Source organism: Cupressus sempervirens, chromosome 9 (genome assembly GCF_028749045.1).
Source record: "Cupressus sempervirens isolate cs-2001-9-10 chromosome 9, ASM2874904v1, whole genome shotgun sequence".
NCBI lineage: Eukaryota > Viridiplantae > Streptophyta > Pinopsida > Cupressales > Cupressaceae > Cupressus > Cupressus sempervirens.
The window spans coordinates 562250466-562322554 of NC_143126.1; the positions used below are offsets into that span (position 1 = coordinate 562250466).

At 34.2% G+C, this 72089-nt stretch overlaps 1 protein-coding gene across 20 annotated transcripts; it reads left to right on the forward strand.

Moving 5' to 3' along the window:
* Window positions 1-15213: 15213 nt before the first annotated feature.
* LOC149539892 (uncharacterized) lies at window positions 15214-37830 on the forward strand. Of its 20 annotated transcripts, none has more exons than XM_089801089.1 (29): window positions 15214-15337; window positions 15910-15963; window positions 16041-16086; window positions 16234-16367; window positions 19680-19763; window positions 20093-20212; window positions 20347-20388; window positions 20527-20622; window positions 20947-21006; window positions 21139-21237; window positions 21971-22063; window positions 22869-22982; window positions 23184-23297; window positions 23589-23702; window positions 24059-24148; window positions 24983-25054; window positions 25175-25264; window positions 28148-28252; window positions 28356-28463; window positions 29747-29854; window positions 34425-34508; window positions 34671-34753; window positions 34889-35003; window positions 35194-35303; window positions 35404-35482; window positions 35573-35664; window positions 35751-35944; window positions 37251-37337; window positions 37421-37830. In XM_089801089.1, exons 2-29 carry the CDS (start codon window positions 15931-15933, stop codon window positions 37447-37449), a joined length of 2595 nt encoding a protein of 864 aa, XP_089657215.1. In that variant the 5' UTR covers window positions 15214-15337; window positions 15910-15930; the 3' UTR covers window positions 37450-37830. The 20 variants fall into 20 exon arrangements, with proteins under 20 accessions (XP_089657215.1, XP_089657216.1, XP_089657217.1 ...); XM_089801090.1 differs by having other exon boundaries at window positions 35407-35482; XM_089801091.1 differs by having other exon boundaries at window positions 20950-21006.
* The last annotated feature ends 34259 nt before the right edge of the window (window positions 37831-72089 follow it).

Below are 72089 nucleotides of genomic sequence, written 5' to 3' on the forward strand. Positions count from 1 at the left end.
ATTATTAATCAAGCTCCTCACGTTGCTTGTGAGTTTGATGATAATCCTATTAATCCTCCTATAGAACCTGTGAAGGATCCAATATTTTTTCCTCCTAGTTCTCAACACATTTCAATCAAGACAAAATGTAATCAATCTGCTAATGAATGTCATAAGAAGCATTGTGCTCAAGCTAAAGCTCATAATTTTGTTTTTCAAAAATCTTTACCTTCTTTGTGTTGGAGTTGAGGAAAGCCAACTCCGAAGATGCCCAAGATCACCTGCATGCGAAAACCTGTCAAAGAGAAGCCAAGGAGAGGAAGAGCATGGAGCAAGGGAAAAACCCTAAACGAACATGAGAGACCACAAATATGCAAACACAAGAAGAATGTATTTACAATATGCACAATGTGATGAAAATACAATGAGAGAGCCCGCTTATAAAGAGCTCATGGAAGCTTGTAGAACAAGTTGGAAGGTGGTAGAAGATAAGGATGACAACTCGGCACATATCCACAAAAAGGTGGAACATGCTAGAAGGGAACAAACTCCCGTGTTGTCAACAACTAACCACTACATGCATTAAATACTAAGTATTAAATAAATGCATTTACCTAAGTAAGCTTAAGTAAATAGAATAAATTATTAATTATTAATTATTTACTCTAACACCCCACCTTAAGTGCAACTTAGGGAAATGCCTTAAGCTCACAAAACTAAGATGAATGCACAATGGGTCCCGGCAACAAGGCCATGTTAGGTACCCATGAACAATGCAAAAGAAATGCAACCTCTATAAACGAGGAAAGAGAGAAAACCATGTGGGAAAAACCCTCCCCCAAAAAGAGGTAACCTAGTGAAGAACTGAAGAAGCTTCCAACTAGGGAAATGTCCCCTAAAACATGAACAAGGAGTGATCATGAAGAGCATCACTAAAGCATGAAGAAGCCACAATTCTGTCAAACTGTTGATCTGAAGAACCTCCATGGAAGAAGAAGGCACAAACTGAGCATGTCTATATGGTAGATGATCCATCTCACAGAAATGCATAGGTAGCCAGCCACTGTAATCGCCTTGTATATAGGATCAACCACTGAATACATAGTTCACACTATCAAACCATCGAACGACGGATGCATTAGAACAACAGCATAACCCCCCCCCTTAATGCAGACGGGGTGTGATGACAGGCAACTAAGAAGGTGGGCCAAAGTCTCTTGCAAACGAACCAAGAACGACGAGAGAGGAAAAGAGGTACAGACACCTATAAAGACACGGTCAAACTGACTCTGCATGGGGCTAATGTCGTGGAAGGGATACTCACTTGACAAAGGGAGAAGGCTTAAAACAACAAACAACTATCCCCCCCATGGTGCTTTATGAAAATAGTGCATGTACAACTGACTCAAAACAACGTTCATGACTCCTGGAATGCAAAAGTGATACTTTATCTCATTGCGATACAAAAAAGTGCTTCAAAATGATAGCTACAATGATTAAAACTAAAAACAAGCTGAACCAAAACAAAGTACAGCTAAAAACAAGAGAATTCATGCCAGGAAAACGATCCTCAGGCCTAAGACACTCAAAATATCCACCATATAGTTAAAACACCAAAACTACGATAGAAAGAGCATGGGCCAAAAACTAAGAAAAAGGACCACATTTCTGAAAAGATGATAGAACCAGCTTTCCAAAAATATAAAGTTTTTAAAAAACAAGCATGGGACGCAAAAGATATGCTTGTTGGAGTCAAAAATATAACTTCAAACTTTGACTAAAAAATAGGCAATGAAAAAGCATCAAAACCTAAAAATACCTACACCAATGTCTCCGTCTCAAAACCAGCTTTCTGACACTTCTTTTGGATCGAAAAAATACCTTCGTATGCAAAAGTTATGGCAAAAAAACACAAGTAGGTCCAAAACAAAATCATGAGAGGTGCATGCAAGGTCTGATGACTAAGCGCTGACGTCGTGGTGATGTCATCAATCTGCGAGCTTAAAATTGACGGCTAAACCGTTGTCGTAGCAAAAAAGGGTTCCACATGGCAGCCACGTGGCAGGTGTGACGTGGCAGGGCCACGTGGCACACGTGCCACGTGTCACACCTGCTGCTGCTGATGTGGCAAAACCCGTTGAAGTGGCAGAAAATAGAGCTGACTATGCAGCGGAACTGGCGGAGATGCTCACTGGGCTGACGGAGCGGAGCAGGTTGCAGAACTGGTAGAGGTGAAGGAGTAGAGAACTGGGCGGGCGGCGAAACCAGAGCGGCTCAGAGGCGGAGCAGCGGTTGTGCTGCCGGCGGTCTTCCGATGGCGCAGTCGAGGAGATGAGTGGCGCCACCTGCTACGGGCCGTGTACGAGTGGTGCGGTGGCGGTGCGCACTGTAATAATTTTTTTAATGTCGATCCGTCTGTACGATCGTACGGAATGCCCTGAAATGGAAAATTTTTTGCCTCCCGGAGCTCAGTCTCCAAATTCAACAAGTTTTATATGAATCCTGACTGCAAACAACCTTCCATATCTAATGGTGATGTCCGTTTGGTCCCAATGTGCTCCGAAAAAATTGTTGATCCCTTGATTTGAAGAAAAAATGCACAAACAAACTAGGGTTTGTGACTCCAAATCACGACTTCAAAATTTTTCAACCAAGCAGCAGCAGGAAGGCTTTGATACCATGTTGGAGTTGAGAAAAGCCAACTCCAAAGATGCCCAAGATCACCTGCATGCGAAAACCTATCAAAGAAAAGCCAAGGAGAGGAAGAGCATGGAGCAAGGGAAAAACCCTAAACGGACATGAGAGACCACAAATGTGCAAACACAAGAAGAATGTATTTACAATATGCACAATGTGATGAAAATACAATGAGAGAGCCCACTTATAAAGAGCTCATGGAAGCTTGTAGAACAAGCTGGAAGGTGGTAGAAGATAAGGATGACAACTCAACACATATCCACAAAAAGGTGGAACATGCTAGAAGGGAACAAACTCTTGTGTTGTCAACAACTAACCACTACATGCATTAAATACTAAGTATTAAATAAATGCATTTACCTAAGTAAGCTTAAGTAAATAGAATAAATTATTAATTATTAATTATTTACTCTAACACTTTGGACACAACTATGCATGATGTGTTAGAAGAAGTTGTTACTAATAATGATGTTAAGTTGCATGATTCTGATGATTCCATTTGTATCTTAGATCCTGTTTTGATTGATCTAGATGAAGAAAATACTTTTAATGATGTTGATGATGTTAATAATGAATATGAAACTATTGACATTGACATTGATTTACCTTATATGCTTTCATCACAATTAACACTTACACCTAGTATCGAACATTATGATTCTCAAGAGGATCCTTGTTTGGAACTGGTTATCATTCCTACTATGTTGGATATAGTCCCTCTTGCGAGTTATCCACCTTTCCTAAATGATATATAATGAGATGGGGAGAGCAGGTGGCATGCTCGATTGGCTAGTCCTTCATGGTAGCCTCTTGTGTATTTGTCTATTGTATTGTGCTTCTCCCGTGATGTGTTTTCTAAATATTGTTAGATTCTTTTTATACGATCTTTGTTGCTCTATTAGTGCAAGGTGATAAAATAATCAGACCTGTTGTATTATTCCTCTATATGTATCTTTATTCTTCCATATGTTGTTTTGTGTTATGTTGTGCCTATGATATTGTTCATACATGTTTCATTGTGTAATCTGCTTGGATCTACAACTTGGTAGCACTGGCTCTTTTCAATCTCTAGTTTGTGGTCCAAAAAGATTCTTCTTCATATCTCTTATGTGATATTTCCTCCTTTGTGATTATAATTTTACTTTCTTCGGGGAATGATATAAATTCATTTGCAACATATATATATATATATATATATATATATATATATATATATATATATATATATATATATATATATATATATATATATATATGACACCATAGTAAGTATATCCCTTCTATGTTCTCTATATGTTTATGTGGTAGTTCCCTTGATTTGTCTTCGTATGGGGGCATCTCGTACTAGAAACATAATTAGTGGAGTTGTTTATATTTCTATCAGAGTCATTGCTCCTATTAAAGTGTTAGCATTGACTTTAATGTGGAGGCATACGCTTTGCTCACTTATTGCACACACACACTTTTCAATACATATATTATTTTTTCAAGATACTTTTTCTCCCTTTTTGGATTCGTGACTAATCCTTAAAGCATGAATTTATATTTTAGTATCTCTTGATCCCTAAAATTTCAATATTTTTTATCCCTTAAGGTCGAAGGTGTCCTTAAGATTGGATCTCTTTTGCTTTTTCATTTTACTCTTATAGAAAATAATATTCTTAAGAGTAAATCCTTGATGGGTTGACTAGTGAGTAGCTACATTCACTAGGCAATTCAATTCCATCTTTCCAATTGCACAGTTTTCTTCTATGGTTCATAATGTGACATAAGTTTTCATTGGGTGAGATAATCGCACTCTTTCTCCTTTTCTCTTTTTCTAGATATGTCTCTCTTATTGTGATCTTTAGAACATGCTAAGCACTTCATTAATTTCCAAATTTGAGTTTTTGGATTTGCATATCCAATATTGAAAACACTCAAGTTTAGCATGTATCTTCTTTCCAACTTCACAATGTGCATCAACATAAGAAATTATGTGGTCAACTTAATTAATTGATCATGAAAGCTTTGAAAAATGTGGGAATAAAAGTGAGTTACTTTTAGTCATTCAAGATTGAGTTACCTTATTTTCAGCACCAAGTCAAAAAGTGTTGATTTGCAATGTTCTTTTGATAGCCCAAATTGAAATGTTTATCACATTGTTCTTTTTAACTTTGGCACTTAAGATTATATTTTAATTTAATTTAATTTGATCCCTAAAATTTAAGTATATGATCAAATTAATGGTAAATTCATTTTAAGGAATTTAAGACATGATTAATTCATATTAAGTAGCCTAACAAAATATTTGAACTTGTTCAATTTTATCAAAGTTTACTTTTAAGCCCAAAATGACAAGTGTGAGGTGTTTGTGGATCAAGCAAGGTTTATTTTAATTCCCAAAATGAACTATGAATGAACTTTAAACCTTAGGAAGTATAAATTCCACACAACTTTTCCCTACACACTAAGTTGTACAAGAAACCAAGTGTTTGTATTTTTTCTTGAATTACATAATTTGTCGCTATGATTTGCCATCCTATATAGTTAATGAAAATGAAGGACAATCCAAGAACATGGACTTGAAACAATTGTATAATAAATTAAAGATCAATCAACACTAGTCGTCTATCTACTATCCTTAAGGAAATAGACAAGCTGAAGCATCAAAAGATAATATTCTAAAATTCTTGCACAAAATCTTCAGGAAGTCTGGTAGAGATTGGCGTCTTCAAATCAATCACGCTCAATGGGCTTCTATAACTAGCATTCACACACCAATGAGAGCAATTATTTTCGCCCTTTTCTATAGGGTTGAAGTTTTCTTGTCTATCAAGGTAAAAATACCATCACTTAGAGTCTTCCTAAGAGGGTTGGTAACACATGAGGACTATTAAATATCACATATCCAAGAAATTAAACTACTAGATGAATCTAGACAAGTTGTGTTCAATGTCATAGAGATACAATAAGAGAGTACATCACAAATCTTTCGAGGTTAGTGATATGGTTTTGAGGGAGAATCCTAATAATAAACAAAATTGTGTACATAAAGGAAAGTTTGAACCTAAATGATTAGGTCCTTGTGTCATCACCACCACTTTAGAATCCTATGCTTATTGGCTCTCAACATTAGAGGGAGTATGTCTCTCTAAGCCTATCAATACTCTTCATCTACAAAGTTTTATGATTGATGCTCTCTACATCTAGAGTTCATGTACATAACATATATGATCTTGAGAAAAGTCCTAAAAATTATAAAAAGTCATAAAAAAAGTCCCACCATATGGTGAAAAGCTAGGCACATGTGTTACTTGCACCTACACAATTTCATCTATTAGCTCATGATCTTGAACATGTACCCATTTGACTCCATGGAATTATTGCCTCTATAATCTAGAATCAATATGCTTATAGGTTTGGGGGCATTTTCTACATCGCTTGGGTCTTTATAATGCAATGGTGTTCCTCAAAGACAACCTTTGGACATTGAGTGTCTCTTAAAACTTATCAAATAACTTATCTTGAATGAACATCTTGTTAGCAATCTAGGCTCTACAGTATATCTCACTTGCAAGCATAAGTCTTACAAATATCAACATCAATCTTCATGACGTGCTTAAACTAAAATGACTGAGCTATGCTTGATGATATTATTTTTGTATGTTGTCTATTATTGATGCTTTGTGTTGATGTTCCCTCCATAGTTTCTCCAAGACATCACTTGACTAGAGGACTAGAGGCATGTGACATATTTTTTTTTTCTTATACTCGTGGGTGTAGCGTCACTAATCATATATCTTTGATGCATTAAGTGTCTATGATAAGTGCCTCCATTGCAATTGGAATGCCACATATACCTCAACCTAATTTATTTGAACATGTAGGCAAGTTGAAATTATATCCTTGACTATTATTAGTATTTTTGTTTATATAAGACCATGCTTATGGTCATCTTAGTGCTTGTGCCTCAGTGCTAGCATACTCTTGCAACATTAACTGTAACCTTAGCTTGCAGCCATCTTAACATTTATGTCTTGGTGCATACATTAGTTTCCTGTGTTGTATCTAATGTAGATCACATTCATATCTTCATAGTTGTGCTGGTACTAGTGACAATTGTATGATCTTGTGATGTCTCATTAATAAGGCTCAATGATAAAACTAAGGACCTACTTAAAGGCCCTTGTGAAATTGCACCTTTGCATTTTTATCTTAGGCTACATTCTAGTCATTGCACCCTGCATTTTGTGAGGAGAGAGTCTCCGTTGGACTATTTTGATCATCACATATTTCATGGTCAACTGCATCCGATCATTTTCATTATGTCTTTATCATCTATCGCTCTTTTGCGAGCATCTTCTATCATGTCATCAAAGGGGTTAATCTAATAATCACATCTAATATATCCAAAACACTAAGTTTTCAAGTCATGAAGTCCTTCTAGATAAAACTATGAGAGATATACATCTACATCACAATACTACAAAAATAAGAGCAAGAACAAAATCACATGAGCATAAAAATTGAGTATTGAAAATGAAGCATGTCCATAACATGTTTGTCAACATAAGAAAGGAGACAAGTACACAATACATATCGTTGAATCTAACATCTCATATATATACCATTAAAAAATAATACAAGTACAGTGAGATCAAAATCTAGAAGTATCATATTGAATAGAGTTAAGATCTAGATATGACAATCTAGACCTAAGTACAAACTCTAGCAGAGAGTTCATGAGTGACTCCCTCTCTCTTGAGTAGGAGGAGGAGACTAAGTCCTTTCCAAGGGTTATACTGCTCCCTTTGATTGTCTTGCCTAATTGGAGTAGTTTGCCACACGTCTATTTGTTAGAATAATTGTGATATAAGCACCATTATAGTATGCAACCTGGCCCTGTGTCTCTTTGTGTCCTATCTTTCCCTATCATGCTTCTACATCAAGCCCTTCTCTCATGCCCCAACATCCTGTAACTATTAACCTCTCACTATAATCATAATATTTGCATGTTGTGGGTAGGCCTCCAATGCCCTGATATGCTAAGTCACTATATCATTATCTCTTGGTTGGCCTAATCCTTGCTTCTCTTAAGAGGGCTACCTTTGGCTTGAACCCCTATCCACTTGTAGTCTCTTCATAAACTACTTTCCCTTGGGCTCATCCTCCTCTATAACCATGAGCAACCCTATTGATCCAAGGGTACCACTCTCATCTCTTGTTTGAGTTTGCAACCCTAATTGGATGTTGCTACTATCCCACTCCATCCTCGGGTACCCCAAACCCACTACAACTAACACCACTCATGCCTCAATTGACCCCTTTATCTCCCACATCATCACCATCATTTACATCCTCTAGTCTACGAGCCCGCTTTGTAGGATTAGTTGGTATGGGGAATAGATGTTATTGTAACCACTACCTATACTCTAGAGTCATCCCTGCATACATTGTCTAAGGTAGAAGGTCCTATGCAATCCCCTACATATCTTTCGTCTCTTGGAGACACAACTCATAACTTAACATAGGCCCCCAACTTAGAGCCTCCTTTGCTAAAAATCGCTTATTTGTCAACTATGTGTTAATGCCCTATTGCCTCCCAAACTGTCTCCACACTCGACTGATGACAAAATTCTCTACTAATCCTAAGTGTCTCTCTAATAGTGGCTTGTTGTTGTGATATGAAGCCTAATTAGACTCGAAGGTTTATTTGGTGCAATTTTCTCCCCATATTATTTTTCTACGGGGGTTTGGGGGTAGCGCCCCAGGTGCGCTCCCTCTCGCACTACAAGGTGGGGTTGAGAGGCAATGCCACCGCATGGGTTTTCGGCCCCTGAAGCCAAAAATGACCTTATATTGTAAAAGGCATTGGTTGCTATTTTCCTATTAGATGACTTATTCTAGCCCTAATTTTGTAAGCGACAAAAGCTTGTATGAAAAGGCTTACGGTTAGGGATTTCATAATGTAATGGTGATATTGTAGCTTCTTGAGATAGTATTGAGCTATAAGGGATTGCATATTATAACCACTGGATAATAATAATATTGGACTTGCTATTGGTGGATGTAGCCCAGGGATTGGGTGAACCACATTAAATACTGGTGTCTTGTGTTCTCTTATGTGTGATCTATTATTTTTTGATATTGTTTATATTTGCATGTAACTATTATTTTTGTCTTCGGTTAATCCTAACACCTGCTATAAAACATACAAGAGAGCTAGTCTCAAGTTCCATCCCATCACTCACACTAGAGATAGGATCTCCAGATCATTGATGCGATATCATCTAGGCACTATTGCCACTAGGGGATCTTTTCTAGTTAGGCTTGATGGATATATCACACACACACACACACACACACACACACACACACACACAGGGTTGCTTCCTCTGTCTTGGTGTTACTTTAATTTGTGTCACATGGATGTAATCCTACACCCAGACCTAAGAAATTCAAACTCTGATGAATCAAATCTACCCCTCTCTATTCACCATATCATAAAGCTATTTGTATAGATAACACAATGTGTTGGCCCCCTAGGCCATGCACTGAGGATGTGTCAAAATATCCATCACTAATCTTTCCTAGCCACACTAAAGACCATGATGACTCCTAACAACTCTAAGCATGCCACCAATCAATGAACATAATATACATGTCATTGGATAGTCCTCCTCATAGGTAGTCATCATGTGCTCCTAGAGGATGTATCAATCTAATACAGTGTTATATGTAGAGACTAGGCACATCATTCCTCTTTCTTGGTGTCACTTTAGTTTGTGTCACATGGATGTACTCCTACACCCAGACCTGAGCAATTTAAACTCTGATGAATCAAATCTACCCCTCTCTATTCACCACATCATAAAGCTATTTGTATAGATAACACAATGTGTTTGCCCCCTAAGCCATGCACTGAGGATGTGTCAAAAGATCCATCACTAATCTTTCCTAGCCACACTAAAGACCATGATGACTCCTACCAACTCTAAGCATGCCACCAATCAATGAACATAATATACATGTCATTGGATAGTCCTCCTCATAGGTAGTCATCATGTGCTCCTAGAGGATGTATCAATCTAATACAGTGTTATATGTAGAGACTAGGCACATCATTCCTCTTTCTTGGTGTCACTTTAGTTTGTGTCACATGGATGTACTCCTACACCCAGACCTGAGCAATTTAAACTCTGATGAATCAAATCTACCCCTCTCTATTCACCACATCATAAAGCTATTTGTATAGATAACACAATGTGTTTGCCCCCTAAGCCATGCACTGAGGATGTGTCAAAAGATCCATCACTAATCTTTCCTAGCCACACTAAAGACCACGATGACTCCTAACAACTCTAAGCATGCCACCAATCAATGAACATAATATACATGTCATTGGATAGTCCTCCTCATAGGTAGTCATCATGTGCTCCTAGAGGATGTATCAATCTAATACGGTGTCATATGTGAAGACTAGGCATATTATTGCTATATCATCTCCTGGGGACTAATCAAAGTGCACCTCCAACAAGTCATAGATCCATGTCAGTATTGATCAACATAAGGTTATCATAAGCAAAGCAAAAATACACAATATCAACAAGTACTCATTGGGTCTCCTCTTCTAAGGTGATTATCACCTCTCCTATGGGCATATGCAATGTGTTATGCTCCAAGTGGAATCTCTCTACCAGAGTTGTTAAGAGCCCATATATGTCTCACCAATCGAAGGCCTGTTAGATAGAGACACCTCATATGAAGGTCTAGAAGTCTCTTGTGCATCAAACAAAAGGGCAAGAAATATGTCAAAATACATCAGTAATATATCTAAAAATGTATAAGTACATCAATCAATCACTCAAAATTCAATAAGTCAAACTAGTTAGTCAGAAAATCAACTAAGTGTTCAAAATAAGTTGGCCAATCAATGGTAACTTGTGAGCCTCTCATCGGGGAGGTCTTAGGTTCGAAACTAGTAAAGCTTAACGAATGATAATAATTAATATTCAAAAATAATGATAAATAATCAAGACTTTGACCGATTACCTATCAAAAATAAAATAAAACTGGGCGATAGAGAAATATTGCACATGTATCAGACGATATTTTACTTCAAGACATGTGATCAAACTAGTTATTGAGATAGATAACATAAGTTTGTACAATACATGGGTGTGTATCATACAATAAATTGGAAAGAGGGTGGGTGATAAACTAAGACTATATGAAATGTCGTGTGATAAAACTCGATAAAACGTATGCTAAAACATGTTCATTGTATGATGAAATAGGTTTGTAGCCCTAAAATTACAAATATATAACAAACATAAGTGGAATTTGGATTGGATTTCAATTACTTATTGGTGCATCGTAGCCTTGAGGCCAATTATGACTCCTTCTTAGCTCAAAATGATAAGATCATACTAGAACTTGCATCCTTGCTCTCGAGGGCTCGCTTTTAACTAAAAAACAAATGATTTTAAAATGACACTTTTGGGCCCTTTATATAGCTTTTTGACCTTATTTTCAAATATCTCTTATTTATGCAAAAACTACACCTTAACCTACTTTTGATGTCCTATATTCATTTCTAGGATTGAAAATCCTTGTTCCCAAAATTACAATCTAAATTTCTTATTCTTCGACGAAGTCAACTATTCTTTTGAGGCTTATCTTTTCATTTTTAGAGGCAAATGAATCTCTTCTCTCCATCATCACTTGCTTTTACCTAATTCTAATGCTATATCTTTATAGTCGACCCATTCCAAATTGGGGCACATTCTCATCGCATGGTGATCACGCTTGTTTATATGCTCTTCAAATTTGTTTGAATCAATCATCAATGATTTTGGACCTTATATTATCTTGATTTGATCATATCTATCTTGTTTATGGATCTCCTCCATATCATTTTGATTTCAATCTCGATGGGGCTGGAATACCCTACCATTGATATGCTTATTGCTACAAATTGATTATGATATGCTATCACCACTAGGGACATCTCAGCTTCAACACTTCACATCAAGTTAAGATTTTTCTAACCTTTTGCATGAGTGTTTTTATCACTTCGCATCAAATTGCTTGGGGTAGACAATCTCTTTTCTCTTGGACATATCAGTTCTCATCACACCACATTAGTTATGGTATTGTCTTATCAAACTTGTCTTAATGTTCAGTTTCATCACTTTACATCAAACTGTGCATTTTGGATTATCTCTCTAGTTCCTGTTTAATCAAGTTTAGAGCTAACCTTGCTAATCTTTGTTCGATGAAGTTTAGAGTTAGTTATCTTACTGCACTTCACTTTATTAGATTTGGAGTTAGATCTCTTACTGGCTACTTGGCATCATCATTCTAACTCAACGTGCTTGCTCATACACTAAGTCAAAGAGGGGACAATATAATTACCCAATTTTGGTCCAATAAAGTATAAGCCCCCCTTTAGGTAAGAGCCCACAACCCAACAGTAAATTGTGAGCCTGTTATCAAAGAGGTCTTTTGTTTGAATCTACTCGTGCTTGCACTTAATGAACAATAATAATAATTAATCACAAAGCATAATAATTAATCTTGGCTTTGACCTCTTATTGATTTGAAAAAAAGTATAAGCCCCCTTTTGGAGTATTTTTTTTTATATGGTAGACCACATGAGGTGCTTATTCATTTTTACATGATTATTTAATCATCAATCCTTGATCAAATCATCATATAATCATTTATTTGGTTATATCCTATGGTTTGGTCACCTTATCCTAAATTTATTTAATTAATAGAACATGTTCCCTTTTAATAAAATAAAAATCCTTTTTATGTGTACTTGAAAAAGCATTTAAAAAATAAAATAAAATAAAAGAAAGTCCCATCAAATGTGTGCACATTCCCAATGCGAGATGGAATATTTTGACTTTTCAAGAAGGTTTTTGCCTCTTTATCTCAACCACTCATTGTTTTGGCTCTTAATCTAAGCATCTCCTTTTGCCTTCTGAGATGCAAGCACATACATCAACTAAAGAATAAATCTCTACCGTTGCTCACACTTTTGCTTCTTAAACTTGGTTGTCCAATCATTTCTAAATCTTCTTAGAAGGAGGCTTCCCCCTCACTCTTGCACATCTCATGTATTCATGCTATTGTTATGTTGTCGCTTTGATTCTTGATTTCTTGAGCACTTGCATATGTATTCTTGTTTGGCATTTTCTTTATTGCATTTAGAATAGAGAATATAGTCTAATTATCTTGGAGAAGTAATCTTTCACCTTGTTAGCTTACATTTTCTTTATCAACATTCTTGCATCTCTCATTTTAGCTCAGCTCTACATTTGCATATATCATGGAGTTCTTGGATACTAACATCCATATTGTTTTCTATTTTTGAATCTTTTAATTTATGGTTCACCTTGTAAAGGTCACATCTCTTAGGTTCATTTGAGAGCCACCGTCATATCTCTTTAATTCTTACACATCATAGGTAGAAAGCTATAAGTCGCTTTCAAGACCTCAAATTCATTGAACCTCTTACAAATAAGGGTTTATACAAGTGGTCACATTTTTTACACACAAGTAGCTAGGAACACTAATATATATCAAGATAACACACTGCAAGAACATATTATAGCCCTATTGTGGCATCTAAGAGAATCTACAACTTTGATGTCAATAGGATAATAAGTTCCTAAGGAAGATGAAAAAGGTTAGTGCATGTCATATATATGATAATATGAAAAAGGTTGTAACCCTTAGAACACGATTGAGATGTGAAGGTTCACAATGTGATTAGGTAAGTAAAACTCACGTTATGTCCTCCAATGTAGAAAGATGACTACTTAGGATATGATTGATTCATGATAAGGATTCTTCAAAATTAATGGGTATATGGCCTATTAGGGTTTCATGTTATTGCAATAGATTTATGAATGGGCTATAAATTTTTTGTATTGACGACTATACATGGTTTGTGATGTTTGGCTTGAGGTGGTATGCATGCTTGGTATTATTGATGTGTAGTTGTATTAATATTTTGGTAAGATGTTTGTGTTAGAAAGTGTTCATGGGGTTTGTATCATAGGTGTTATTTGCGAAAAGGTGTATTTTTTACGATGAAATGAGGGTGTAAGGTTTTAGTTATGTAGGACATGAGTACAACATTTTGATTGTACCATTTACTGTAGTTTTCTATTGTAATAATATAAAATCAAAAAAATATTTAAAATATTACACATAACCATTCAATTTAAATCATATACCATAAACACTTAATTTAGAAGCAACCTAAAACACTACACAAACATTCAAAACATTAAACTTACTGAAAACATTTAAAAATAATTTTTTTTCAATAATAAGACATTGAAAAAAAATCACACCCACCAATGACCCATCCTCCACACAGATGATATTGTCTTATAATTTCACACTCCATTGCATTATCTTGTAGGACAAATAGAGTAGGGGGAGCAACTATGTGGAACCACATGTTTTCATTTGAATCATACTCAACAAAATTTTAGTTGGCTAGATTTTAGTTGGTGAGATCTTCCTAGTCAACTTAAATGCGGTATAAGTTTTTACTATTGTACTCGAAACCCAACCCTAATCCAAATTAGAAACTTATCCCCAACTCAACCATACGCTTTTATCCCCAAACCAAGCTCTAATTCTAAACCCAATACTAACCCTAACCCTGGCCTTATCTCTCTAACCACATCTTTAGCTTCGAGTCGAACCCAAACTCGAACACTCTCTTGAACCTTAATTTGATTTAATCCCAACCTTGACTTTATATGTAAACCTAACCCTAATCCTAGTCCTAATCTATCTCTAAGCCTAATCCTAGCCTTACTCCATCTCTAACCCTAACCATAATAGTATCTCTAACCCAATCAAATCCTTAACACTTACTCTAACCCTAACTTTAAGCATAACCCTTCTACTAGCACTAACCCTAACCAAAATACGTTAGAAGATATCTTTTTAAGTATCTAATTTTTAATTGATTTTAAACATTTATGTGCATAAGCACCTCATGATGAATATCTCAAAACACACATAGATATGAATATATACATACATATATCTCCTACTCAGTACTACTTATTCAAATCTTAGACAATATAAGGAGCCATCACAAGATGAAGATCATTGCTCAACAAACACCCTTCACAACACCATTCACATTTGACATATTAGATAAATAGATACAATAATAGACACCAACCATCTAACATAATGCAATTCAACAAAATCTTATCTAAATAACTTTAATTTCTTATAATCTTCTCATTTCTATTATATGGTTATATATCAAAATTTGATTAGACTAAGCTATATGAGAATACCTTACAGAAGATTAGTAATACTACGCCGACAACGAAATGTATTAGGGTATCCGGGGCACGCGTGTAACCATTTCTCAAAAACAACTAACCCTGGGATGGGAAAATATCGAAACCCTAAATCGGATTCCAAAATATGAGAAGCTGTATTTGATAGTGAATTGAACTATAGGTCACACTTCATATAAATCTTTCCATTGGTGTTATATCTAACAGGTATCGAAAACCCTTGTCAGGGTTTTACCTTTGAACTTACTTTCATTTCTCTGGCGTTCCAGCGGAAGCTTGGTTTCAGGGTTTTAGCTTCTCAGTAGTCTGCGGCGGCACACATTGTCTAGGTAAGTCGTTTTTCTTCTTCTATTTCCATGTTTCATTCACTTTATTCTGGCCATCATGTGGAGTTGGTACGCATATTTGTTTTCTGCTTTTTGGGCGCGGACAAGTCTTTGAGCTCGTTTTCCAGCGACGCCGATAACAATCGGGCGAGGTCATTGTTTTGAGTGATATCGATCTTTCTTAGTTCATCTTGTGCATATACTGTGCACATGGCAGCTGTTGCTCATAAAGATATTTCTGTCAGTTGTCCACAGTCCGAGCAATAGCGCTCATCTACTCCATCGCATTTTATGTAATGGTTTCTTCTAAATTTCGACGCCTGTTAGCGATGATTTCGTAGGGTTTTGAGGCTTAATTAGTTTTTGTTACGGTTTGTTACATGAGATTATTTAATCACTCTCATCGCCTTTACGTTTTTGAGTTGGAAAGTCGGTCATGTTTTCGAAGTTCTTAATTTGCGCACCTTCTCTTAGGGTGCAGTGTTAAAATTAAAAATAATGATGTTCAATTCAGAATGTTTGATAATATATTTGTGTTGTACTCGATGACAAGTGGGCAAATTATATTGTTACAGGCTACTTAATATCATTTTAATATGGGGAAGTCGAACAAAAAAGCTAACACGCAGGTGAGACTGAATACGAATATTGTTATTTTGTCGTCTTAGTTTTTTAACTGTGGATTAACTCTCGTCCTGTCGTTCAGGTTGCTGTGTCCACTCCCACTGCGACAATAATGAAAGAGAAGAAAGGTGTGTTATTTTCGTGTTATTAGAAAACAGTTTTTCTGGATTTTGCAAGTGCTATTTAGGGAGGCTACCCATTCGGAGCATAGAATGAATATTGTTTGTTAGCTGTTATTCCATTGCTATAACATTTTTGATCTGTGTAAATATCAGGCAAGAGGGGACCAGATACCGAACTCGTTGCACAAACGGCTTTGAAGAAAGTGAAGTCTTCCGGCAAAGTTCCTCCAAAAAAGAAACTGGAGACATCTTCATCTGATAGCAGTGATTCTGAGCCTGAAGAAGAGGTAGTGTATGCAATTTCTGTATTAGTCATTATTATAATTTGTTTGTGGGAAACTTCTCACATTGTTTTGCTCGTTTAGTTAAATATTGTTTGTGTTCACAAGCCTATCTTATAATTTTATCTAGCCCTCAATATATTTATGTAAGTACCAATCTTAATTCATTTATAACAGGTTATTATAATGGCGTTTGTGTGTTGCATAATTTTATAGCAAGATACACAAAATAATAAGAGACTTTGATTATTCCACATTTTACATAACCTTTTTCAAAAGCACATGTATTCTGTAGATTTTCCGTGCCTGTATCATGCATATTATATTTTAAGTAAAAGTTATGAATTTCCTGTGCCTCGTGGGTAATGGTTTAAAGGGATAAAGACGTTTATATTCCAAAAAAATACATCTTCCTATTTGTGAAAGTTGACATGCGTGCAATGGAAGAGTAGTTTTCCATTCTTTAATAGAAAAAGGCAATCAATGAAATTTACATGGTTTCTGTCATCTACAGTGCACAACGTGCAGTTTCATGCCTTTTGTGCAATAGAAGTCTGTTGTATTTCTCATGCAAAGGGCTGCTTGAAGAAGATGTAACTTGATAATACCCGACAGTTACAATTACTGAAGGTGTTTTCATATCAGAACATTATAGGCAAAAAGATGCCAAGCAGGATCTCACAAACATAAGTTGCAATGAATTCATAAATTTTCAAACAATTTTGTAAGGTTTAAAGAAGTATCAACTTTTATAAAAATACAAAGGAATCTTGTCAAATATTAGAAAATAACAATGCTTTATGGAGTGAAATGAAAGAGGAAGAAAGATGAGACAGTATCCCGCAAGCATAGGATTCATGTTTTCCAAAACTATGTCAGGCTTTATTACATGTCAAGTTTTATGAAGAGATACTTGAATCTTGTCTAAGATGAATAAAGAACAAAGCGTATGATATTCATGATTTTTCAAAGAAATTTTTTAGGCTGAGAATGTATCAATATTATAAAGAGGCATACATGTATCTTGTCAATGATGAAAAAAGAACAATTCTTACTAATTATTGAGTGAAATGTATAATGATTTTCTGATGGTGCCATAGAATATCATCAACACTGATATATCACCAGTAGTTCTGTCTGTATGTGGATATGATGTAGAGAGCCCAGGCAAACAGTGAAATAGGTTTTGCAGCAAATGTGGTAAAGAATCATATTTCTGTAAGTATGATTCCTGAGATCCTGCTGAGGAGAGAACAATTTCGAATTGCTTGATGTTTAAAATAATCCAGTAATTTTTGGTTTAAAATAAGCTAGTTTGGCTATTTATGTGAGAAATGTTTTGATAATTAAACCTTCAAATAATGCACAAGTACTAGTTACGTTCCAACCCAGTAAGTTAAAATGCCAGCTTATGATAAGATGCATAAGACTATTCAGAATCAAAATAGCAAAATTGAAAACGCCAAATAATGAATACTTTAACATTGAATATCCAACTGCTAATTAGAACCTAGAATCTAAATAAAATTTCAAGACTACAAATGAAATTGTCAAACTGGCGAACAGAAGATTAATACTTTATCAAAAATATCTCAAAGATGATTACAATTAGCAGCATTATATAAAAACGATATATAGCAGCCAGAAATACATGTCTGATTTTCTTGCAATTTTGCAAATATATATAAAAAGGAAAACTGAAATTGAGTGGCAAAAGTTTCACAAAAGTTTCAAAAGACTAGCAAAAGTTTCCAAGATGCTCAGTGTATTCCTTGGCGCAATGATGGAGGGACAATTGGACTGTGCCCGTCCTGGGAATGTGAGGAGTGCAGGGGCTGGGACACATCCCTGTGGAGTACTGCTGAAAACAGACTAATAATTCACTATACCATGAATAACAAGAAGAAATAACAAAACATGGATTTTAGTGGATTCAGTAATCAGACAGACCAAATCAGGTGAGAGCAAAATCAACCACAGAAGAGATAGGGTCTTTTTGCCATGCATCCCTGTGGTCTGGTCGCATTTGAGTGGCAGTGGAGGGATGCAAGAATGGGGCTGTCCTGTCCCAGCAACATGGGGGTCTGGAGTCTGGGGGTCTGGGGGCCATTACTCTGAGTCCAACTTTCCTCAAAATGGATTATTCAATGATTAATATGATTAACAAGAAGGAAATTAAAACATGACATATAATTTAGAATAGAACAAAATAACACTGTTTGCAGTTCTAACTTCAGGAGGTTTATCCAAGGTTTCAGGATGCAGTTCAACATTCAGAAAGTAATAAATTATAAGCAGAGATGTTTTAGCTGTGTTCTGGCATGAGAGGAAGTTGATATTGAGTAATTACAGCTAATTGAAAGAAGTTCCAACTTTTCATTGATTGTAGAAGATAGACATGAAAGGAGAGGGCAGTTAATGTTGCACCCTCCTGTTATACATGTATTTCCAAGATAATTTAATTGGGATCAGGGCAATTAAGAGAATGAAACCCTAGATTTACCTCAAGCCTAAACATCATCTGTAACACACTTCATGAGTACTGACCATAAACAGTAACAGATTATTATTTTTAATTGCAAGAACAAATGAGAGAAAAATGTTAAGGCTTTGAAAACTGTAATCTGCCATTTCAATTATCTGATAGACAACAAACTTAGAACAATATTAAATAACCAAATTAAATGGCATCATTGTGGCCGTTGTTCTGCTGGTGAATTGGGCAATGCAAACATTTTCTCAAAGAGAAACGCATTTTTGTTTATGAAGTTGGAATAACACATTTCAGGGAGTGAATATAGAGATTTTAGCTCTGCAGAGATTGAATTTTAGGTGTAGGTTTGTGGTAGCAAAAAATGACAAAGAAACAAGTTAATGAGTAGATTGCATTTACTAGCCAGTCTAAAAAATTAATGTTTCTGGCAGGTTTTCTGGGATATTGACACTTTCCTGTGCCAAAAGCCTACATTAATAGATTATCAGCTAATTATTTCTGGAAGGAGCTTGAAGCTTAACTAGTTAGGTTTTTGTATTTGAATAAGGTACTAATGAACATCTGTGCCATAATTGAAACATCAAATGTTCAGGCCATTATAGAAGTGTCTATGCTTAAAATATCTTGGTATACTAATCTTGTATATGTTGGTGTGTACTTGCATAACTGAGATTTTAAATGGGCGAACATATGCATTTTATGTTGAAAAAAACACTTTATATTGGAAGAATGCCAATCATTTTATTCGCTTTTGGGATCATATTGATAATATTACATATTTTTTGACTTTCTGGTGCTCATTTTTCTGTTAATGCTGTATAAAGGTGAAGCGTCCTGTAAGCAAAAGTCTTGCCAGGGCAAAGAAGCCAGCAAAAGATTCTAGCAGTGAGGATTCTTCTTCTGAGGAGGTTAGTCATTATGTTGGTGATAATTATCTGTAAAAAAGAGATCAGTGTTCAGTGGAATCACAAGTTATGGAGTATAGATGTTTAATAGTGAACAAATGGTTAATTGAAATGCCTTATCTTAAAGTGAAAATCAAACCAAAAAAAACGGGTGCTCTCTAAATTATGAAGACAATCATTGTTCTTTACTAGCATTTCATTAATAGATATTTATTTTTGATCTTGACATATTGCTATACTATCATGACAATTGTGATTTTATCAAATTTTGTCTTACACTTTGAAAGAGAGATTAGAAGTTTGTGTTTAATATTATTTAAACTGCATTACAGGAAACACCTCAAAAGCCAAGTGCTTTGCGAAAGAATCAATCACTAGTAGTGAAGAATGGGTCAGTTGCAGCTTTAAAAAATGGTAAAGAAGAATCAAGTGAGGATGAGTCTTCTGACGAGGTACTTCATGGTTAAGCCAAGTCTATAATATGTTACAAATCAACTGAATTCCATAAATTTTATTTTTGATAGTTGATATGTTTAAATATTGCCTATTTAAATTACTTAGTACATCTCATATTTTTTTTGCACAGGAGCCTGCAGCCAAAAATATCCCCTTGTCAGGATCAAAAAAGGTGTAGCAGGCTTATTTGCTTACAGAAAAATGAAGTTCCTAGTTTTTTGTGTTTTTATTTCAAACTAATTTTGGTCTTTATAAATGATGTCTATGTCAAATTTATTTTACACAAGTTGCTAAGTATTTTGTTTAACAGAATGCTTCAGTGCTAACTAAAGTCATTTCAAAGAAGAAAGAGAGCAGTTCTGAAGAATCTGATAGTGACGAATCTGAAGAAGAAATTGTCCAAAAGGTATAGCTATGGAAATTTTTGCTTATTTGTCATATTACACAGGCAGAAAGGTCAAATTGTAAATAGAGGAGAAGCTGCTTAGATTTAAGTTTCTTCTTCATTATTTATAATGCTTCTTGATTCCTCCTCTGTAGCTGTTAAAACACTAGTTTATTCTTCCTTTGCTTCCATTGCCATGAATTCCTTAGTATCAAAATACCAATAATTGCTATCGACTGCTTTATTTATTGTTAATTTTCCAATTTAAAGTGAAAATGTTGTTTAACAGTTCAAATAGTTGTGCATAAAGGGATAGGTTAAGCTTAACATTACTTTTCTGTACAGAAGCCTGTAGCCAAGACTGTTCAAGCAAAAACTGACACCCTTATTTCAGGCACTAAGAAGGTATAACATCCTAATTTGTTTGCCCAACAAAATCCATGATGCCAGTTCATATTTTTATAACTTTTCTCTTGTTAATGTTATTTTTTGTTAATTGATGTTTTTAAAAAAGTTGCTAATCATTTTGTTTCACAGAATGCTTCAATACCAGTTAAAGCCATTCCAAAAAAGAAGGATAGCAGCAGTTCTGAAGAATCTGATACTGAAGAATCTGAAGAGGACACTGTGAAAAAGGTATAGAGGCATACTCTGTTTGAAATTGAGGCAATTCTGGACAGCATTATATTTCATTGTGTTAAATGTATTCTTTTTCTGTATGCATTTAAAAAACAATGTACTTTTTCTTTGAAGCACACAATCTTGTGATCCTTTATGTATGCCTTTATGTGATACATGTTACATATTTGATATTTTTGCCATAAAATATGACTACAATCAAAGGTTGTCTATGCGAACATGAAGGATTTGCTCTACATCTAAATGGGCTCATTATTCATAAACTTTCTTGATTTCTTATTACTTATTTGGTCCTTCTGCCAATTGCAGTTCTCTGACAAAGATATCACAGTTTTCATTTAAGGTTATTTAATATCCTCTTGAATTGTTTAATAGAGCTTTTAAATGCGCTTCAATTATCTCCGAGGGAAAGTCTATTTAAATATTTTTTTGACTGGGGAATATAGCTTTTTAATACCCAGTTTCTTGACCTCAAATGTTCAATTATCCTATTAATTTGTTATGTATTCATATTAAAATAAAAGATGCGGTCAAGTAGCTAAGCTCTTGTTTAGGGTTTATGGTGGGCCTAAAATTTCTTTTTAAACTAAAATTGCCACTTTTTTCTTAATGTTGTTTCTAATGAAGTCCATTCTCTGTGTGAGAATATTAACCAGTTTCTCTTGTATGAAATTCAAGGTGCTTGTTAATATATTTTGTATAACAATTTTACTGTATTTTGCATTTACAGAATGCTTCTATCCCGGTGAAAGCCCCCCCAAAGAAAGACACAAGCTCTGAAGAATCAGACAGTGAGGAGTCTGAAGAGGATACTGTACAAAAGGTAGATTGCTTAATCTCTTTGCAATGAGGATAATGCTAATTAACATACTAGTGTGCTTCAAGTTGTTTTTATCTTTGGATTTTCAAAAATCCTAGGCAGAATGCCATGTCTATTCAGCAGGCATTTGATGCTTTTGAAGTATCACTCTCATAGTTGCATGCATTGAACTATTTGCATATGTAGATTATTTGAGTTTGTTCCTCAAGAGTGGAGCATTTTGTTGTTCGAATACTTTTTGCTTTGTAATTCCTGACAGATATCAAAGCATCTATTTATGTGAGTGCTACTAGTGGTTCAATTGTCAAAAAGTATTCGTTGACAAGTCTTATTTATTTACACAACTCCTTTTTTGTTTTTGTCATGCCTGAATAAAACAAATATTATTAAAAAATTAAGTACACTTTGCTAACTGTTTACAGTTAAGTTAGTTCCTCGTTTGAAATGATTTTATGGGGTGTAGTGGAAATTGTACTTTTAAAATCTGATTGGTATTTTCATTTTTGATGATATAAAACATGCAGTTTAAGATATGGTAAATGTTTAGCTCCAATTATTGGTCATGTTCTGTAACTTGTTTGATTGTTTAGTTTTAAGAATGTTTTTCTCAAAAGACAGGTGACTTATTTATTAAAATAATGTTTGTTTCTTATATGGGACATATACTTGAATGAGATGCTTCTTATGTGAAAACAATGTTAGTTTCCAAATGTGACAATTGGTTGGTTCAACTTATTTTCTATATTTCTGAATTATAGATGAAAATACTTGTGTTTAGGAAGTGTTTTAATTTTTTTTCAAATGTCAGAAACATGTTTCCAAACCCATTGCTAAATCTGTATCCAAACAAGAAAGCTCCAGTGAAGATGAAACTTCTGAGGGTAGTGATGATGAACCTGCACCCCAAAAATTGGAAGCAAAGGTATATTACAAACATGCGATAATACTAAATAGTATTGTAGTGCCAGAAAGACAGTTACAAGGTGATGAATATGGTAAATATTAGTGAATTAGAATGCGTAGTGACTCGAATTATGTTTGTGTTGAACAAAGTATAGTTCATTGTCTCTGCACCAGAAAGAAAATTCTGTGGAAGCATTTTAATATTTTTTTCAAATGTCAGAAACTTGTTTCCAAACCCATTGCTAAATCAGTATCAAAACAAGAAAGCTCCAGTGACGAAGAAACTTCTGAGAATAGTGATGAAGAACCTGCACCCCAAAAATTGGAAGCTAAGGTATATTACTAAATAGTATTGTAGTGCTAGAAAGAGAGTTCAAGGTGATGAAATTGGTAAACTTCAGTGAAATAGGATGTGTAATGTTAGAGTTATGCTTGTGATGATAAACTATAGCTATTGTCTCTGTACGAATAAAATTGATGATCTTGTTACACTATTCTAGCAATGTTTTTTTTCCCCTTTTGTGCATATACTGTAAACTGGGTATTCTTGTACGGGTTTCTATTGTTTCTCTTGTTATAACAAAAAAATGGTTTTGTAGAATTGTTAATTTTTTTCAAATGTCAGAAACTTGGTTTGAAACCCATCGCTAAATTGATATGGAAACAAGAAAGCTCCAGTGAAGAAGAAACTTCTGAGGATAGTGATGAAGAATCTGCTCCCAAAAATTTGAAAGCTAAGGTATATTACATATAATGTGTAAAATATATTGAAGGACTACAAAGAGGCTTTGAGGTCTAGAAAATGGTAAATGTTAGAGAGTTAGGGTGTGAGTGGTGACTTGAGTTCTGATAATCTGTAAATAGAGATTATAGACTATAGTACATTGTGTCTGCATCAATTAGATTAATAAATCCTGTTAGACTATTGTAGAAATAGCTATTTTTCTCTTCTGCATTCTGTTTTAATTTGTATTCGTGTACAGGTGACCCTATAGCTAATGTTTGTCAAACAGACAAAAAAATGGTAAGCAATATTTTTAATACATTTGATTGATTCTTTGTTTCTTATGGCAAAGTTAAAATCTTGATGCACAGAATACACAAGGGAAAGCCCCTGCAAAGAATGAAGAGACCAGTTCTGAAGAGTCTGACAGTGAAGAATCTGAGAAAGATATTAATCAAAAGGTAGCAGTTGTACTGGTTTCTTGAAGATGCTTCCTTCCAGTGTTTCTACCAGTTTCATAGCAGGGGTTGCAATTTATAGGAAAAGCTATGCAAACATTTAGGAATGACGATAGATTCATATATAATTTTATTAATTATAAAATTGTCAGCCCATTGTTTAGAAAAGCTTAGGAAGTAATGTATTCATGTGCTATATTATTATCAGTATCACAAAGGTATGAGTTTTTGAAGGGTTAAGCAATATACTCTAGACACATCAAAAATTAAGTTAGAAAACAAGCCTTGATGCTGAACAATTCTGTAGGGGGAGGCTGCACTGTTAATGGAAGAGTGAAATGCTCTTGTGAACGATATCTTTGATGTGCAGTTCCAGTGATTCAAAATAAACAAATTTTTCTAACGTCTCTAATTGATGTCTAGTTAAACAGTAAAAGAATGACAATGCTCAGTAGGGAATCTCTCAAGGATTTAATGGAAGTATTGAAGTTGACCTGCATCTCCAACACCTGCAGGGAATGGCTCCCAGATTCAGTGGTGTCAATGTCTAAGATAATTCCCCAATTCCTGAGAAGGGATGGGGTTGGACATATTGCCCCAGTTCCCTGACTGATCCTATAAAAGACCTGACTTTGATTGCTCTCTTTATATTGTTTCTGCTTGTATTTATTTTTTGTTTTCCACATTCTAATGAATCATCGGATGTGATTTTGTACATGCAAAGAGTTGAAAACTATCTGTACTGATTCAATAATATCATGTTTTGAATATCTGTTTCCAATAATGTTTGACTACTGATATTTAGTGGAATTTAATGTAAATGTGATGTCTTTTCAGAAACGCAAAGTTCCGCCAACTCAAGTTACCACTAAGACAAACAAAAAATCAACAATCTCAGAATCTCAGAAGGTATAATAAACTAGGTAGCTAGTTTAGGTCGCATTTAGCTAAGGCTGCTGCTTTTTTGGCTTAATTTGCCCTATTTAATTAATTCCTAGGTTTTTTGTGAAAATTTCAATTCTATTGCAGAAACTTCCAGTCAAAACTCCTTCAAGAAAGGAAGAGAGCAGTTCCGAAGAATCCGACAGTGAGTCCGAGGAGGTGAATGTTCCTCAAAAGGTTGATATCTATACCTGTTCCTGGTTTTATTCTAAGTTGTCTTTTGAAGGGAGTGTTAATATTTTGTTCAAGACTTTCCCTAATACAAGGGCAATAGAGAATAGCTGCAGAAGAGTTATAAAGGAAACTGCTTTCAAAATTAATGTGATGAGCACACAATAATATTAGAAGTAACAGTCAGTAAATGGATGGTGTATCTTATGCACATAAATAGTAGTACAAATATATCTGTCGTTGCTACTGCTATTATCAGGTAATATGAATGTTTCTCTGCTGTTCCAGATTTACTGTCATCTTGGGGGGGATGCAAACTGCATCCAAAATCTCAAATCTCTGATATTTGTTAAAGTTATTGTATTAAGGTCAAGTTTGTCTTATATCAACATTGGAATTATCCTATCCTACCTTCTTTAGATATTGTCATTTTTCCCTTGGATTGGTTGCACATTTTGTGTCTGGATAAACTATTTTAAGAGTTTCATCAATGGTTAACTCGATACTCTGTTATCCATCATTACAAGGAAGAGAAGAATGGTAAGTTGCATATCAATGCCGAGTTAGTTGTAGGCTGATATTTTGATAGGTGAAGCTCAACTAAAATTATAAAAAGAAATATCCAAAAAGGAAAGCTAGTTTAGTGGTTATTAATAATTGTTGGCATTCTATATTATAATATTTTTATAGCTATAGAAATCCACCAGTATTCAAAAATTGAAAGAAAATAACTCATGCAAGGTAATAGGAAAGGGGATTTTGTCCTGGATTAACCTAGGCAAATAAATCTAGAGAAATCCAAGTTAACCTTGCGGAAACCATATCGAAAACATCCAGAAAAGAATATTTATGTCTTTGTTAAAATATTGCATGATACAAAATATCAAGGGAAAAATGTATTTATGGATAACCAAAATAAATACATACTCCGGATTTTTCTTAATATTAATATTCAAAAAATAGACACTCAAATTATCCACCTGTTTTAAAAAAAATTCATTTGTGGATCCAAAATTGAGTCAAGACCAGAACATGATAGACAAGGCTTGTTAAGTAATAAATAACCAAACCAAACAAAGATCGGTTCTCAATGCACAGAAATTTGATACCCTAATGTAAATTTTTGTCTTGCACTATTTAACATGTAATATTTTTTTTCAATATTTTGAGATTACCATATTGGTATAGAAGATATTGTATATTACATAAATGCAAATATCTTGAAGTTATATATCATTACCTATTTTGTCATTTTTGAGGTGCCTTATCTGTCAAATTGAACTTTGTTACTTTTGCCCCTCAATTTGTGAGCACTTGTCTGCAATCTATCGTTCTTTTCCTTTCATCCTGATGATGCATTGGAGTACTATCTTTAGAAGTTGATGTAGAAAACACTACAGTTGCATTTGCATTTGCTTTTAGAAACAATCTTGATTCCAATAACAGGGACTCAAATATTATATCTGTGTCTCTGTGTTTGTATTTATATCATTTCTTCAAAGTTACTAAATGAAATATATAAAGATCATAAGTGATAGTTCAATTACCTTTTGTCAAACATTAAATTGTAAGATCTGAATTATTGATATATGGGCATCTGCATTTGATTCAGTTGTTTTGTGCTGTTGGGTTGGGTGGCCTAGACCACATCCCTTCCAATTCTAGGTTTCTGGTTCCCTAGAATAAGAGAGGGCATAGGGACAGGTGGTAGGGGCGGGTGGGAGAGATGTAGCTGTTCCACTTGGTGAATGAAATTTCAACATGAAGGAAGAGACCCATGAATAGCTAGCGGCATATGGAGTATCTCTTTTATACCTGGATAAAGGATTGAGCAAACTGAACTGAGGAACCCAGTCAAGTATGACCTCCTATCTGTAAGAATGTCTAATACCTCAGAGTTCAATCAAATTGATACTGTCAAGGAAAACCGTATGATTTGATAGTCGATTGTGAGGTCACTTCACAAAAGATTGACAATGATCCTGTAAACAAAATTCACCATCGTTGCAGATTAACCATGTTGGCCCTTTTGTACAAGGTTGAGAGTAAATGTATGTTATAAGGAAAATGGCTAAATAAATTTGCAGATAGCCTTATGCTATTGTAGGTCAACATAAACACTACAAGGCTAGAAGACTTGAGTGACCTCAAAATTTATTCTTTGATTCCACCTGTAGTACATTGATTGAACTGGTCAGGATTCTGTGCAAATATAGGCAGTACCTCTTGCCCCAGTGTCAGGATCCAGTCTGTAATAGTTTAGGCATGGCTAGGGCTTCAGAGAATTCTGGGACTTATTCCTGTAATAGTTACTGCATACTTATATACGTTAGTGATGGTAAATGCAGTTTTAATATTTTACCGTGTGTTACAGTAATTGTACTTGAGTGTCAAGAACAATTTCTGACAATCTGATTGTCATATTTAATCCTATTTTATCTCTTCTTGAAATATGTCATAGTTTAGGCATGGCCAGGGCTTCAGAGAATTATGGGACTTATTTCTGTAATAGTTACTGCATACTTATATACATCAGTGATGTTAAATACAGTTTTAATATTTTACCTTGTGTTACAGTAATTGGTACTTGAGTGTCAAGAACAATTTCTGACAATCTGATTGGTATATTTAATCCTATTTTATCTCTTCTTGAAATGTCTATATTTAGTTATTTCATATCTTCTAGGTGAAACAAGGACAGGATACTGTGCAAATCTAGGCAGAACATGGTCCAAGGGAATTGGGAGTGTAGCTTGGCTTTGACCAGGGTTTTTGAATAGTTACATAGGATGCTAGTTAGTACAGCGTCTATATCTTTTAATTGCTGATCTTTTAATTTTGAGTAACTAGTATTTAATCTTTTTTTTTAAAAATTTGTTCATATTCTAGAAATCTGCCCCAAATCCCGCTGTTAAGAAAGGAGGCAGCAGTAGTGAAGAAAACTCTTCTGATGAGAGCGATGAAGAACCTGCTCCGCAAAAGCTGGTACCCAAAGTATGTCGTGTTTATATTTTATTTCTTGTTTCTGGTTACCTGATGGGGATATGTAATCATATTTTCTATTTGGGGATTATATTAACACATAAATGCCTTCTAGAAAACTCCTGCCAAATCAATTGGTAAACAGGGAAGTAGTAGCAGTGAGGAGGAGTCTTCTTCTGAGGAGAGTGATGAAGAGCCTGCACCTCAAAAATCAGTTCAGAAGGTACCAAACATTTTTTCCATTTGCGTATATTTTGGGATTGCTAGTTCTCCTTTGTTGCATGTCCTCTCTTTTGATTAATATGGCTTAGATCTATATATCTTACGTTTAATATTCAGCTTCTTTACGTTTTGAACATGTAGCTTGTCTTATGAGGATATTGCAAAGCTTTTTTACCACTTGACCTTGTCCCAGTTGTGACATTTGCTTTTACATTGGTGGTTGATTTTTTTTTTTGGAAATTTCTGTGATTGGAACAGTTGCTTGGCCTGTGTACTATTTTCTGGAGTTACATGGTTATTTTCTGGTGTTTGTGTGCTTCAATATCTGGTTTGTGTGAAATATTATGTTTGTTGTTTATGTTTGAGGACACCTAATAGCAACTGTTAGAAAATTGTTATTGTTGTCAAACAAGTACCAATGAAAGAAGGATCTTGTAAAGGGAGTGGGCAGACCTTTACTCATACCAAGTAATATAGATACTAGAAATGGCAGTTTCAATCTCGTGTTTACATGTACACCATTTAAGTGGTTTTTAGGTCAAAACAGAATTAAAGAAGTTTGTTCCATTAATGAACTGGTGTTGAACTGTATAAGAATTCTTGCTGAAATAGAAAACATGTCATTTTTCTTTCTCATTTGGTGTAGCTTTTGTTTATACCAAATCTTTTTTTGAAAAATTGTATGAATATGTTCTTTACAATTAAATTTGGGAAGATTTAGGTCAATATTTTAAAAATCAAATAACATTTTTGTTTGGCATGATTGGGAAAATCATATATTTTCGGGTCCACATGAGTACAGTGTTCTTGGTATATATTCAAATCAGCTAGACTTGCTACCTGTAAAAAGTTTATTGGCAAAATAGAAAACATTTCATTTGTGTTTCTCAGTTGGGGTAGCTTTTGTTTATACCACCTTTCTTTATTTTTGATCTTTGGATTTAGTCATTACGTGAAAGTTCATAAGGATTAAATTTGATAGGTAAAGCTTTTTCTTCCGTGTATATAAATTCTTGTGTATTTGGACTTATGTTATTCTGTTGCTTTTTCTTCCGTGTATATAAATTCTTGTGTATTTGGACTTATGTTATTCTGTTAATCAGTATGTAGTTTATCTTACATGTAATTGCCTCACTGCATATTTCACATTTCTGATCATTGGATTTAGAGCCTATAATCTCACATGGAAAATATTTGAAAGGTAAAGCTGGTGTTTTTTTTCGCTATATATATTCTTGTATGTTTCATAATCCTGATAATTACTGTGGTGTTTCATATTTTTAGGTCACTAAAATGCAGCAACCGACAAAAACAGTTGAGGGGAGCAGCTCTGAGGAGGATGAGAGCTCAGAAGAAAGCGACGAGGAGCCAAAGGCCAAGAAAGGCATTAAGGTAAAAGAACATGCCTTACTTTACCTATGATCATTTACATCTATGTTAATTTCTGAAGAGATTCTTCATATTATGAACAAGGTTAGAATTTAAAACCTATGCTTATCTTCTTGTAAATTTTATTGAATAATGTTGTTATAAATTTCATCAAAATTAGAGCGAGCTGTTTGAGTGCTCCAATATGTTTTATCTTATGCATCTCTAGAAGAAAACATTCCCTAGTTATTCCTTTTGACTCGGCTTAGATATAATTTTGATCTTGTTGCTTATCAGTGGTTGCAATGGTTGTATGTGAGATATATATTTTCATGTTTGAGATATATTCTTGGATATAGTTATATTTTTTGCCATTCTTGAAACTTGCCAAAGTAAATTGCTTTTCCCATTTTTAATGGTTATTTTTTTGACCGTTGCATGCCTAGTCAGTAATGATCTTTACTCAATTGTATGCGGGTCCTTACTGAGTTCTCTTAAACTGGCTTCCTTAGCCTACTTTCTTTGATCTATGCATATCATGGCATTTTTATTGGAGTATTGATTTGTGATCTCACTGATGTATACTTATAATTTTCCTCGCTTTGAGCTATTATGTGATGTCACATTTACTCTGTTTTCAGATTTACTTCTTTAATATTTTCTTTCTTACATGATTTCTGAACAGCATTGTCACTTAAATTTATGCTTAAACTAAGTTACTGATTTGGGTGAGTGGATGCGCGGTGGTGACTTTCTGTTTTCAGATTTACTTCTTGAATAATTTCTTTCTTACGTGTTTTCTGAAGAGCAGTGTCACTTGAATTTATGGTTAAACTAAGTTACTGATTTGAGTGTGTGGATGTGTGATATTTTTTGCATGTTTTGGATGCATTGGGTGTGTTTATATATATACGTATACAAAAAAAGTAAGAGATATACATAATAAATAATTTGATAGTATGCTATTTCATCATTGATCAAGATAAATATTAAGTGACAATTGATAGTTCATGAATACTTAGATAAGCCATATCAAATATGACTATGTTCATCGTAATAGTTTTTATCTAAGTTACGATGCGCTTGCTTGCTGATTGCCTGGATTCGGATGTGGTGGCGTGCTGATGCAGAATTGTAGTCTGATGTGGGGGAAGCTGTGGATGCATAGGAGTCTGTTTTTGAAGCTTGTTCACAAATAGAAAAGATAAAAAAAATTCAAGAGTATCAAAATTTTGGGGGAAGCTGTGGATGCGTAGGAGTCTGATGTGGGGGAAGCTGTGGATGCGTAGGAGTCTATAGTTTGTAGGAGTCTATAGGAAGCTGTGGGGCATTAATATATAGTTTGTATCAATATTATTGTTATTATTTATAGTTCAATTTATTGTATTAAGAATGTATTGTTATATTATATTGGACTATAGTGATATATTCAATTTATTGTATTAAGAATATTAAATTATATAATATTGATTGCATTATACACAATTTCTTAATCTGCTTTCGGATCTGCATCTGAATGGGTAACTTAGGTTGTTTTTGGAAACATATCTGAAAGTGATCAATAAAATTATTTTTGTTATGCATCTCAATGAGTCTAATGAATCTCTCATAGCTCTCAGAGTTGGCTATTATTATTAAATCTTAATATTGTGTTCAGATTCATTCTAGCAATAAATGAACTACTCCAGCTCTAAAGAAATATCTTTTTGGAAAGCTCTACTGCATTGTAAATCTCTGTTCTTGTTTAGCAACATTGAGATCTAATTCATGAAGTGTCATGATACCCTTGTCAGTTCTCCATGGAACTGTTCTCTTGGCCTTGTTTTTAATTACAGACATTTTTCCAAGACATCTTTTTAGCACATTTTTTTTTTTTTTTTTAAAAGACTGAAGTTGTTTCTGTCAATTTTTTACTGTTCTGGGAATCCCAGATGTACATGATGTCCACAGGGATTGTTACAGCTTATTGTGGATGCTCTGGATGCACATCCACTTTCATCCACAAGGAGCTGTAACACTTCCTATAAGCATCCACAAGCATCAGAATCAGCACTCCCATCTGAGGGCATCTGTATCCGGATCCTGGGCACTCTAGTAGTGCATTTGCCCACATGGAAATATAAAATGTGGTCATTACATGACTGATTAGGCTACTGTTTTCATTTTCTTACAAGTTACATGCACTTCTGTATGGTTGCTTCTGTGATCTTTGTGCTTAAATTTCTCATTTCCATTCCCCAGCCTTGGTCTGTTAACACTTGTGTTGTTTATTTGTTTTTATGAATGACATGCAAAACTGGTGAACATCCTGTAATGTACTTTGATGTGTAGAGTGATATAACTCTATTTTTTGCTGTCCTCTGTGATGACATGGTTAAAATTGACAACTCAAATTAGAAGTATATGTGGATGGGATTTACAATTGAAATCTTCTGTGGTAGATTCATAACAGCTTGTAGATTTTGAGAGAGTTGGAATTAGCACAACAAGAACCCATATAGGATCTCATGAACATAGAGAAAATGGCTTGTGTGTTCTTTGAGTATTTGTAGTAATATTTCTAGGTCATTATTATTGTGATCATTTCATCTTTGAAGTTCCTGGCTATGTGTCAAGTTTGCATTCTCAATCGTTTCTCTTCTGGAAAAAAGTTACAAAGATCACAGAAATCATATAGTGTGAAACATTGTAAAATTGTTTTGAGTAAGTAAATCTCCATGCTCGTGTGAGCATTGGTTCTGGATATGGGCTAGTTCATATCATATATCTTCTCAAGCGAAATATCTCAGCTTCATCATTTGTGATTTTTGTCTTGTATGTTTTGGTGTAAGTTGATAGTGGTACACATTCCACACTATAACTTGGCATTCTGGTAGATTTTTGCATACTAGATTTTTGGAAGTAAGTTATGATTAAACTTCGACTTTCTTTTGTCATAGCAGTTTTAAGAATTGCATTAACTCTACTGTTTTTGAGCTAGCCTTGTGTTTGTGATGTTTAAAAGTGCCTTTGGAATTCATTAATTATTGATAGTCATTGCTGAAGTAGAAGTTAGATGTGCTTAGGTTAAGGGTAAAATAATAAAATTTGTTGTGATTTGTATTTCTTTGTATGACGATGATAGAATAGAGGAAAGATCTAGTTAGGAAAAATTGAGGCTGATATTGAAGCAAATGTAATAGAAAAAAGGTTGAAAGAAATAAAAAATCCAATTTTGCATGAGAAGGGAAGAATGTTGAGTGAATAGCCAAGTTACAGGATATGCCCAAATTCATCCATGAAGCTCGAGTTTCAGCAAATTTTTACCCTTTACAGATTTCATGATATTTATATTATATTGTTATTGTAATAATTATTTAAAAATAATAAAATTTAGCTGTTTTGTTTAATTATTTAACAATGTCACAATATTTTGACAATTTTGTGGATATACTACTTAAAAATAAACAATTTTTTTATAAGTTAAATTTAATGCTGAACTTCATCCAAATTTTAAGATTAAAGAACTCAAATTAAAATTTGAACCTTGCAACTTAGGTGAATAACATCACTTGTTTAAGATGGGCCTAAATAGTGGAAGACAGTAGTCAGTGAACAGGGAACAATTGAATCATTTTAACCTTGCCAAAGTTTTATTCAACTGCAAGCCAGAATCTTTGTTGTTGATGGAGGTTAAGTGGATGGTGAGATTTTAGAAACGTGGATACTTGTTCTATGCATTCTCATAGTAAAGGTTTTCAGTGGGCTATTTTTTTTCTTTTTAAAATGATGTCCTCTATAAAGCTGATTTTCTTGAATTTCCTCAATTGACATTGTATGTGTGATTATGTGAACTCAGGCCAGATTTTCATTGTATAGGCATTTATGTTTATTTTGCTAGTAGATTTTTTCAAATATTAATCTTTCAATGTATTAAGAAAATTAAAATTTTAAATGCTAAATTATTTAGATAGCTGAGGGATCCCTGTTTTCTGTATTCTAGTGGAGACACTCTATAGAGCTTTTTTTGTTAAAATATAATCTTCAATGACATCAAGTGGACTTGTTAGGCTGGTCTCAGAAACTGTTTACTGCCCCCTGGTCATCCGGGACAGGATATTTGCAAGTTTTTAAAATCTAACATCGGAAATAAAGCCTGTAACATAGTAACAAATGAATGTGCTTAAAATAACAGATCAGTCCATTTAAACTATACTTCATTAATTATCGTTATTTAGCACATTTCAACTAAAGCAAAATTTGAGAATCAGAGTAAAACAGAGAGATTTCAGATAATGTGCATTGGATATCACTATTCTTTAAAATCATCTGGTAATACTCCAATAGGACGACTAGGTTTTATAAGCAACATAGGTGTTTTAGCCAGTTAATTATGCAACAGCTAATTCATTACCATTGGAAGCTTGAGGTTTAATGTTTAATTTTTCAGAAAAAAGCTTTTGGATAACATAAACATGTTTTAATGTAATATAATAATTCAAATATTCATACTATGCATTATTTAAGTAGCACTATTAATACGTGGAAGTTGAATTTTCATCCCTGAAAAGTCTTCCATGCCACTGACAAGATTACTTGTGCTTCTAATTCGAAGGATACCAAACAAAAGAAAGGCAGTGACGTGGAAATGGAAGATGTGGAAGAAACTCCTGGTTCTAAGAAAGCTTCAGTTCAGAAAGTAAGTAAATTATTTTTTGGTGGTAGCTGTCTTCCTTTATTTTGTGGTGGTAGCTGTCTTCCTTTTCTCACTGAAGTCTGATTCATTATACTGATTTTGCGTAAAATATTTCAAACTCTATTTGCGTACTCATTTGGGTTTGCCACTTCTCAACTTGTGCAGGACATGTCAAAAACCCCAACAACTCCCGGTGTTACAACACTATTTATGGGAAATCTTGCATTTTCTGCAGATGACGACAGCGTGTATGAAACATTTTTATCTTGATCAACGATAGCAATTTATTTTTAAATTTTAATTAGGTTGTGCTCATTAGACACTTCTCAATGTAACTTTTTTAAAGTAGTGGCGGTTTAATTGTTTACTTCATTATTTTACAGGTACCAGTTTTTTGAAGGAGTGGATGTAGTAGATGTTCGTCTAGCTAAGAACGATGATGGCTCCTTGAAGGGTTTTGGACATGTTGAATTTGCAAATGAAGCTGCAGCTATGAAGGTCTGGTACCTGTTCTCTGTACACACATGTTTTAGGAAATATTCCCAACTTTTATTGGCCTTAGTTTCTGAATTTGTTCAAAAACTTAGGCAAGCATTATTTGTATTTATGATTATTTTTTCATCCTTATGTATAAGGACCACCTTGGTAGCTTTTCTCCAGACATTAGGTGACATGTCCTTTTTTGCAGGCATTGGAAAAAAATGGAGAAGAGCTTTTGGGACGAAGTGTTAGACTTGATCCTTCTAGACCTCGTGGAGAGCGTTTTACGCCTTCTGGCAATCAGGATGGGAATTACAGGTCTTTCAATCTTGTGCATAAAGATTTAGTATGTTTGGTGAGTTATATTTTGATATAGGCTGTTGATATTAATTGGTGCTATTCACATGACATATTATAGCAGTAGTCGGCTGAGGCAAACATCTGGTGGTCCAACTGCTTTTGTGAAGGGATTTGACAGGACTCAAGAAGAAGATTCTGTATGTCTGATAAATTTTTTTTTTTTAATGTTGTGAAAAAACTTCTATAGTAGTAATGGGATTAATGTTTGTATCTCTCTGTTCATTCAGATTCGTAACAACTTGTCAGAGAGCTTCAAAAGTTGTGGAGAGATTGTGAATATTCGTATTCCAATGGACAGGGAGTCGGGAGAAAGCAAGGGGTGAGAGTGTTGATAATTGTCAATGTTTCTATCTTGTTTTCTAAATTTGATTGTGACTGACTAACTTTTCTTGGACTGTTTTCCAGTTTTGCATATATTCAGTTTAAGGATCAAGATGCACTCTCCAAGGCCTTAGAGTTGGGTGGTAATGGTTTATATGTTGATGAAGCAATGGAAAAAAGTGGAGGTGGTGATGGTGGAAGAGGTGGAGGTAGATTCTCGGGAGGAAGAGGTGGGGGTAGATTCTCGGGAGGAAGAGGTGGGGGTAGATTTTCTGGAGGTGAGGACTTCTTCAATTTGTAATCTTGTAAATTAATCAACTGTTTTTAAGTGATGTTTTTTTGTGATGTAAAGATTGGGAAAGTGGTTGCAACAATAATTTAAGTTTTTGTGCTTACTATAAGTACTGGTTGTAATAGAGATGTAATAACTCTTTGTGAGCATACAAGTATGGATTCATATGTTTAGATTATCAAACAATTTACACGGTTTCCTTATTTTGAACAATTGTATTATGTCTTGCAAGTGAATTTGCTAGCAACAACATAAGTAGATTGTAAGTGCTTTATCTACAAATACTTAAAATGATTCCTAGATGGGGAGTCAGCAAGTAGAAAGAGCATGAGATTCTGGGATTCAGCATCTGAGCATTAAAACTAAGGTAGATACTGAAAACGAAGGATAACCTGTTCAGAACTACCAACAATTTATTCCTTATTCAATTTTGTTGAATATGCAGGCCAGCGCTTTAGACTTTTACTAATAATTATAGGGTGGTGAATAATTGTTTATTAGGCTTTTAAAAATCAATTTTCATTACAGGCTTTATGTAGGAAGCATTTAGCCCAAGCTTCCTCTAGTGCAGATGCTTTATGGTGTCTCAATCCAAAGTAATTGCATGCTAAATATCCATGGGATGGTTATTTGGCTTTCATTTTAGACTTTTTTCCAGTATTTCTTGTAATGCTATATTTACAGGGTTGGAATTGATAAAAAAAAAATAGTTAAAGAGCTAGTAGGGCCCATAACTGGGAGTTATGATGCGAGGATTAGACTCAGATTGATGTGTATTGTCTTTTTAGAATGCGATGTAGTTGGTTCATGAGTTTTAGTCTGGAACTGTGATATGCTCAGTCTTTAGGAAGAAGATGCAGTTAACCTTTTCTACTTTCTTTTATCTTTTTGGGACAATCCTTACAACTTCTTTTATCTTTTTGGGACAATCCTTACAACTGTTAGTATATTCCTGGTCTAACTTATGGAAGGATGTTGGTTTTGTACAAATATGACCACACATTTTGCATAATTGGACTTGAGATTGATCTCCTTAGCTAGGAGTTATTTGGTCCAGAGGTTCAGGAATATGTATTATGCTTCTATATTCCTGATTCGAATGGAAGAGAGGATACCTGTATATTTAGGATAATCAGGTGTGATCTTCTTTTTTTGGAGAGTTGGAGCTCTGAATAATCAGTGATCTTTGCCATCTTTCAAGAATTGTAGATATGAATGATCTCTGATTAGTTTATACCATTTATCTTTCTAGAATTGATGCTGTGAATGATCTCTGATTATTTTTGAAATAGGACGAGACCGTGGTGGTGGCCGGGGTCGTGGAGGTCGAAGTGGAGGTCGTGGAGGTCCTAAATATGACATTTCTTCATCGGGAACAGGTATTTTAATACATTTCTATGAAGATCAGTATAACTTTGTTGGCGCTGATAGGTTATTAACTTGGGCAAATGCTGTTTTGCAGGCAAAAAGACGAAGTTTGGAGACGATTGAGACTATTATTAACTTAAAAAAAATACTGCATTGGTAGCATAATTTGTAATATTGTACGCATCTCAAGCTGGGGAAGCCTTTCGGAGTATTTTTAAAATTTTGGTAGGATAAAGGTCAAAAAGAAAAAAAACAAATGGTGGAATTTAATGGAGGCGAGTGATAAAAAAATCTTAATTTGTCCATTTCAGACTCTTTTTTTTTTTGAAGATCGGAGAATGTACAGATTTTAAAATCTGTCAGAACTTGCTAGATCCTACAACATTTTGCGTACGATCCAAACATTTATTTACCTGTACACGGCATTATTTACGTTAACTGCCTTGTGTAAGTATGAGAATAATTTCCAAATCGTATGCAGTCATTTTTATAGCTTGGTAACAATGAGGTGTATAAAAATCGCATTTTTTGTGGCATGTTGTTTCTCGTTGGTGAATGAACATATACAAATAGAGAAACATAATTATTCACGCGCACACAGTCATTGTTACTTCTACATCACAATCCTTGCTTGGTCAATAGGTAACAAATTTAGGCGGGTTAGATGCTAGCGATCACATCTTCTCACTGACATTACTTTTATGATTTGTTTATACCCCCTAATGACAAACCATAAAACTATTAGATTGCTTAAATTAGGGTGCTACGAGTTTTGTAAATTTTGTTTCTGTCCTAGCTGGTATAAGTTTTCAGAACAATCTAGCAATTTCCGAATCATATGTGGTAATTACTTTCTGCTCCATTCTATTGTACAGATTAGTAACAATGAGGTGTGTAAAAATCTCATTTTTTTGTGGCATGTTGTTTCGCATTGGTGAATGAATATTTACAAATTGAGAAACATAATTATTCACGCGCACACAATTCATTATTAGTTTTACATCACAATCCTTGCTTGATCACCCCGAATGACAAACCGTAAAACTATATATGATTTGCTTAAAATAGGGTACTAAGAGTTCCGTAAATCATGTTTCTGTCCTAGCTGGTATAAATTCCCAGAACAATCGAGCAATTTCCAAATCAGATAATTACTTTCCGCTCCATTCTATTGTTGGAGATATGATTTTGTTAATCATGAAATATTACTGGTAACACCATGGTCATATTTGAACAGCTTTGCAAACTTGAACAATATAGCATCAAATAGAATGTACTGAGTTTTATTCATTGTAATGTTCGAATGCTTGGTTTTTTCAGTTTCGTTTTGTGGTCGGTTGCACTCTGTTAGATGCAGTCTTATACGTTGTATTCTGTAGACAGGTGTCATTAAGATTCATATAGCAGAAAATTCAGTTGTCAGTAATATGTACACCCTAGTTCGAAATGACTTGTTATATTTCTACAGATATGTCAACTTTTTTAATCATTGTTATTTATTGCTCTTGATTTGATTACTCTTATATACAGGGAAACTTATAGATTGTGTTTGTACATTGTAGTCTACACTTGGTAGTATGTAGAGAGTTGTCATCAATGTTATTCCAGATGCCATTAAATTACTCTTCTGGAATTTACTGACATAAAATGTTACTAATGTTAATGGCATATAAATGGGTGCAAAAATGACTACTGAAAGAATTCTTCTGGATTAATCTCTTGATTTATTCTTCATCATTGATTTCAAATTTTACTGACATTAACTTATCAAAATGATCATTTTTTTCACAGCTGTTTTGACACTTGGATTAACCTTGCGAATTATTCTTCACGCTGATGTTTTAAATTTCACACCCATTTACATATATTCTTTTAGTTTTTAACATTACTCGAGTAATCATCGGATGTTTTAAATTCGACACCCATTTACGTTTCTTTCAGCTTTTAACACCTGATGCGTTATACTACGCTTATTTATTCACAGGAGTACTTGGAAAATGTGTTTTTTAGTCCATGCCTTCTATACTTTTGACCCCACTCAATTTCTGTTTTTTCCCTAAACATGCATCATATATCAATAAATACAATTATTTGATATCAATTTCAAATTTTTGATTGGCCAAGACTATTTTAGGTGGGCATTTAGCATTCTGTGGAAATTAATATTAGAAAATATCTGAATCAATGCAAACAGGTGATCTGGATAAGGAATCATTGATTTTGAGTCCGATAGCTACAGTTGCCAACAAAATGCATGTTGGCCATCGGCAACGGCAGGGCAAACAAAATAGTTTACCCTTTAGCCGTTTCTCCAGCATACTGGGGAGGAAAAAGGTGCAGTTAATGTTATTAGATAGAAACATCGACATTAGAACAATTGTTTTATGTCTTCATTTAGAATTTCCGTACCATCCATGTCCAGAAATATTCTTTTCACCCATTTGTGCAAGCAACTGTTATACAGGCATGAATTTTGTCAGGCATAGGAAGGAAACACTTGGTGAATTTTCATTCAACTTGTAAATGGTAGAGCATAAAAATGCCAAATTCGTGGTTATGCTGCTTATCCAGGGTCACAAGGAAATTTGTGCAGATAAAAAAAAACTATTTGTTTTTTCTCCTGTGTCTTCACATTTGAAATTTACTTTTTCCGGAAGCTCTATTTCCACTAATAAATCTGTTATTTGTTTTGACATTAACAAAGTGGAACTTTAAAATTAAATAAACATCTTCAAAATCTATCTTTTTAAAAATATTGCTCTTCTAATTTTTTTAATAATTAGTTTGACTAAAAAGTTTTTAATACACTTTATTATGTCATTGCTCAACCAACGATTTCACTGTTTTATTTATGAGATTTGACAATTATGACTCCCATTTTTTTGAAAAAGGGAAGTCTTTAAAATCTAGGTTACTAGATTTTTTCAATAGATGTAAAGCTTTTTTAAAATTTATTATTTAACTTTTTTTTTTCTTAAAAAGTTTTATATCAACTTTGTAAATTCCTATCGTCAAATCTTAAATATTCATGGATAAATTTTCTTAGAAATTTCAAGCTTCTTCAAAAAGTAATAATGGACTTATGTGCATTGCTTTCAACTATTGTGTCAACAACAATTAAAAAAAAAAAATTTACACTAATGACTGCCATAAAAATAAGACACTTTTTAGATCAATGTCATTTGCACCACCCATTTTACTGGTTCATATAATATGTTATGTTTCCTTTCTACATCAGCTCACAATGATACATAGATGTAACAAACTACTTAAAGCTAGACACATTTTACACTTTTCTAACCAAAAGGCAGGGACTCAAGCTCTCAAAGAGCTCTGTTTTCATTAGATTTGTTGAGAAGAAAATGTCATCCAAAAGGCAGGGACTCGAGCCCGCAAAGAGCTCTGTTTTCATTAGATTTATTGAGAAGAAAGTGTCACTCATAGTTTTTACTCTTTAGATTATTTCTACCAATGGGGAAAATGTGTTTGCATAAGTATATATAGATTTGTATCCTATTTGTATGCCATTAACCTTTGTAACATTAAATGTCAATAACAATTTTCTCCCTTATGGGTTTTAGTAACATTTATTGTCACATTTTTTCTCTTATGGGTTTAGTAACATTTAATGCCACACATTTTTTTTTCTCTTCTAGGTTTTAGTAACATTTAACGTCATTTACGATTTTTTTTACTCTTTTGGGTTTTGGAACATTTAATGTCATTCATATTTTTTTCTCTCCTGGGTTGATCTCTTGTTTTTTTCTTCATTGTTGATTTAAAATTTTACTGCCAACATATCAAAACGTTCATTTTTTTTTGCCACAGCTGTTTTTACACTTGTGGATTAACCTTATGATTTATTCTTCATGCTGGTGTTTTAACAATTCTGGATTAATATTTTTTTGGCAGTTATAGTACTATATGATATCATGAACTTCTGATCATGCGTTTACATAATTTATCAATGTTTTGTTAATGATTGTTAAGTATTATAAATAACTAAAATAAATTAAGAAGAAATGTTAATATAGGAATTGTCATATCATAACATAGTCAAATTATGCTTAATATAAATTAAGAAGAAATGTAAATATAGGAATTGTCATATCATATACATAGATTGACACTGTTCTTACTTTGAATTTTCTACATTGAATTATTTTCATAATATACTTATAATTGATAAGTAGGAGATAATTTCCACACCAAGTGAAAATATCAAAATGTGATTGCTATTAGGATTTTATTGTGTGATTTTGATTCAAAACTCGTTGACCCATGTTTCATGAGTAGTGATAGGATTTAATTGTGTGATTTTGAGTCAAACTTATTGACCCATGTTTCAAGAGTAGTGATAGGATTTAATTGTGTAATTTTGAGTCAAACTCATTGACCCATGTTTTGTGAGTACTGAATCACTAATGAAACATGGGTCAATGAGTTTCTGTGGGATTTTGAGTCAAACTCATTGACCCATTTTTCATGAGTAGTGTGATTGTGAGTCAAACTCATTGACCCATGTTTCATGAATCAATGAGTTTGACTCACAATCATACAATCTTGATAGCAATATCACAATACTTACAATTGTTTATATTATAGTTGTTGGTGGGACCTGTTTGTTTCTTTATTTTTCAAGCCTTAGTAAAGTCGGTATTTATTGAGATTATTGATCAAGCTCTTATTTAATATTGTGGTGAAGATAAATAGTTGGAATCATTATCAACAATAGATGTGACATAGGACAATAGAATGACTAGGATTCAATAACATACGGATGTTAAGAAAATAGATGCAAATATTGATCTAGAATGGCAAATGATAAAATGAATAAGATAGATGGACATTTTAGTCATGGCCACCACGTTATAAACATATCACATATAGGTGGACTATGCTCCATTTGATTTGGAACAACATGAGGTGAACTATGCTCAACTTGGTTTGGAATTGGTTGCGATAGTACATGCTTTGTAGATGTGGCTTAAGACTGATCATATGGGATTGAGATATATTTTCACTCAACCCAATCTTTATGCGATGGTTAGAGTTCATTAACGAATATTATTTTGGCATTGAGTAGTGAAAAGAGAATAGGGTAGTGTAGATGCATCAAGTCGCAAAAGACACATCACCGCTATCACTGCTATCACTGCTTCTAGGATTTGCATGAGGGTGTAGATTCTTCAATATTATTTGGGTGACACATTATGAATGGATGAAGTCGACATTGCACACTTATCTAATCCACATTGTGATGGATACTCTCTTGATGATGATGATTTATTGAAATATCATAAATGATATATGTTCCTAATACAAAGTGGTTCTTAAGGAGATGCATTGCACTTTGTTTTTAGAGCACCTAGGGGGAACAAAATGATGGTTGATGTGGTGACATTGTACTTTTGGTTGGGACCCAGGGGAGATGTAAGAGTATGTTGTCCAGTGTTTGGAATGTCAGTGTTAAGGTTCAACATGTCCAACTAGCAATACTTCTTTACTTGTGTGATATGCCAGAGTACAAATGACAGGTTTTAATATGGATTATGTGTAGGGACTCGTCATGTCTTGATGAAAACATGATGGTATCTTGGTAGTGGTTGATAAATTAACTTATTAATTTTTCATCTATATTATTAATTGTGCATCTAAACTTGACGCGTTGTTTATTGTGTAGGATTTATATCCTCGTTTGTGACATGTGGAGTTAGTGATTTGGTTGTTCATACCTAGCCAATGTTGTCCCAATATGTGCAACACACCTTATTTAATTAAATTAAAAAAACCTCTGATTAATTGATAAATCTACATTTGCAAAAGTTTTTAAATTATTGTGATTTAATTATTAATGGAATTTTAGTTGGATTAAAATTTATTTTATATTACCAACAAATGGATTTAGTTTATTTATGTTTTTCCTTTTTCTTTTATATGTCACTTTGTTTAGAAGTGCATATATGACCCAAAAAGAGAAGATAACACTTCTCACTTTTAAATTGAGAATTTTGAAGAAAAATACTCCAAACCCTTTGTGAGCATTTGCTAGATTTGTTCATTGACACAAGAGTAGGCTTGTTGGATTTAGAGTGGGAAACTCTTTTTTCGAGCGTTTCATTAAATTTGACATCTCTCTTATTTTCTAGTGTCTGTTCTCATTTATGCCCTCTTGGTTGTAAGGTAGGGCTCTTCCATTTTAATCATTTTGCTTCTTTTTGGTTTCTATTTTCAATAGTAAATTGGTTTAAGGTTGAGAACTAGTGTTCCTCTCTATTTTGGTATGTTAGTTCTACCTGGTTGGGCATGCACAAACATTTTGGTGTATTTGGGGGGTTTTAATTGGAAGTTTCACAACCATTTGGTCAATGAGTTTATTTTTGTTAGTTTTTGATAACTTTTATTTTTGAGCAATTTTCTCGTCATCTCATTTTTTTCGCCACCCAATTTTCTTGGGTATTTCATGGCACAAATGTTGGTCATGGATTCAGAATGAATTCTATATTTCCTATCTCCTACTTGCATTGGGATTTGTGCTCAATCTATACACCTGACAATATGCTCGGTTGACTGGGTTTTTGCAATTAGTGTTTCTTGTTTTCTTATCCAACCGTTTTTTATCATTAATTTATGTGGATGGTTGTGCTCACACATGAGCGCATGCACATGTGTTTGACGGGATCTTGCTAGACCTAAACACATGGATATAGGCCGGTTGAGGGATTATTCATTTGGAGGTTAGGTTAGGAACTTGACTTGCATTTGGGCACTCGTCATGTGATGGGCATGGGTATGTAGGGTAGGTGGTGGAGTGACTTTTCTCATGTACCTCAATGTATATTTTGAGAAGGTAGCATGAATAAATTCTAATAAGTGATAATAAATTAATAATTGGGTAATAAAACTTAATGATAAGATAAGAGAACACCAACACAATTAATCCAAGGGTGTGTGCTTGTGCAGTTCATCCCAGGGCATGGTGTGATGGATTCTTGAGGGATTCATTCCACACCAAATATAGCCTAGGATATATGATGCCAAGGAAATTATAACCCACTTGAGTCCCTATATAGCTATCCTTAGTGGCTCTGACCATGACCTGATGTATTACATTGTCTTCATGATCATATACATGTTGATATCGTGTTCTTGACTGGCATGTGTGTTAGTCATGGGTGATTGTGTTATGTGATTGTAGTTGGGTCATTATCTCCACGAGCATGACATGTGTGGCCCTACAAGTACCACTTGGTTGGGAGGCGTAGCTACCTATACCATTGCTGGAGATCGACCTATAGAGACAGTTTACTTCCAGTTTTGAGATTGGTGTTAGATTTCACTTGGTATTTCAGTGTTATTGGAGTATGTTCTCTTGTGATTTATGCTTACCTTGGATGCATTTAATATCATGTTTAGTATGTTACTTGATGCATTCCATTATCATGATGATGTATCTTATTGTTTAGCTAATTTTGCCACTCCTTTGGATTAGTGATGCTATTGGTAGATTAGCATGTCACGTCTACTTGTTATTGATGGTTTATTGGTAACAACAATCTCATGAGGAAACTCTAACTATCTTGTTGGCAATTTGAGATTCATGCTCAAGGGTCTTGATGCCATTATGGTAGGGAGGATATGGGTAGATGCTTTTTCTTCTTCATTCTTGTATGTTAGATTTATTTGATCTTCTTTTATGCATTGGAGTGATTAATCCTCAACTTTGGTGGTTTCGAGACTGCTTGGTGTGGAGGTTCTAACCGTACTTCGCCTCTTAGTTTGCCAATTGGCCTTTTATTCTAAATGTGGGTGATGCAGAGGAGTTAGGTATCCTAGGCTTCCTTCACTCCAATTGCTCCTTTACTTGCCTAACCATCCAATGGTTTGGGATCTTCTCTAGTTAGGATCTCCAATATCCTTGGGATGAATTTCTCCTCCAAGGTATAGTTGATCTTTCCAAGATTCCAAGATTACAAGGGTGAACTAGTCCAAGTAGCTCCCAAAAACCTAGTCTTCTCCCATAGTCTTTACTCCTAGAATGCCCAATTATCTGCCTAAGATCTCAGCACACATTGCCTTAGACACTTACTAGTCTACTTACTCATCTAGAGTCACTTTGAAACCTTTCCCACACTTATGGTCTCTTTGCCAATCAATTGATCTCCAAACCACTTGGAGACCTAGTCGCCTAGCCCTATTAGGCCTAGTTTATTTGTTTTAAGCCACACCTTCCAAAATCTCCAAATGACCCCACTTAAGTGCTTGAAAATCTTCAAGGTACATGAGAGTAGTTCCAAAATCCAAAATCTTAGCTTCTGGTTGCACCCATAACCCTAGTTTTTGCCAGGCCCTAATTTATAGCCTATTAATTAGGCCTCTAGACCAGTGAGCACAAACAATTTCCAAAAAGGTCTCCACACCTTGTTTCAACTCCTTCCACCTTTGAAACATGTCAAGGGGTTTTCTAGGGCTTCCGTAGGCCCCAATATTTCTTTTCCCCAAGGTTATTGGTGCACATGCCAAAGTAATATTTACCCTATCCTAACTCACTTGTGTTCAGTAGTTAGCCATAAGGCTTGCCATTGGAACCAAGGAATTGATTGGAAAAACCAAAAAAAAATGAAAAAACAAAAAGTCTATGTATAGACTCTAACCCTACTTCCCCCATGGTTTCGACCATTTCCACTGGTGGGTTTTTCGGTTAGAGCCATTTCTTTGTCAAACAACACTGTGATTGCCTTGTATAAACGACGACTTTCAAAAACACTTAACACTGCACTCTAAGAACTTGAAAACAAAGTACCTAATAGCAATGAAAGATATTAAAATCCTCTACATCCCCATGGGTCTTGATCTACTTTTCCAATCCATACAAGCTGTACAACCACAAAGAAATAGTACAGTTCTAGCATAGTACAACCATAGAAGTCTTTACAAAAGTACAAAAGACAATAAATGCAATCCAAAATTCCATTAACCTTCTCCAAGCATTGAATCCATGCTTATATCCCAAGCATGGGTGTTATAACTGATCTAACCAAAAGTTGCTCCATTGTTGCAAAAATTATCCAAGTTGCTTGAACAACTTATCAAAATTGCTAGCAACTTTTTGCATATCGAGCAATTTGACCTTGTTTGACAACTCAATGGTTGAGTGTGAGCATCTTGACCCTAGAAAAACTACATAGGGTCCTAAATCACCCCTTAAACCCATCCTAAATCAAAATAGCAACTTTTCCACCTATTGAGCACTATAGGCACTTACAAACATATGGTTGTCCAACCTTACATCCAACCCATTGTAATTTATTAAACACCCCTAAACACACCTAAAAACACCTAAACTAATCCCAAGAACACCTAAAAGCATCAAAAGGGGAGGTCCCTTGCACCAGTGGGCAACACTTGTTCAACATGGTGCAATACTGGTAAAGTATCACACTACAATAGTAAAAAGTATCGTACGATACTGGTGAAGTATAGTCTGGGTACTATATGAAGTATCATACAATACTAGTCAATATCGTATGGTACTATGTGAAGGATCATATGATATTGGTAAAGTATCATATGGGAACTATATGAATTATTGTATGATACTGGTAAAGTTTTGCACAAAGTCTTGAGGAAGATCTGCTCGATCAAACAATAAGTACTTTCCAACTTGTCTGTTGTGTTCTAAAATGTGTTTTGGATACCTTTTTGAGACTTCTTTCTTCCTATAGTTACGAGATATATAAAATATCATTTGACATTCTCGTCTTCCTTCTTCTTTCTTATATATACGTGACAATTCATTTGAGATAGGTTTGAAACATCTACGAGTTAAGATAAAGATTCTAAATTTTTTTAGGTCTTCAAGATTTTAGACTTGGCCAAATTTTAGGGTTCAACATGGTGTCCAATTGATAAGTGGTTGTAAACTTGACCTTTCATCTCGTGCGTGATCGTTTGAGGGTCTCTTCTTATTATTCTTGTTTATGTTTAAGTTAGTTGGAAATGGACATGTATGCTTAACCATGCTCGAAACTTCTACTTTGGGTTAAAAAAAAACATCTCTTTGTATATTCTCATGATTCGTATGGTCCTTGGTTCTATGTTGGTAAGTAGTGTCTCCTGGGGGATCTTTGGTGTTGGTTTAAGTTAGTCTTCCATTGCTATCCGTTTAAGTTGTTGTTATTGTTGCATCTTACCTATATATATATATATATAAGCCTTTGTTTATCCTTGTTCCAAGGATCTCTAGGTAGAGTATTACATAGAGCCCCCAAAATATAAACACTTACTGGATGCACCTCTCAAATATTTGAGAATCCATTTGAATGGATTCAAATGCTCAATCCTAGGATGAATCATATACCTGCTAATGAATCCCACTGCATGTGCAATATTTGGCCTAGTGCATACCATAACATACATCAAACTTCCTACTGTAGACACCTAAATCCTTTAGAAAATAAAGTATTTTGATTTTCTGAAAAAGTCTCTGATGACATCATCATTAATTAATTAATTTTTATGCCATTAAATCCCTTTATCTTAATTAAAAATATTTAATTAAGGAATCCCTCCCAAAAATGTTTAAATCTTATTTAAACATTATTTTATTATTTATTAATTATTTAATTAATAAATTGACCAAAAATCCCAAAATAAATAATTAATTTATTTTTTGTCCAAAACTTGGCCAATTTCCTTAAGACCAATAACCTCTTCCAAAATTTTCTAATCCTTCTTTAATTTTGATTAAAGGCTAATCCCATCATTTCTTACCCCTAATCCCAACTCAAAATATTTAATTAAGATTAAATATTAATTCTCATGTTTATTAAAAATATTTTAATAAATATCTCCTCAACCCAAACCCTTGAAATAAATAAAACTTTATTTATTTCCTAAAAGCCTTATTTATCCTCATCCTAGGAAGTTCTAGACTCTTCTAGAAAGTCTTCATCCTCATCCAAAGCCTAGACTCTTCTAGAAGATGTCAATCCTCATCTTTGACCTTAATCCTAATCCCCCCCTAACCTTGTCACATTCCCTAAACATAGGTTAAGACTTGCTAACCCAAGCCAAAGCCAACAAATATCTCCTCCTTCACCTATCCTCATTAAATGCCATCCACTTGCCCATCTCTAACAAGCCTAATCTAATCTTAACCCAAGCCTAATCCAAACCTTAATCATTTGCACATTCCTAAGTCAAGCTTAAGACTTTCTTAATCCAACCCAAGTCAAAATATCTCAACTCTCTCACAAATATCCCAACCATAAAACTTTATGAAGCCCACAAAGCCATAAATGACTCTTACAAGCCCATTCATTGCTCTTACAAGCCATTATGAGGGTCTTTATGAGCTTTGAGCCTCCTTTGTTGACCCCTCAACCCCTCTTGCTCTAACCAATGACCCTATGACATGTGTCACTCTCTGATTGGCTGTAAGGAAGCACAATCCATGTGCTCTCCTCTCATTCAATCTAAACCTTCCATAAGCTTTCTCCCATCCTTGCATCCTAGCCCTTGATCCCTCAAGCCCTTTGCCTATTTAAGGAATCCTCTCCTAAGCCATTTTAACACAATCACCCATAGTAATAAAGTAATGCCATTTTGATCATAAGTAAAGTCATAATGCCATTTTTGAGAAGCCATTTTACATCAAATCCATTCACCCAAGCCAAAATCCATCAAGAACACCATTGAAGCCTTTGGAGAATCGAGCATACATCCTATCTAATTAGACAAAGCTACTCAACAAGAGAGCTTCTCATTGAGAGAGCTCATTAATGGCTCATATTCTCAATTGAGAACTCATCTTATTCTATCTTAAAGTTACGTTTATTTAGTTTTGTGAATACTTTTGATTTGATATTTAGTGTTCTTTGCATTACTAATCCTCGTATACACCTACAACTGAAGAACATGGTGTCATGTGTAACGCTCTGCTAGGAAACCCAAAAGAAATTAACCTAAAGTTTTCCTAAGTTTGCCAAACTTTTTTTTTGAAAGATAATAACAACAAGAGATAACATAGCGAAAGCAATAACTCACATACATACAACCATCCAAAAAAATACATCTCTTAAGGGTTCCATGATGTTGAATCACATGTATGAGTTTATTAATATTCAATATAAGACATAACCGAAATCCCCATTATGGAATAACCACAAGTACAAACTAATTAAATAACATATAATTACATAAGATGCCACTTGGCATAACTAGAATGCATAATCATCCACTGTACAAGTCACATAGTGTGAAAAGCTCAAAGAATATACATCATAAATAAATACATAATCTCATAATATCTTTGATAATCAAGTATAGTATGGAAGAATATAACCATCCATCAGAAACACAAGATCATAATGAAAAGAACAACTGCACAAGTATATCCAACAACGACATCCAATTGTCAGATCTCAATGGTATAAGAAACACTGCCAGTCGACCTCTTGGAACCTAAATGGCCCACACCCACCGTGTTGAGGAGATAGTCTCAAGTCCAAAATGGATATCAATCCACAAGTCATAACCAACATCTCAGTCAAGGAAAACCTGATAACAATCCATCTCAAAGGTATCAAGACACAAGTAACAAATAAATCCAGAGGCAACAAAGATACGTAGGAAATCTACTACGCAAGTGGGCAAGTGTCATCGCATGAGCCATCTCCAAGGTTACCTTGACAACCTCTATAGACTCTAGCCCCCTAGTGTCTTATGCGACATTGATATCCTTTCGTATAGATAAGGCATACTAACGAAGCAAGGTTGCAACCAAGCATCCTCTCTACTCCCATCCTAGCCTGTACTAGCGCTCAAGGCATGGGTGAGGAAAAATACCGACTCTTATTAATTTATTTTACTCTCATTTAATGAAATGTTATCACTTATTAAAACAACTTACAATGGGTAACCCAGCCAACCTCTTAAGGGATCCGACCTCCATTACAAGCCACTTCCCAACACACACATAGATTACCTACGCTAAGCTCATAAAAAGTACAACTCATAAAATTACAAATTTCACCTAATTCTTTTACAAGCAATTGGAAAGCACCTATAGATAAAAACACAATATTCACTTCAGTCCTTTACAAGAAACAAGAAAACACCTAAAGACCAATCACAATATTCACCTCAGTCCTATGCAAGCAATTGGAAAACACCAAAAGATAACTGAAAACTCAAAGGTTACAAAAAGAAAGTCACAATAATCACTTCAGTTCTATACAAGCAACTAGAAAGTACTAACAAACCCCTAATCAAAGCTCATCATAGAAATACGTGAATACATCATAGTGGTCGAGTATAAAAGATCATATACATAACATCATGATAGAACAATAACCCCCAAGCCTTTGATAAACATCATGACTGGTCAACATACTAAGTCAAATCCGAACCCCAACACCAGTAAAACATACATCACATCAAGTATGCAACAAAAGTAGTTTTCATTATTCATCCAGTTTTGAAAACATAAAAGTTCAATTTTCACTATTGAGTTTCAAGTTTTCATAATTTGTTTGGTTTTGAACGCACAAGGATTTGATTTAAAAATAGGTTCCCATTTCCATTACCAAAATAATCATAAATACTAGAGTTTTCAAATAAATAAAATTAATAGCATTTCTCTAGTATTAGGAACCATTTCCTTAAAACTGAATCCATTTTCCTTTTAAACGACATAACACCTTTAATTTGAAAAAAAAAAACTATTTAACAATGTCTTATCATTAAGTATTAATATTATTTTTATTTTTATTATCATTAAATTAATAATAATTATTGATAAAATAATATATAAATATATTATTTATTTAATAATAATAATAAAATTAAATAATATAATAATTATTAATAAATAATAATATTATTAATATTAATAACATTTAATGATATTAATACTATTAATATCATTATTAATAGTATAATAATATAAAAACAATAACAAATATTCACATGCGATATAAAATCACATTCCCCAAATTGGGGAGGTCGCTAGTCAGTTAGCTACTTGGGCAATGCTCACTGCCTTAGCAGTGTTCTCTGCCATCGCAGCCGAGTTGCCTTTGTAGCTGTGGGAGGGAGGTCATGGCCCCACCTAATTCTCTTTTTAATTTTTTTTAATAGAAAAAAAAATTGCCCCCTTCTCCAATTCAAACATGATTCCCAAAAATGAAAATCCAGACATGTCATAAAAATTATCACAGTAAATAATTGTTGTTGTAATTTTTATTGATATAAATATATATTTTTAAAAACAATTCTATCAGTAGATCTACTAGGAAAACAAATACAATTATCAATTTGTAAAATAAAGCACGAATATTCCTTCCCAACTCCCATCTCAAATCCAAACAATCAAATTATGAAACCCCAAATTTATCAGACAAGCCTTTCCAATCTCAATATCTTTCACAGATGATTTCAAGAATGGTGAATTTCAACACAAGGATTTCAACCCGAATTACATTTAGAAAAATAGATCCATTCAAACATAGAGAAGACAGAGAGATTTCAAAGAGGAAATTATTGCACAAAACTCTACAAGATTGTACCTTGAGATGATGCTAACCGACCAAATGCTCATAGCTTGCAAGAAATTCCTATTCTTTTGAAAACCTTTTTATCAAAAATTTGCTCCTCCAAACCGGTGTGTGGAGAAATTAGCTCTAATTTCTTAATAAAAAGCTTTCTCCCTTTAGGGTTTTCGGTTCTGTAATCACCCGAAACCTTTTCTTTTCTTTTATTATATTATTTTCAATTTCATGTGTAAACTTTTTGCATGTTAATTAAAATAAACTTTATCAAATTTATTCTTTCTCAATTTTATTAAATCACAAGATGTCTTTAATAAAATATTTATTAATTTAACTAATAATAATATTGAGAGTCTATTATAAAAATGAAACTCCTAAATTAATTATTATTGAATTAAATAATTATAATTAAGCCAAATTTAGAACTTTAATTAAATCTTTTAAATTTAATTCTTTCATTTAATTAATTTCTCAATTAATTACATACTGATTTTTCTTTATAAAGTTTTCATTAAATTAAATCATTTAATTGCTTTAATTATAACTAAAAATCACAACATACTCACAAATTTAAATAAGAAAACCCATAATAAAGACAATGTACTAAGTCAAACTCAAAGGTCAAAATCTTGAATTCACGTCACTTGATGAATTTGGAAGGGTAAACAACTTAGATAATTGTCCTACTTTCTAGGACAATTGGCTTAGGGTTAGGATTTGGACTCAAGAACTATCTCCCCTCTTTTACCATTGAGATACTGTGATAGGGCAAACTCATCCTGGCAATTTCGGGAAGTCAATGACTGATATTTGCAATCTACATAAAATCCAAGTATGTACATATACATAATCTAAACTAAATAGGCAATGGTGAGGAGTGGTGCATCGTGCATATCTCGACGAGTAGGTGAATATGACTCCCTCCCTCAACCACATCATAAATGTCAAACATAAAGTAGAACATACAAGTACACCATACACATGCAAGTATGGGGTAAGTGATCATAGAAACTACATAAAAATCGTCCATCTAACTATCATCATGAAATAATTGAAATCACTATATGAACATACACGTATCATCATCAAAAGACTAATCATGAATACATGAAATAACTTAGTATCAAGTAGCTCATCACATTTATCAACTGAGTATGAAATAACATCTAAATCAAATCCAGTAACTAAGTACTGCTAATTGTAAAACATAATCATAAAACTAGCCTAATAGAATTCAAAAATACAACATGAAAAGTAAACTAGGGGTAGGCATTACATCCACCCCCTAGACTTAGGCTTGCTCTTGGAAGCCTACAAGAAAGATAAAGCTCTAGCACTCATTGTGCGGGTCCCATTGGATGCTTTCCCCCTATAGGAGGATAAGACCACTAAAACTACCCTCTAAGATTTACCCATATCTCAAACTGTGGGTTCTGGCACTTTAGGTCTTTGATTTGAGAACTGTGATTTCCATTGAGGATAATGGGATGACTTATGCCTGCATTGTCCACATGAAAAATATTCGCCATCAAAAATCCTCTGCACTCTAGGTGTGCTGGAATACTGAAAACTACTCCCACTAGCATAAGGAGTACTCTGTGATGACTGGTCGAACTAGTTGTGCTTATTGTGCTGAGTACTAAGAATCCCTAGAGTGTGAACCATCGCCACCACTCTATGCTCGAGGATAAGATCATCCCTATTGCTATTGCTGATTGCCTTCGAAAGAAGGAGACTTCATATTGCTTCCCACTCCCTATTACCTTTGGACCTTGATGCTGCAGGTGCTCCCACAAAACCACCATGTCCCAAAGTAACATTTTTATCTACAAGGATAGCTTGATGTATTGCATCCTTTAGGGTTTTAGGTTGAAAAACCTTTACATTCGCAATGAGATAGTTGCTTAGACCCAATTGAAGTGCTGAACCATCAATGGTGAACTGTCACTAGTCCCTGCATAAGGCATGAGCTCATAGAATTTCTACTCGTACTTTGTCACAATCATAGTAGACCGCCTCAAATCATGGAAATCATCTGCCCTCTGTTGGTGCCATTCCTTTGTTAAGAAGCATTCACAAAAGTTCTCTAGGAACAAATCCCATGTAACGCTGTTCATGTTTACACCCAGTTTCTTTTCCCCAATGTTCCACCACGTAGCCCAAAAGAGCTGTATGTGGGTGATGGCATATGTCACTCTAACATTAGAGTCAAACTCCTTCATCACAAAACATCTATATGCAATTAACCACTGATCTGCCACATATCCTGTACCAACCTTGTTGAAGGGTTTGATCTTGGACCTCTATAGGTCCCTCATCTGAGTGGCCTTAGTCGACCTCTATATGTCATGATGAAGGCCTCTCCAAGGACTCCTGGATCTTTGCCCCTTTTCATTCTCAACATGATGTGATCCCTCCTGATCAACACCACTTAGAGGAGGTAGACTCTCTAAGATCATCCTCATGATCTGTCTCAAATTAGCCTCTTTTGAGTCAGCATGTTCTTCCCTATGGCTCTCCCTATTTTCCTCCTAAACAAGACTCTCTCCATGAGTCAGAAGAGGACCATCATGTCTACCTCTCCCACGACCTCTACCTACACTACGACCCCTAACAATGGATCTAGTCTTAGACACAATCCTCCTACAACACCCAAGAAAGAACAAAAAAATACTCACAAAGTCAACAAGGGCATACCACCATAAAGCAGAATCATAAGAAAATATGTCTGAAATCCATCTCAAGAATTATCTAGGTTCTTCCCTTTTCTATGTTTCAAGTATTCAAGTCGTAATAGATACATAACATTGTTTAAGTTTCATTTCAGTTTAACTAGTTGTCGTCTAGTGGAATATACCCAAAGCTCCCAATGTAGAAACTTGGGTGCTGATACCAGATGTAATGCCCCGCTAGGGAACCCAAAAGAAATTAGCCTAAAGTTCACTAAGTTTTCCAAACAATTTTTTTGAAAGATAATAACAACAAGAGATAACATAGCGAAAGCAATAACTCACAAAGATACAACCATCCAAAACATATTACATCTCTTAAGGGTTCCATGACATTGAATCGCATGTATAAGTTTATTAATATTAAATCTAACACAACCAAAATCTACATCATGGAATAACCACAAGTACAAATCTAATTAAATAATATACAATTACATAAGATGCCACTTGGCATAACTATAATGCATAATCATCCATTGTACAATTCACATGATATGAAAAGCTCAAAAAATATACATCATCTCATAAGATCTTTGATAATCAAGTACAATATAATAGAATATAACCATCCATAAGAAATACAAGATCAAAATGAAAAGAACAACTGCATAAGTACATCCAGTAACGACATTCAATTGTTAGATCTCAATGGTATAAGAAACACTACCACCCAACCTTGTGGAACCTAAATGGTCCACTCCCACTATGCTGAGGAGATAGTCTCAAGTCCTAAATGAATATCAATCCATAAGTCATAACCAACATCTAGGTCAAGGAAAACCTAATAGCAATCTATCTCAAAGGTACCAAGTCACAAGTAACATCTAAACCCAGAGGCAACAAAGACATGTAGGAAATCTACCATGCAAGTGGGCAAGTGCCATCTCATGAGCCAACTCTAAGGTCACCCTGACAGCCTCTCTGGACTTCGGATCCCTAGTGTCTCCATGTGACATCAGTATCCTTTCATATAGACAAGGCATACTAAGCAAGGTCACAATCAAGCATCCTCTCTACTCCCATCCTAGTCTGTACTAGCACTCAAGGTATGGGCAAGGAAAAAGATTGACTCTTATTAATTCATTTTAATCTCATTTAATGAAATGTTATCACTTATTAAAACAACTTACAATGGGTTACCTAGGCAACCTCTTTAAGTCTCCGACCTCCATTGCAAGCCAGTTTCCAACATACACATAAATTACCTACCCTAAGCTCATAAAAAGTGCAACTCATAAAGTTACAATTTTCACCTTAGTTCTTTATAAGCAACTAGAAAGCACCTAAAGACCAATCACAATTTTCACCTCAGTCCTATACAAGCAATTGGAAAGTACCAAAAGATAACCATTCGAAAACTCAAAGGTTACAGAAAGAAAGTCACAATAATCACTCCAGTTCTATACAAGCATCTGGAAAGCACTAACAAATGTCTGATCAAAACTCATCATCATAGAAATATGTGAATACATCACAATGGTCGGGTATAAAAGATCATATACATAACATCATCACAAAGCAATAACCCCCAAGCCTTTATAAACATCCTGATTGATCAACGTACTAAGTCAAACCCGAATCCCAACACTAGTAAACCATACATCACATTAAGTACATAACAAAAGTAATTTTCATTATTCATCAGGTTTTGAAAGCATAAAAGTTCAATTTTCACTATTGAGTTTCAAGTTTTCATAATTTGTTTGGTTTTGAACACATAAGAATTTGATTTAAAAATAAAGTTCCAGTTTCCTTCCCAAAATAATCATAACTACTAGAGTTTTCAAATAAATAAAATTAATAGAATTTCCCTAGTATTAGGAACCATTTCCTTAAAATTGAATTTGTTTTCCTTTTAAATGACATAACACCCTTAATTAAAAGAAAACATAAACTAGTGATTAAGTATTATTATTATTTAAAATTTTATTATCATTAAATTAATAATAATAATTAAATTACTAATAAAATAATATATAAATATGTTATTTATTAATAATAATAATTAAATTAAACAATATAATAATTATTAATAAAAATAATATTTAACAACAAACATACTAATAATAATAATAGCATTTAATATTATTAATACTATTAATATTATTACTAATTCTATTAGTATTAATAATAATAATAATAAAATCAATTGCAAATATTCACATGCTATATTAAATCACATTCCACAAATTGGGGAGGCCGCTAGTCGGCCAACTGCTTGGGTAGCTGCTGCTTTGTCATCTTTCACTGCCTCAGCAATCTTCGCTACTTTGGTAGTGCTTGATGCCATCGTAGCCATGGTGGAGGGAGGGAGGTCATGGCCCCTTTTTACTGTATTTTTCATTTTTAATTTTTTTTTAAAATTATAAAAAATACATAAAAACAACTCCCCCCTCTACAAATTATCACAGTAAATGATTACCATGGTAATATATATATATATATATATATATATATATATATATATATATATATATATATATATATATATATATATATATATATATATATATATAACAATTCTATCAGTAGATCTAATAGGAAAACAACTACAATTATCAATTTGTAAAATAAAGTGTGGTTATTGCTTCCCAAACCCCATCTTGAATCCAAATAATCAAATTACGAAACCCCAAATTTATCTGACAAGGGCTTCCAATCACAATATCTTTCGCAAATGATTTCAAGAACAATAAATTTCAACACAAGGGTTTCAACCCAAATTACATTTAGAAAAACATATCCATTCAAACATGGAGAAGATAGAGATTTTAAAGAGGAAATTACTGTGCAAAACTCAACAAGATCCTACCTTGATCTGATGCTAACTGATTAGATGCTCAGAGCTTGCAAGAAATTCTAATTCTTCTAAAAACCTCTTTCTAAAAAAATTGCTCCTCCAAACCTGTGTGGAGAAATGAGCTCTAATTTCTTAATAAAGAGCTTTCTCCCTTTTAGGTTTTCAGTTTTGCATTCATGCGAAACCTTTTCTTTTATTATTTTATTTTATTTTGATATCATGTGCAAATATTTTGCTTTAAAATTAAAATAAACTTTATTAAATTTATTCTCTCTCTCTTTTATTAAATCACAAGACGTTTTTAATAAAATATTTATTAATTTAACTAATAATAATATTTAGAGTTTATTATAAAAATAAAGCTCCTAAATAAATTATTATTAAATTAAATAAATATAATTAAGCCAAATTTAGAACTTTAATTAAATATTTTAAATTTAATTCTTTTATTTATTTAATTAAATATTAAATTTTCTTTATAAAATTTTCATTAAATTAAATCATTTAATAATCTTTTAATTGATGTAATTATAACTAAAAATCACAACATATTCACAAATCTAAATAAGAAAATCCCTAATAAAGATAAAGTACTAAGTCAAACTCAAAGGTCAAAATTTCAATTTCACATCACTTGATGAATTTTAAGGGTAAACAACTCAGATACTTGTCCTACTTTCTAAGACCATTGGCTTAAAATTAGGATTTGGACTCAAGAATGATCTCCCCTCTTTTAGCATTGAGATACTGCGATAGGGCACATTCATCTTGGCAATTTAGGGAAGTCGATGCATAAAATTTGAGCATGTACATATACATATAATCTAAAATAAACAAGCAATGAAGGGGAGTGGTGTATCATGCAGATCCTGACTAGCAGATGACTACGACTCTCTCCTTCAAACACATCAGAAATGTCAAATATAAAATAAACATACAAGTACACCATACACATGCAAGTATGGGATAAACAATCATAGAAACTGCATAAAATCATCCATCTAACTATCATCATGAAATAACTGAAATCACTATATGAACTTACATGTATCATCATCGAAAGACTATTCATGAATACATGAAATAACTGAGTATCAAGTATCTCATCACATATATCAACTGAGTATGAAATAACATCTAAATAGATTCCAGTTACCAAGTAACGTTAATCGTAAAACATAATCATAAAACTGGCCTAACAGAATTCAACAATACAATATGAAAAATAAACTAGGTAGACATTACACCGTGGATATTTTACCCTCCCCTTCTCATGCCTTTGGACACATTTCCTTAATCAATTTCAAATGACTAGGAAAAGGTGTGCTGATAAATTTGACATTATGCATATAGAGATGTTGCGACACCTTCTCAATATAATCAATATGAGATAATACCAATTTTCTATTTTTTCCATCTCTGTAAATCTTTATACCAAGGATTTGTTTTTCTATCCCCAAATCGTTCATAGCAAATGATTGTGTTGTTGTTTATTCCAATCCCTTATGTGATCCATGTTAGAACTAGCTACATTATAGCCCCAACTGATAATGTAATTGATAGTGGGATATTGTTAATTGATAATGCTATGAATGTATGTGAAAGAGTCACATCTTTTTTTATATTATCATTGATGTCAAGTCTTAGTTGGCTAAACATTATACTAATTCAATATAGTCCCATATCATTAAATTGATGAAGAGGATTTGAAGAAAATATGTTGAAGACAAAAGTGATATGTAAGGGATTCAATAGGCACTTGAATGAGTTGGAGAATGACAATGAAATTATGGTTTGATTTTTTTAAATCATGTATTGCTACAAAGTATTGAAGAACACAAGCCTAATTGAGTGAAAATATTAATCAAGAGAGATTGTATTCACTGAGTAACTACAATGTTTCATGAGTGATTGACAAAGAAAAAGTGGAACAAAGTATTGATTGAGCAAGTTAGTATTAACTAAGTGATATGTTTCCCGAGAAAATGTTATGTTTAGTGAGTAAAAGTTGGATTATAAAGTTTGGAAAATGAAAAAGGATAAGGATGGACACAAAGTTCTATTAAAGTTATATTTTTTAAGTGTCTAAATTCATTACATGAAGGAATTTTTTTATGAACCTAAGATTGATGATGATGATTAAGCAACAAAGGATGGAAGGATCTACAAGCATTGAGAAAACCATTTAAGGAGGAGCAAATCACAATTTAGGCTACTACTGATGATGATGCTGGTTAAGAACCGATTGAAGGTTGCTGGCAATCGAATACAAAAGAGGGGAGGTCAAAGAGTAAAGTTGAGGAAGGAGAAAGAAGATAGTTAAGCCAAGTGAATTGTGCAGAGCAAAGGAAAGATGAGAAAAAGAGTTGGTAAAAGAGTAAATCAACCAAGCGAGTAAATAGAAGAAGAAAGAGCAAAAACATAGATCTAAACAAGAAAATATAGTTTCTATTCTTAAAAGATCACTTATACTATTACTATTTAATCGTTGTAGCAAAAGATCTTGAAAGTATCAAGTGGACTTAACAAGTCTTTGAAATCCTATATGATAATATCTATTAGTGTTGTCTATAAGTCCTTTAAATTACACCACTCTTTAGTCAAGAACAAAGAGTGATAATATCTAAATTATCTTTTGGTAAGATCTTTTAACAAGGTCACATTAACAATGTGTATGTAACCTTTAACAAAGTTGGCTCCTAAGAAAGCTTGTTAGAAATACAAAATGCTGAGAGGTGGGGGGGAGGGGAGGTGAATCATTATTTCACAAAATTTTGCCCAAAAATAGATATCTTTAACAAACTTATAACTTTTATATGAAAGTAAAATAATTAAGCTGAACAATAAACACAACCATAAAGTAAAGCAACTCATAGCAATATATTTTGTTAACTAGGGAAACCTTGGCCAAGGGAAAAATCTGGTGGAGAAGGTACCCATAAAATGATCCACTAATTAGAAGTATCTTGTGAAAGATATTGACCCAATCAAGAGTTTATTACATCCGTATAGTGTCTCAGTTAAGATTTTATTACATATGTATAGTGTTTTGGTCCTTCTTAGAGGACTAGGCCTTATTAGAAGCATCAACCTTGTTAGGAGTCTATGACACCTGTATAGTGTCTTGATCCTTGTTAGAGGACTAGGAATTATTAGAAGCTTTAACCTTATTAAGAGTTGTTATTAAAAACATATAGAGTATGCAAGATGAGCTCACTTCCCAAACATGCTCTATACACTGAAATCTAGTATGAAAAGAGTAGATACAAAAACCTCTGCATAGTGTGTTGATATCTTCAATATCTGATATTTTCCTTTTCTTCTCTTTGAAAAACTTGATCACAAATTCACACTGCTTTGATCTTACATCAAAATTTTCATCACATCCATATCACATACATATAAAAAAAACTAAACTAAACTTCACATTTAACACTTTTCTTTTATACTTTATTTCTTTAAGCTGTTGGCCTTCATTGCTTCACACACTTTCCAAAAAAACAAAATTAATTATTGCTAACTTAGGTTTAAGATGTAGGATTTTGTCCCTAATTAGTTAAGTAATTAGTTTGACAAACAAAATAATTCCTTAACCCAAAATATCCATTTCCTTAAGTCTACCCTATCATATCTTGCTCAACTCTATCACTATAAAACTAAAATATCTCTGACCATACTGTCCTGCACCCATGCACACATCATCTTAACATTATATACTTCCTCCAGGTAATTTTACATCTTCCATAAATTCCTCTAAGAACTATGTTGACCAAAAAATTTCCTGTGTTGATAGATAAATCTGTGATACTTGGACAATTTTCTATGTCTTTAACTCAAAACTTCATCTCCAAAAGTTGTTGACTTAATTTTGACTATATGTTTCCATAAATGCCAACAACACATCTTGTAACTATCCAAATTGTCAAAAATCTCCCCAATTGGCATTCATGGCAACATATGGGAAAATAAACTGTTACACTGATATGCGAAAATAAACAAATTTGTTACCTTTTCTTTTAAGCTTATATTTTGGAAATGTAATATATAAAATTTTCTTTCAAATTCTTCAAGTCCTTCTCCCATGTATCTTGGATTGCTTCTGATACATTGATAAGGGCACCCAATCCATATGATGCAACTTCTATTGCATTCAAATTTGAATCTACAAATTTCCTATACAATGTCTTAGCCTTAAGACATTCCTCTAACTATTACTATACATTACTGATTTTCAATGTCAAGTGTTCTCTTAACAATGAGAATCTTTTAATGACCCTCTCTCTTGTTCAATCTATGACTAATGTCATCAGATACCTTTATTGGAAGCTACAATTGGAACAATTGTTATGTTGTCATTGATGTCAAACCTTACTAGTGAGATGGTTTCTATCTGAGTAGAGTACCATACCAGATGATTGATAAATAGGATTTGAGAAGAGGAGATACACCTAGTCAAAAGGTTGAGTTATGTGGAACTACAATGGGCACTTGATCAACTGGACTTTGACAAGATAATATGTTGTTTAATCATATAATAAAGTGGAGAAGATAGTTGAGTTGACTCCTAGAAGAGATGATCACAAAATTGTAGAATACACAAGCTAAACTGAGCTATAGAGCATAAGATCAAGAAAATTATAGTACAAACGAAGTTACTCTTGTGTTGACCGAGTGATAGTAATGACTAAGAAAATACACTATTGACTAAACATCAATAAAAGATCAAGTAAAGAGAATATAAGTCGAGTGAAATAATTAGTATTGACTAAGTTGTCTAGTGATGATTGAGGTTGGAGAACATAGTATTGATCGAGTGTCAACATTTGATTGTTTGTAAAGGAATTGAGTTTCCTAGTTGACATAATTAAATTTTTGGATTGTTCAAAGTGGATAAAGGATAAGTATTGACAAGCTGGAGCCTTTAATACATGATAAATCATTTTTGAGAGTTTTAAAGCATGAATTCAAAGATAAGTTTTGAGAAGTATTTATGAGGAGGAAAACATTGATGGAAGGACTCGATCAATTTGACCTCACCCTACGATTAATGATGATGTTTAAGTGGCAAAAGATCAAACCTACCTATTTAAGGAGGCATACAGATTAACCAAGAGAGTTTAGAGTTGTTAATTTGTTTATTGATGAACCTAAGAAGAAGGTTGTGGAGAAGGAGAATGTCATGTCCCCTTTTCAAATAATTAAAAAATAATAATCTTTGCTAAGGCAGGCAGGCCCAAGAAAGTGAAGTTTCGGAAAAAGGGGGTTAATCTTTGGAAAGCGTTGGACTAATAAATGAAAATTATTATTAAAATATGTTTCATTAACCTCTCTTGGATGTGAGTTACGGTTATGCCCTCTTTTAAGGGGTTTGGATGCATTTTAGGCTAATTCCAGAACTTGATTTTTGCTCATTCTTTGTTATTCTTCAGAGGCTGCCAAACCTGTGGAGAAGGAGACCCAAGAACGGGAGTTTGCAGGTTTCCAGGGAGACCTAAGAATGAGAGTTTGCAGGTTTCCAGGGAGACCCAAGAATGGGAGTTTGCAGGTTTCCAAGAAGGCTAAGGATGAGAGTTTGAAGCCATTCCATGTGCATGCTCGTACAGAGTTTGCCTTTGTGCTGAACAGTGTAGATTTGTGGGTTTTTGGGTGTGTTTTTTGCATGAGTTTGGTGTTTTCAGTTGAGCATTTCATATCAGTTTTGGTTGCTGCTGTATTTCAGACTTTAAGCTGTTAAAATAGAGCTGAATATATGTATTGGGATGTGATTAAACTTCTGAGATGGTTTATTAGTGTTTTTGTGGTGTTTTCGGGCATTTTTGTGTTAATTTTGGGAGCCCGATGAGCATAGTTTTTGTCCTACATTTGTGAGCTGTTGTGTAAAGGCTATATAGATCTAGAAATGTCATTTTGTAGGCTGTTATTCTGCTGAAATTTCTATAAAAAAGGCCATTTTTAGATTTATTAATAATAGGTGAAGCTGTGAAGCTTTTGGCACCATTTCTGGCATACCTGATTTGGGGTTTCTTGAGAAATTTGGAGGATCTTTGTGATATTAGTTGTTTGATCTTAAAGATCTGATTAAAGGTTGGAAATAGAATATAAAATTAGAAAAGGGACATTTCAATGGTATCAGAGCCATGATCTTGCCAGCCTGAGGGTTTGTAGAAGTTTGCATGTTAGTTTTGACAACTACCCAGATCTTGCATGTCATAATTTATGGTTGCATGTTGCTTCTAATCAGCTGCATGTCAAAATTTATGGTTGCATTCTACTTCTAATAATTTTCATGTTAGTTCCTGGTGAATTTGGTGGTTGTAAAAGTTTGCATGTCAGTTTTGACAACTACCCAAATCTTGCATGTCAGTTTTGACAACTACCCAGATCTTGCATGTTAGTTTTGACAACTACCCAGATCTTGCATGTCAGTTTTGATAACTACCCAAATATTGCATGTCAAAATTTATGGTTGCATTCTACTTCTAATCATTTGCATGTTAGTTCTTGGTGAATTTGGTGGTTTCATGTTGCTTCTAATCAGCTACATGTCAAAATTTATCGTTGCATGCAACTAAGTGAAAGAGAAAAAAGATATTTGCAGCGAGAAAAGAATAAAGAAATTTTGATCAAACCTCCAGTTGAAAGTAAAAGTAAAAAATCCAAGGAAGGGAAAAGTATGGCTGATCCAGATGAGATGGCAAATAAATTCTTCCAAGACATCCAAAATACTCAAAAGCAAACAGTGGATAGTTTGGCAGAAACTAGAGAGGCCTTGCGAATATTGACAGAAAAACTACAAGGAGTTGCATCTATGAATGAGAAAGGGAGCACTTCAGAGAAGCCAAGAAATCTGAAATCCACACCATCTAAATCAACCAAAACTATTTTCTTGCCTGCAGATGAGCCACCAGTACCAAATCTAGCCATTAATCGTATGGAAGAGGTTACAGGTAACTTTATTACATTAAGAGCTACTTATAATGGCTTAGATGATGACTTTCATAGTTTGGTTCCTTTTAAAGAATATGTGGATATGATGAACACTTTGATGCCCAAGAAAGAGTACAGAAGGGAGCATGACATAAGTGGAAGAGAGCTCAAAAATAAAATAAGCAAGTTTATAGCACCTACTTTTGATGGAACAAATAAAATTTCAGCTAGAGCATGGCTACAAAAATTACAGACCTTCTTCACACTTAACCCCATGAAGGAGAGTGATGTTGTTCAAATTGCAAGTCTACACTTGGAAGATGCAGCCTATGATTGGTGGTATCATGGAATGACTACTCAAGGTCATGATCAGGTAACTACATTTTATGATTTTAGTCAAAGAGTGATAGATAGATTTGACCTCAAGGATGATGATTACGAGGATGTTGTTGTGCATGATGGTGAGATACTTGGTAGAGATGAGCAGACATTGAGCATTCATGACTTTTCTGAGAGAGAGTACCAGGCACAGTTAGATGTTTCGTCACATGAGGTTGAGGCTAGTAGTACTTCACATGATTTATCCCGCCAGCTGAAGGTGAGTGAAGACAGTATTGTGACTACATTATCTCATCATGACAGGTATGTGAAATTAGTTGGTATTGGTCATATTACTCAAGTGAAGATTTTACTTGAGTTACTAGCTAATTATAGTTTACGGATATGGACTCAAGATTGTTATATTGGCATTTGGGATTCAATTGACCGAAAATATTTAACACTTTTTGGTAGCAGTGATTGTTTGGGTGCTATCATGGATTTGATTAGCAGATTGCACGGTGTTGTCTTTTCTTGTGCCAGGAGCTTATCCGATGTTGGTATTAGTTTTTATACACTGTTGTTGGGCTTTGTTCATATATCCACTCAACCATACTTGCTGGAATGTGTTGATGATATTTCATATTTGGCAGTGTGTATAGATGAGTCCTAGGATCATATTGGCATTGATGACATCCAGGAGGATGCAGTGGGCAGTTTTGAAGACTTAGTTTCCTTGGGTATAGAGGAGTTGGACAGCAATGCTAATGTTTTTGATACTCCGTATGTTGATATGAGCTTTAGATTTGATTCACACAATATGGATGGTAATACTCTAGAGACTAGTAACTTTGAGGATACTCCTTTAGATAGTGCATCGGAGGAGGTTTGTAGGAGACAGTTAAGCTAGTGCCATCATGTGTCTAATCAGTTCAGAGTTAGTGACCAAGACATTGCTATCACTTGCCAGCATTTTGATGCTGCTCGTCAGTTGTTAGCAGTTTATGGATGGGATTCTCCTACTAGTGATGACCAGGAAGGCAATTATCTTTCCTTGATAGAGATCCACTCTTTATGGGAGGCTATTCGGATTTTGAGACAAAATTATATGCAGTTGGGAGCTGACAGAGATTATCTTATGGAGTGGAGAAGTACAACATATGATGCATTTTTGGCCAAGGAAGATGAGGTGAGTGAGCTTACTAAGCAGCTTGAGGTGACTTCTGAGATTCTTGAGAGTACACAGTTGGCTTTCAAGGAGTCACTGTTTCATTTGGCTAAGGTGACCATGGAGTTAGAGCGACTACAGTCTTTACCTGATTCTGTACAGTCACAAGCTGTGGTGTTTGGTGATCCGAGGATGTCCATGGCCGAGATTGTCAGAGACAGTGGAGATGGGGATGCATCCATCCTTGATACTAACATTGGCATATTAGGTTCATTCCCACTAGAGTCAGGTTCAGTTGAGTTGGGTGTTGTAGCAAATTGTTGTATGCCTGACATAGTGGTGGCCTCTAGTACTGATGGCACAGAGATTAGAGATGTATCAAAGATCATCTATGATGTTGGTGAGTCGGCAGTTGGCATGGTTCCTGCTAGTAATACTACTCCCTTGGTGATATCTTCGGAGGTAGTAGTCAGTTCCAACATGGTTAATGATCAATTGCAGTTAGTTTCATCTAGATTACAGTCTGAGCCACTGACTGAGATTGGCGAATTCTATCGGCATTACACTATGAGGTATGCTCATCAATTTACCTTTGATGACCATGTTGATGAGATGATGATACAGAGATGTACTTTGGTTCCTAGTGCTTATCATCAGTTATGGGATGGTTTGATGCCTCAAGATGAGAGTTGTGATGGGCATGACATGGTGATAGGTTCTGTAGTTGACAGCTTGATAATATGTGACTTAGAGCAGGAGTTTGGGAGTGATGCTTTAGTGGGTGTTGTTATTGATTCTACTCCTTTGGCTATGACATCTCCTGACTTAGCTAGTGATAAGTCATAGTGGGTTGTATCACTTGTTCATGGTGAACTGTTGACTGAGGTTGGTTTTTTTAATCGACATTATATTGCAGGGTATGTACATCAGTTAGCATTTGATCCTTGTTTTGAGGAGTTGATGGCAGGAAAATTTGGTTTGGATTCCATTTCTTACTCTTTATCTTGTAATGTCTTTTCACCATCAGCAGTGCATGGGAGTTATGGTTATGAGATAGTGATCGGTGATTTGCAGAGTTATGTTGACTGCAGGAGTTGTACAGTGTGTGGATTCTCCATACTTGGTACAGTTTCATTCGAGAGCATTCACCATTGTTGCAGAGTTGGATTGTACATTTCGTATAGGCCAGTGGGATGCGTTGATGGTATTTACTGTGTTGGTAGTTTGATTTATCCACTTTACTTGGGTTCTGATGTTCTAAGAGTTTGTGTCTCATGGGTTTTTGACTGTGGTAGTGGTGATTTTGGAGTTTGGTTGAGCTATAATTGTCAGTTTGATTATGGATTCCTCTTGGTCATATTGCAGAGGATATTGCAGGAGCCTGTGTTAATTGGTAGTAGTATAGTTCATGACTACATTTGGGATCCAGGTGGATTGATTGGTTTATTGTTCAGCCATTGCTTGAGGACAAGCAATTTTTGGGAGGGGAGGACTTGTCATGTCCCCTTTTCAAATAATTAAAAAATAATAATCTTTGCTAAGGCAGGCAGGCCCAAGAAAGTGAAGTTTCAAAAAAAGGGGGTTAATCTTTGGAAACCGTTGTACTAATAAATGGAAATTATTATTAAAATATGTTTCATTAACCTCTCTTGGATGTGAGTTATGGTTATGCCCTCTTTTAAGGGGTTTGGATGCATTTTGGGCTGATTCCAGAACTTGATTTTTGCTCATTCTTTGTTATTCTTCAGAGGTTGCCAAACCTGTGGAGAAGGAGACCCAAGAACGACGGTTTGCAGGTTTCTAGGGAGACCCAAGAACGGGAGTTTGCAAGTTTCTAGGAAGGCTAAGGATGGGAGTTTGAAGCCATTCCATGTGCATGCTCATACAGAGTTTGCCTTTGTGCTGAACAGTGTAGATTTGTGAGTTTTTGGGTGTGTTTTTTGCATGAGTTTGGTGTTTTCAGTTGAGCATTTCATATCAGTTTTGATTGCTGCTGTATTTCAGACTTTAAGCTGTTAAAATAGAGCTGAATATATGTATTGGGACATGATTAAACTTCTGAGATGGTTTATTAGTGTTTTTGTGGTGTTTTCGAACATTTTTGTGTTAATTTCGAGAGCCCGATGAGCATAGTTTTTGTCCTACATTTGTGAGCTGTTGTGTAAAGGCTATATAGATCTGGAAATGCCATTTTTTAGGCTGTTATGTTGCTGAAATTTCTATAAAAATGGCCATTTTCAGATTTATTAATAATAGGTGAAGCTGTGAAGCTTTTGGCACCATTTCTGGCATACCCGATTTGGGGTTTCTTGAGAAATTTGGAGGATCTTTGTGATATTAGTTGTTTGATCTTAAAGATCTGATTAAAGGTTGGAAATAGCATATAAAATCAAAAAAGGGACATTTCAGAGAAGAGTGATTGCATGAAGGTTTTTCTAAGAAGATTAGAGATTGTTGATCTAGAAATGAATGGAGTCCAGTTAGTGAATTAACAGATGAGCTACATTGTGATATGTATTTGTAAAGTGAGTTGTATTTATCAGATCAACCTACTATTACTTCTAACCATTGTATCAGTTAAAATACTTTAATCAAAGTTGACATAATAATCCTTTGTAAATCCTTTAAACAAGGTGACATTCTAATAAAATGTTCTTAAAGTCCTCTAGAAAGGCTACTCCTAACAGGGTGATTAAATCCTTTAACATGGTCACACCTAATAATATGTTGTATAACCTTTAATCAGGTTGGATCCAAATAGAGATCATTTTAGAAGAGACAAAATTTGATAGCATGTTATTGGTGGTTTTTCCAAATTGGGTTTCCACATTAAATCTTGGTGTCATAGTTGTGTGAATGTTGTTTGAGATGTTTCATTGTCAAATGTTTTACATTTTGAAAGTTGATTACTATTGGGATAGTAAAATGTTACTATATATTAACTTGATATATAAAGATCTAGTGGATTAAAGAGTAGATCTAAGTTATTTGATTTATTCAAAAGTTGAATGGGTACATCTGAACCCAAGGCTAACTTATTCAGCCCCCAACTACTCTAAAATAATTCTAACAACATTTGCAATTTTGGTTTCCAAGTCTTCCATCTCCATACTAGGTTGATGTATCTCATTAAAAAATTTTTGTAGCTCATTTTTATTTTCTTTCATCTCTGTATTAATGTCTTTGATGAAATTGTATGACAAGGTGCATTGCCCATGCAATGTTTTGCCTTCCATCAAATATATCTTTAACTCTTTAATGTGAGAGTCAAGTATCACTAAATCATTTATGATGCTTACGCATACTGTATCAAATAGCCATGCATTATTCTTGATCTATTCCTGTGCTACTTTTCATAAATGTGTGAATTCATTATCAAAGGCTTAAATTAACTCCTTGGCTTGTATATGTGGATCTATCTCTGTAACTCTGTCAGATAAAAAACTTTGCAATATTTTTGAAACTTCTTCTAATGTATCCTATAGAATCTTTATCATTTTATTCTTCTTAAATTTTTTGGTTAGAGATGATCAATCCTATTTGATCATCATTATCAAATTTTTTCCTTGATAAGTTTGCTAATGCAGATTCAAGTGGTGACCTTAAGAACTAGGTTCACTTGATTTTTCTTACTTGCTTCCTTTTTCTTCATCTTATATTCCTCCTTCTTCTCTTCTTCCTCTCTTCTCTCCTTTTCTTCCTCTTCCTTCTTACTCTTTCGCTCTTCTTCCTCCATTTTCTTCTTCTTTTCTTCTTCTTCCTTCTTCTTCTCTTCTTATATCTTTCTTCTCTTCTCTTGCTCCTTCTTCTCTCTATCTTTTTGTTTCTCTTCCTCTTCATCATTAGAGCTAGTATGAATCACCAAATTATCAACAATAGATGGGCCAAAATACTTGAAAGGATCTTTTGTGGTGTCCAAGGTGATGCTTGTATTGTCTATTTGCATAGTATCAGTAGTGATTGTTATCTATGGAATGGTGACTACATCTATCATCTCTGAATCCTTTATTGTCTTTGCTATTGCTATTAGTGTAACCATTTCCTTTGCTATAGGGATTTCTCCCCCTATTTCCTTTTTTACCTTCTCTTTAGTGGGTTCCAATGAAGTCATAAATTTTACAATAGCTTCCTTTGTCTCCTCAATGACTTCCTCATAATTTCTTCCCATTATTAGTATTGCTCTTCTCTTATTTCTCCGTAAGGGTTCAATGGTTTTCATTACCCTTTTGAGAGGCTCATCATTTTCAACTTTGCATAATTTTATTATCAAAATTTCCCTTATTTTCTTGTTCTATTCAACTACTCTTTTCTTTCTGTTTATTAACCTTTCATAGAGATATTTTGGGATCTATCCCTGAATATCTTCATATATTTTATTAGACAAAATCATATGCCTAATGACTACATTTTCTAACTAAATTTTGTTAATACCTGTGCATAAATGATAATATTTATTTAATAGAACAAAACTTCCATTATTGATTATTGCACAATTAATTGTCTCTATCTTTTGTGACATAGTACAAGGTAGGAAAATCCCCAAAGGAGATGTCCTAGTCCCCAAAAAACAAACACATAACAAAAGATAAAATAACAATGTAAGATCTGATACCAAATCATAACTCTTTATTCATAAAAAAACTATTACATGCAATGTGCTAGGCTGTAAGGCCTTCCTAGTTACGACCAACTACAATATAAATTACAATAAAAGTTCTGCAAGATCCCTCAAGATCCAATCCAAACACTAGCTAGTCTAGATCCACACTCTAGTAGAAACCTCCAAGGAAGATTTGAACTTGTGCTCGTAAGCCCACCAAGCAATCTCCTTGTTTCTATACAACAATCACTAGCTCTTCTTACAAAATTGTAACTCCACCATAATCTTGTTGTAAACCACCTCACATTTGGCATTCTATCCAAAGACTCAGGAAAACTCGCTCCTCTTCTTCCTCCTTCTCTCCAAGATTCTACTAAGAAGATATCACACCTTGAAGCTTGATTACAAATGCTCAAATGCCTTGCTTAAATAGGCACTTACCATCCAAGATGTTGCAAACACAACAAATGTGGGATGAAAGGTAAATGTAGCTACCTTTAACAAATATTTAATTCCCACCCAAATACAACTAAGCACCACCATGTGTCCCAACAAATATTAAATGCATGATTTAAGAAAATGTTCACAAACTTCTAGAATTCCACGTACACACCTCGATAATTGGAATGACAACCATTTTAATTTATTTTTCTATTTACGCCACCTATGCACCTCAAAAATAGAAATTCCTCTTTTTCATTTTTAAAATTTTTTTTCTCTAATTTTCATCACTTTCTCTCTCCTCCAGTTTTTTTGTTGATGTGAAATGCTCCTGCATCAGACTCCTAGGTAGATAAAAAAAGTGTGTCCCACACTTTGATGCCAAAAGAAAAATCTACAACCATATTCATCTTCACCAAAGGTTCCCACTCCATCAAGGACAAGAAAACCAACATGCAAATCATCCACGTCTACATCACTCTATCAAACACCAGAATCTCAACCATCCAATCAACATGCTCACTCCTAGGAACAAACTAAACATAATGTTTCATCAAAAAACCCTCATCCACATCAACAACTAGTAAATCCACACTCATAGCAACAAACTCCATGTCAACATCCATATGTAACCCCTCAACAATATATGCCAAACTCTCAACACCAACCATCTCATTTCTCACAACAAGATGCTCTACAACATACAAGTCACCACTAATAGCAACTAGATCATCCATGACTGAGTGCTCTGTAATCTCCATGTCAGACTTAGCTAACTAATCATGAAAACCAACCATCCCAACATCAACAAGGTTAGGAATATCCTTAGCAACAACCTCCAGTTTCTCTATAGGTTTAGTGTCAGGCTCCATAAACTGATCAAAAAAACCAACCTCTTCAACCTTGACCTTGCAATACCATTTTCTCTCTTGAACAAGTCTTCTAACTGGCCAAAAAACTCTCTTCTAGATTAGTAGACTCAAGCTCCAATAGCATATACTTTCCTTCTTTGGTTCCTCAACTCTTCTAGAAAAATCAGCATCCACAACAACATCCGCCTGAGCTATTGTCTCATTAATCCTCCTCTCCACTATATCATAGAGATTCACAATCGTCCTAGGGTCAAATCCTCTCGAAGCCATCTTCTAAGATCTTCAAAAACCCTCTGCAATAAATCACCATTAGATTAATCTTCTTGAACAAGATCAACCTTCTATCTTCACAA

What these genes read in the sequence shown, in the direction of transcription:
- LOC149539892 (XM_089801089.1), top strand. Translation starts at nt 15,931, where the DNA reads ATGGGGAAGTCGAACAAAAAAGCTAACACGCAG. An exon ending in ACAAAAAAGCTAACACGCAG is followed by an intron (nt 15,964 to 16,040) that starts GTGAGACTGAAT and finishes CCTGTCGTTCAG; the next exon opens with GTTGCTGTGTCCACTCCCAC. An exon ending in CCCAAAAATTGGAAGCTAAG is followed by an intron (nt 23,298 to 23,588) that starts GTATATTACTAA and finishes TTCAAATGTCAG; the next exon opens with AAACTTGGTTTGAAACCCAT.